General features: G+C 35.8%; 1 protein-coding gene and 1 long non-coding RNA gene across 3 annotated transcripts; both read left to right on the top strand.

The window, feature by feature from the left end:
- The first annotated feature begins 32,129 nt into the window (after positions 1 to 32,129).
- On the top strand, positions 32,130 to 61,605 carry LOC144351847 (uncharacterized). 2 transcript variants are annotated; one of them, XR_014931335.1, is made up of 2 exons: positions 32,130 to 32,339; positions 61,493 to 61,605. It is a non-coding gene; the product is annotated as an uncharacterized LOC144351847 (long non-coding RNA). The 2 variants fall into 2 exon arrangements; XR_013420462.1 differs by lacking the exon at positions 32,130 to 32,339 and adding an exon at positions 59,270 to 59,356.
- LOC100372109 (neuropeptide S receptor-like) lies at positions 61,605 to 67,034 on the top strand. Its single transcript, XM_006811615.3, has 3 exons — positions 61,605 to 61,627; positions 63,775 to 64,798; positions 65,025 to 67,034. Exons 1-3 carry the CDS (start codon positions 61,605 to 61,607, stop codon positions 65,118 to 65,120), a joined length of 1,143 nt encoding a protein of 380 aa, XP_006811678.2. The 3' UTR covers positions 65,121 to 67,034.
- The last annotated feature ends 5,055 nt before the right edge of the window (positions 67,035 to 72,089 follow it).

The raw sequence follows: 72,089 nt of genomic DNA, 5'->3' as shown, positions 1-72,089 counted from the left end.
TGTCTAGAGGGTTGACCACTTAGTATACTGCGTAAGGTCACATAGTGGCATGCACCTATTCAATGAGTTATAGTTTTTGTTCGTACCGTATAAGGTAAACACAAAGGACAAAGATAACCGCACTAGCGTATTCTCCGTATTAGGCGACATACATGTCTTCGTTTGTTTCCTTTGTCGTAATGTATTCAATCGACCTAAGGGTTAATTTACTCCAGTGAATGAATCGTTTACGTGACGAAAGATACATATAACTTACACTATGTATCATTGTGCTGTTGGATTCTGTATTAATTGTATAGTTTAGCCACCAGCTGCTGCCGAATTAACAAAATGAATTGATGCATTACTGATTATAAAATTAAATATGAGAGTCTGGGCCCGTGAGATAAAGATGCTGTCAATCTTAATTGTATTCACTTATTTTCATTATAAATACAAACGAAACAACGCGACATAGTATTATGATAACTGAAGCGTTGATTAGAGTATACATTTGTAATTAAGAGTATATCACATCATCAAAGTTACGCAACTTATGTTAGATAAACACGTACATGTACAGATAATAGTTTTTGCAGTTTTATTGTTGTTCTGGAATTTGTCGCGATCGTGACGCAGAAAGCACTAATGAATGTAAAAAAAACAAAACTCACATTGGGATTGAGAGATGTGTGCAAGAAACGGTTAGGTAACGCTTTTGTCTAAAAGGTGTGGTTCCGGTTTTCAAGAGTGAGGCTATCATGATGATGACGTCACTTTCCTCATGGCGGTGTTTTGTTAATTGCAGCATCGCCATGATCTCTCCATGTTTTTCGTTACTCTGTGCGTATTCTAGGAAGTTATTTAGTAAATGAAATTGATAGACAAGAAATTGATAGACATTGTCAATCCATGTCCGTATTTTTTTATGTTGATTACGACTTTTTTGCACGAAAAAACGGTGTTATTTGTGTGAATTTAATTGACCTTTCGACGTTGTGACATTGCGTTACCCTTTTGTGACCTTTTATTTTATTTACGTTTATCGATATCTTATCCCACTTCTTCGCGATTATTTGAGTGTAGTTGATATTGAATCGGTATATCAACTCAATTGGTAAATACAATTTTCATTGATGTGGTAAATCGGTCCACTTCGGATTGTCTTTTTTTATTACAAGAAACAAAATGGCGCCTAGGATTTATTATTGTTGCGTATAAACGTCGCTTATAACAAATAATTCAATATCGAAATACCTAAACCCTCAAAGAAGCTACCATTCCTGTTTAATTTCAGGAAAGTGTTGATAATTAAATTATAATGATCATCGAGATCTTTCTAATTTCTAACGAGCTTAGTTGAGTAAAATGGCGACACCGAACGGCAGACAAGCTGCTGTTCGATCTGACCATGCCATTTCGAGACCTTTTTATACTTTTAATTATTATGTGGCCTCGTGTATGTGTTAGTTTTACCCTTTCAAACTTTGTGGATGTGTCTTTCAGGTTAATAGTACATATCGCAATGTTTAATTTTAATTCCATATTGTATGCTAGCTGTAATATCTCTATATTCCGTTTCATTAATGAAGTCCTACATTTGCTGATCAAAAGCTATACACAACATGCCCCATGGCAAAAATAAAAAAAGAAGTTTCTCCATGTGTCCTCTAGACCCACTGTAACTTTTATATTCATTTTTACACACCGGGCAAGTGAAAATGAATTTCAGTAACGCAGATCCTGCTGTGAACTATTTATGTCTTCTGCGTTATTATCTAAACCACGGTGCCCCCATTATTTAAACGACGGCGCATACGCAGCATTATTCTGCAGGGTACTGTGGGTAAAATTGCGTCGCCCTTCAGACTTCCGGGTACAGGAGCGATTAGAATTAAAAAGATAAACATCGAAACGCGCATGTAGGCGATATAATTAGCAGCGTTTCCTCACTAGTTGTTGAGGGACTGTGTATACACCAATGAAAGTTTTTACTCAAGACATTTGGTAGGCGCCACTGTATCGTTTCCAATTGGTCGAACAAATATTCTACTTGTGGGTCTTTGCGATACACGGGGAATGATTTCAACGATATGTTACCTATTCACTATATATATGTATTATATATATTACCACACTACGATAGAAAGCCTATGTAAGTGTACAATTCATCAACCGTCAACACCTTGAATTATGAGTAGGTGTTCACTACAAGGACAGACTATATTGATACTCTTGTGATAAATCGTCCCAAGCTAATTTACTGAAAAACATTACATCATTCAAATTTATCGTTTGTGCTAGATTACTAACATCAAACCGGTAATTGGTTACGCTACAGGTATTCAAATACTCAGTATTAAGGCTTTATGTTTATGTTTGCACGACCACATCAGGATTGCAAACACCTTGTTTTTTGGCAACTACTGGGGGATACTTGATAGCTAGTATAAACTACAAGCTTCTGCATTTATCAACCATGCATTGGAAAAAAATAGAAACAGCATTGTAGACATTTGAAATTGAACGCTGCACTCAGTTAAAGAAACCCAAAATTCCAAGACCACAACAGAATATGCAATAAATAAACGTAGAATACAAAAGAGCAAGCAAAAATACAAGCAAATGGCAAACACAAAAACAAATAAATAAAATGATGTCGAAAACTCTACAATGTGAAGTTAGGTGAAACAGTTCAAGATGCATTGCTGTTACTAGGACAGTTGTACTGAAGTCTATGTTGTCAGTGTCCCGACATGGTCGTCTGATTTGTGTCAGATTTCTAGTCAGTTTTTTTCTGATAACGAACATTCTGAAAACAGGTGTGGAATAGAATTAGTCATATTTTAACTCCGAGAACGATCTAAGGCTCTTAATATCGTGTCACAAATAAAAAATGTCTGGAGTAGATATCTGATCAGCGGAATGATATCATTGCATTAGGTGACATTAAAGGGACCTCACGAAGCTCATACGTCACCATGGCAATCGGCTGAAACATTCCAATACTTACATCAAGATAATTAAACATGCATGATATTGGTTTCTAAATCTGATCGGTCGCGGGGTATATCAAGCACGCCCTCATACACCAAGCTTCGCCATAGAACATTTGAATTGATTGCTATATTCATAGTTCTTGAATGTTGACATCTTGTTTCAAACGGCAAACGTGAGTGATTTGCATTACTATTCTTGCCAAACGTGAACGGCTCACCATCTATATGTGTTTTTGGTAATCTGTGAATGTCTGTATAAAAAGATCAACTCTCCAAACATGAGAGAGTGTCAACAGTAAACACGATCAATCATTCTGTGAATTAAATTCCTTACTTAATCCAGTTTAGTGACAGCTTATCAGCTCTAGCACGGATGTGTGTGAAGCCTTTTAATATAATAAAATCAGTTGAGTATATTAAACTATAATGAATATAAAAGGTGGATATCAACTTTCGTGTGTGTCAGGAATTGTGCCCAGGATATGTATATTCGAAGATATATTTAAAGGATTATATAGAGGTCTTTATTGATATTTTATTGACGAATCCCAGCATGATGGTTATCTTCCCAGGATGCATCTCACGTATTGCGTATTGATTGTCGTAGAGAAAGCTAAAACCGGAATGTTATGTGTGTACTAGAATTGTTTGTTGTGGAATCTGCAAAAACACCTAGCATAGATTCAGAATAATAAACTTTTACAATAGTTGACTTGGGGACTTATTCCACATTTTCCAATATAATGTCAGCTCGAATACGATACAATTGCTCATGCTTTAAGAAGTATGAAGATACTTTCTATCAAATGAGTATGTGGTCTTTCTAGTCGATTCTAGTATCAAATGGTTGACTATCACTGTTACGTGGATCGACACGAGTCTTACTGCTATACACAAGCGCCAATAATAAATTATGCACGTTCTGTAAAAGTTGCAGATGCCGACGTATTTCTTTGCAATTCCTTTGGATCAAATTCCCGCACCCACCCATAATTATAGGTGTCCAATAGCAGCATGTGCAATTAAACAGGGCGCGATAGGTTTGGGAATAGGTCCTTGAGGATCTCCCATCTATGCTTTTTTTTCGAAGACGAAAGTGTGTATTCCATTTCGTACAGGGCGCCATGTTGGTGTTACTACTAAAAATAGATTGTATATAACTGGAATGAAGGTGCGCCCAAAAACTTCCCGTATACATACACTTTTGTTCTGCCATAGGTTTTCTTACACTACTACTTTGCTATGTGACGTGCATATTTATATATGCATTTGGGAGAGACTGGTTATATGTGTTATTAACTGCGACGATAGTCTTCTTGTGATAGCAGACACTATAATGTTAATCTGCCATATTTCAAAATTAATTACCAATTATTTAATTCACTTTTATCTGTTTGCTACAATATTTGCCGAATACGACTGAGAGTCAGTAAGACATTGGTCCCTAGACTTTAAATTGATCGGGGTAACTTTTAACTGGGGAAAAATATACGAGAAAAATTTAATTCTGTTCATTTCCTTCTAAAACAGTTGATTGCATTTAGCCAGTGTCACCGACCAGAAAATCAATAACATTTTGCTATTTTGGGATAACAGCTTTCCGCGACTCGGTGAATTATCTAGTCTGGTGGGAAGTTTCAACTTACCTGATTTTTTATGCCACGCCAGGCTCGAAAATTGGTCGACAACTATGATAAACGTTACGTCATACGCAAGTCATATTTATTCGTTTCATCTTTCAACCGATCAAAGACAGCCGATCGGGAAAATAGCGCATATTATATACAATAAAAGTTACCAATTACTCAGGGAGTCTTCGTGACATGAATTCTGTATTGTGGCCGGTGTTAATGTATCTACCCGTCAATACTTCATAACGTGTTTCCGCTCTGTTGAATTAAAGTTATATTCATAAATTCACCCAATAAATTCGAGAAACGATTAAAACAGATTACAAGGTTGTTTTTCATCCGAAAAACAGAACCGTGATTCACGATGGTTTCATTAAGTATCAGAATGTTGAATTATTGAGATACGGCATCTCGACGTGTAGTGTGAAATATATGAATAACTGTGCGGAGTGCATCTCTCGTCGATTTATCAAAAAGCCATGTTGTGTTAGTGAGTGTATGTACTGTGACATAGTGTATTAACCAGTGTAGGTGTGAACAATCTTTTTTTGCAATAAAATTAGTTCTAGCGTAGCCTGGGCAAAACAATATTAATATTATTGTCAGTACAAATGACCTGCATGATACTGTACGTTGTGTGTGTATGCGCGTGGACCCAGCTCTGTGGCTGCATTTTTCCACTGACCACATGTAGTTAACTTTCATTGCCCTTACTCTGATCACTGATTACTATCAACACAAACGGTGGCGCAAAATAATACCAAAAAACACAACGACAACACAAGATTGTAAAGCCTCCATTTGACGTCATCGATACCTCGAAAACAGATTAAAACTTCGCGAACTGTAACTCACAGTTTAAGTTTGAGGCTATATGAGTTACTGTGCAAGACATATATACAGACATGACCATGCAATTTACACGACGTATTTGTGCAATGCATACAGTTTCGAGACGGTTAACTACTTGACATGCGACTTGTAGTGGTACATAGACTCGCCGTTCTTAAATGAAATTAACTACTGACAATGTATACAATTCCCTGATAGATTGGGGTAATCAAAATACGTATGTCTACAGCGTGTTTAGAAAACAGTCTTCTTAAGTGGTGGTGTCGGCGTACTTGACGGTATGAGAATAAGAGACTAGTAATGCTTGCGGTGGATTTTCACCTAAATATAAATGTCGACAACAAGTCAAGTCCTTTTTTGGTATTTACATGGTAATCGGCTCATAGGATGCATTACAGAGCAGTTTGAAATTCACGGGCCCTTATCTACAGTTGTTCGTTTTTGTGTATTTTAAATCTATCTGGTGCATCCCTTGTTACTTAACAAGGAGTACGAGAGCTATGTAGTCGTGTTTCAAATACATACACAACTATGACATCTGCTTTTTCTTCATTTTACTATTATAGCATTGTTCGAAATATTGAAGATATATTTCTGTATATATATATATATCTTTCTGTAATTCTAGGTTCGGAAATTTCAGTCAAACGTTTTGAAGTTCACAACTCGCGACTTGTGGAACATTATTGAGAGTTTATTTTAGTGGTAAAAAAAGACAAATAGAATTTCTCTTGAAGGAATTTGAGTATTGTATAATTTAGAGGTATGATTTGAGGTTAGCCAGTTAACAATTACGACTTGGTTTGCATATCATTCACACCTAATGACACTGTTACAGTACGTAACCCAACGTGAGAGCTACGCAGTAATAACGGCGTTGTTTATTCAATATCAAGAACCTTTTTGTGTGGACCTTTCATTGTATGGCAGGTATAACCAGATACGTAATTTTGAATTCAACTGGCAATAAATAAGTAGAAATTCGCTTGACAAATGCAGCCATATGGTCACGTGACCCGAAAATTGTTGTGGAGTTGCTTTACGGTGACTTAGTTATGAAAACAACAAAGAATTCCAAAAAATACTGTTTGTAAGATGAATAAGAAAACACCAAATTAGAGTAAAATTCGATAAGATAAGAAATAAAATAATCAATTATGCCAATAAAAATTAATGAAAATCCTTTTGACTGTGATGAGCACATGCGTTATTTCAACAAGAACAAAAGCAAACGGGAGTTCTCTAGGGATGAGTTCTAAAATGCATGCTTGTCAAACCGAGAATAAAAACGAAAGTGATTGGAAAACATACTATTACTTTTTATGGAAATGGCTTTTTAATTAGGTGATGTATGTAAGCAATTTACATAGTGCCGAATAATCATTATTCAATCGTAGGATACATTGAGATTTATTCGAACCCTCCTAACAATGCACGGATATCTCAGGTTAAAGATCACCTACACCTAATCATATAAACTGGACATATATAACGCCGTTGACAACAATCCAGCTTAATACCCATAATTTACTATTTGTTAATCACGACCTCTATCTGATCATTTTTATAGCGAGCGCAGCGAGAGCGGCCGACTCCAGCTCGCGAAACAAGTTATATAGATAACATGTGTGTATATATGATAGAAGGCTATGGACGATACCTATATATCCGAATAGTTTGAAAACTACGCATTTCCGGTCAATAGCATCCAGAAATTCTGTAAAGGGGGCACTCCTATTGACGTGGCCGAAGTGACTTGAGCCTAAATCCGCGTGTGTTTTTGTGAGTTGTTTCACCAATTTTGCGAAGCGAAAAGGCTCATTGATGATAACACATCTTCAAAATGTTGTTCAATGATAAGGCAATCGTTTTTTTTTTCTAAGGCCAGACTTTTATTATCCCTTGTTTCGCGAACCCAAAAATGAAATAAAAATAAAATTTTATTTCAGCGTGATTTCTCGCGCCCGCCGACTTGTAAGCGCAAAACAATGCTAAAAAAATATTATTTTTATCTTAATTGTTTTTACCACCCGCCGCATAACAAATCCAAGTTGCATTTTCGTGGGAGTATCATGATCAAAGTACCGAAGTCTCGCGCAGATGAGAAACAAGGTTATACATGGAACAAAATTTTATTTCATTTCTTCTCTCGGATCAATGATCTCACTTACAATTCTTTGAGAATCATACAAATCTAATGGAAAAAAAGAATTAATTTTATTTTTTTCCGCCCTCCTCAAAAAGTTGCCTTATAAAAACTCGAGAAACAAGGAATAAAACAAGTCTGGCCTTTAAACAGGCTGAAAATAGTTGAACATTGAATCGTGGGTGTCGCCATCTTGAATCTCGCTCAACTCGCCCGTGAACTAATAAACCAATTACTAGTATATAACTTCAACATTTCATGCTCTTCGACGTTTTGTAAGGTTATGTCAGTTCTATTCTTAGTAAATCAATAAACTACTGGGCCGCGCTCGCTCGACAGACATTGCCTGCTACGTGTTATATATATTACAATATGTATAGATAATACGACATGAAAACGTGCACCGTGCATGGTGTCCGCTCCTACATTCTTTTATATTTAAATAGTTTTTATTTTTTTCCACGCAGTAATAATTCTTAGATTAACAACAACATCCACAAACTAAAAAAAAACCTGACTGAGATGCGGGATATTGAGTCGTTTTCCATTTTAAAGGGTGGTGGTCGTCGCGCTGCGCATGTGCGACATTTGTTTGTAATAAACATTGATTGTCCAATAATCCAATGCGCTCCTCTAATGGAAATCACAAGTATGAGGTTTGATTTGCACTAATTGACGACGGTGACTCATTCGATACCTTCCAATCACCTAAAAAATACCTAATTAAAGCTTGGTAACGTTTCAATTTGTACTCGATGACTGCGCAACAGTCAAAGTCGCCATCTTTGTTTATATGAGACCCATATATCTCGCTCATGCGTGGCACGACGACTACCGCCCTTTAAACTCTCCTACATATCAACTGAATTATCACTGTGTTAGCAAATTGTCTGTCAATATTAAGCCTGTCATACATCTATATAAACTGAAGGAGACACTCCACTTTACGTGTGTCAATGATTCCTAATAATATACTGCAATGCTTGGATATACTCGGACTATCTATTCAATACATATCATTGCGGAGCAGGTACGCGCTTTTCAGGTCGACCGCCATGTTTGTTTGTAACACATTTTCTCCACTTCATTCAACAAATATTATTTGAAATATAGAGGGGAGTGAGGATCTTGATGTTGTTGTTGTCATCTGTTTATCAGTAATCAGTATAGGTTAACGAACAGAATTTTGACCTACTCGTATGTTGAACGCCCACATGATGAATGGTGTATTGCCAGGGTTAGTTGCAGTCATCATCTTCGTCTACTCCCTGTGGTTCCTAGGCTTGAATAAATGCAATAAACGCGTGACGCACTCGATACCTATACACAGTCGTCGGTGAAAAGGTCATGTACACAAAGAAGCGCGTTTGTAAGCCCGTGTAAAATGTCAATGAATATCAACCCTTCGTTTTCAGACGCACTCATTTATGTTTGCAGACGAAAGAAATTCAACAGTTACGGTATGGATTTTACGTGCGAGGGACGAGGAGCATCCGGTACATAATCGAATATTCTTCAATAACTGCCGTTAGCTTAATATTTGATAGGGCTTTAGGTTTGAAGCTTAGCACTTAATCATTGTATGCATAAAAATAATCAAACTGTGTTTTCATCGAAGTTCGAAGGCATGCCACCAATTAGGCATACTTCATACGTCATTAATAGTTTTGGTTGTTCGTTTGTAATTTTCTCCAATTATGTTCGAATGTAAGACTATTCACAACATCACTGTTCTTACACATTACCTAGATATAGGGTATACAGACGGGAGTGATTGTCCATATTGCATCAGAACGTTTTTGCGCATGTGCTCAAGAAAATAATAAATATAGAAATAATATTTCTTTTAGTAAACGGAATCTGAAAAAGAACTTATGATTACTGGCGCTACAGTAATCGCACGGTTTGTTAAACCGTTGAAAGCGTTGTGGTTATATTGCTTGTTTATTCAACACGATAGGCGCAATATGAATAAATCATTGTACGCATTCGGTAGTTTCAAGTCAGTGTATAGCAAATGTTGGACAGCGTATGACGCATTCGTATCAGCGTTTTGACAATTGCTCGATATTGCTTTCGAGTCATATGTATAATAACGATATATCCGACCGATGCTGTGAGAATGGCAAATACTGGGAATGATATATATGATAAATAATGTTATGGTATTTTTTTCAAAGAGGAGGCAATTACATTAGATGATATCTTGTTTTCAATCTATGTAAATACACTATTCAAATGTGTTAGTGACACAAATCTCGAGTTTAGGCCGTTTTCTACCGTTGACTGTTAGCAACCACCGCCTTCAAGAATCGGCCATTGTCAACAATGCGCCAGGCAGCGTTGCGCAAGAAGAGTCGCAGTAGGAATGAGATTTATTGTAGAAATAGCTTTATATTAAAAAAATAAGGAATTTTAATTAAGTGCGCAACACGAGCGATGAATACTTTCTGATGGTGCGAACGGACCGACCATAGAGGAATTGTCGCACTGATCATCATTATCACCATAATCAGCAGTAAACATTCGCAGTTACACATCGTTGTCTTGACAACATGCGATATTTTGTTTCTGTTGAAATACATTACTGAGCCCAACTAAATCACGATATAGACAAGCAACTGATATATTATGTAAGTGTAGTCGTGGATTAATAGAAATACCTTATTTGCAACGTGCTTAAATGTCACGCTGTACTCCATTTGACAAAAAAGCTAATGATAATATTTGTACTCATACTTAAAGTTTTTTAGTTTCGAAATAAAATGTTAATCATGCCATAGACAATTAGTGTACTCCAAATGAACACGAGGACATAATGTAGATGTACTTATTCTGAGAATGAATGAATGAATGAATATAACATACACAACATACGTATGCAATTCGAACGACCATTAATGTCCTATAATGATTCATATTCTCTATTCTAGCGTTTTGAGTAAAACAAGATTTGTCATTATCGTAGTTAATTGTTTTCACTTGGGCAGTGCCTTTCTAAATTCTCCTTAAAAATGTGTCTCACTTACAATATGACTACTTCGTGAAACTGACAAACAAAATACGGATAATTAGCTACATGCTTTTATTTATTTGCTGTATTTTATTAACAAACATGTTAGAATAAAAGATAATACGACCATAGTATTGAACATATCGTGTATGTTTTTTTTCTCTGTATCTAGTAATGCAAGCTAACAATACAGCGATGAACATCATGTTTTATTCAGTCAGTTTAGCTGTGATTAACCGAAATGAAACTCTAAAATGCGTGTGTCAATACAAACAAGTGTGATATGTTTTAAGTGTTAAATTGAATTGTTGTGACGTATGTTTCCTTGATCAAACTACAGATAAGGTACGTCCTTCAGACAGTCACGCTAAAAAATGTTAAATTATTGCCAATGTTGTTTGGGCGATTGTTAGAAAAAATTATGTAGGTACGTAATCTCACATCTAAGATCATAACCACGTAACCACGGTTACTAAACACCGTGACGCAACATAGCCCTGAGACCTAGTCGTATTCTGTCCCAAATGACCAATGTTACATATCTAAAGATAACACTTTCCACATTGCGTAACACGCAACACATTGTTCAAACATCCTTCATCGAGTGACGGACTTTGATAAGAATCTCACGTTTACACACATTAATCTACAAAAACGTTTCGTATTGTGGGCTTTGGTAAACATGCATTGAGAGTAAAAGTAGGAAAATACAAAAACTCTTTGAATGAACTTTAGATCGATGAACAGTTTCTTTTTGTCACACAAAAGACACTTATATGTTTCATAAAAAACGTGCTGTTATGATAATAGATACTAGATGGCGGATTTTTTTAATTTTAAGTGATTAAATAACAATTATATCAAACTGAGCGTAAAATTAAAGAATCAACATAGTCCGTTTGTTTCTGTTGTGTACATAAGTCGTCGAATAAATCTTGAAATTGAACATGATAAATACTTGGGTTGGGAACCTTGATGCAACTTCACATCGTTTAATCGGTTTAAACATTTAGAAGTCATAAACAACAAAATGTTGTCCATGTTTGTAAATACGAACATTACGTAACACACATTGCGCACATTATAAATTCATGAACACCAACCAACTATTAACTCTTTCAGTGCCAAAGTCACGTGTTTTTACACAATATAAAGCGATATTTCGATGAGATAGTTATGTCTATGTTGTTCAAAATTTAAAAAAAATAACTATATGCAAAATATGCAAAACGTTTACAACAATGTTGGCGGTATAAATCATGGCGTTCCCAGAGTTATGTTGGTAATTCAATGTATAAGTATTAGAAAAACCACCTGACTCCAAATCGATTTGGAACCCATCTCTGAACTTATAGAATAAAAAAAACATATAAAAGCTTGAGCTTGAATAGCATCCCGTTAATCTCTCACAGTGATCACGTGCGATTATCTGATGAATATTAAACATGAATACATTTGTGAACTGACGAGTAGTCTGTAGAGAAGCGACAACGGTTCAGCATTGCTATTCATCGTGCTCCACAGATGTATGTTCTATTCATTGGAAAGGCAGGTATGTGTGCCAAACAGCTGATGTACGTACGATACGTTGTTCTCCTTTCAGCGACCTCATTGGCATGTAGGCAATTCTGTATAACTTTCCTTATGTTATAGTGGAGATGTATATACATACCTTTATTGTAACGTATATATGTATATTGCGTTGTGTTTTACTTTAAGTTTTTACTATTGTTACATAACGTAAAAAGTGTGTCTAATGGCTATATCATCTTCCAAATGGTATCGTATAGATAGATTCATTAGTCTGCTCACGTAACCGTTTCAGATGTCATTTCTATGCCTCTCTTATAAAATTCCACTTCCATGTCTCTCAATAATTCATGTACCCGTTCATCTTTGTCTTACGGTGTACATCACCCTCCTATCCGCGCGATGTTCAAGCTTTTAAATTCAGTTTAGCGGTCTCGATTGATGTCTGATTTTTTACATTACGGTGACGGTGGTTTCCTGCAATTTAAAGAACACACTGAAAATTGAACGTCGGATAGCTGCTTTGATGCTTTCCAAGAATTGGACTAAAACTATTGTTTAAAAAACAGTAATTTAACGTGTGTATGATCAGCCACCAAGTTTCCTCGGTTTGTTAAACTGGTCTAAAGGTTTAACAATTCATACACAATAAGTACTATGCTTTGCAGCAAGGTGATCCGGTCACATCTGCGACGAGTAATACAAGAATCGATGCTTTGCCTGTGGGTGAATGTTACTGTTTGTTTCATTTTAAATCGGTAACACAACTAATACATTATTTTGAACAGAATTACAGTCAATCGCGTGAAACTGTTACCAGAATATTGTATTATCGGCACAAACCCCTGTATCTCTATCAACATTAATCTTCAGATTTGGCATTTTAATTTTACGTCTACAGATCTAGAAAGATAGCCCCAATTAGTTTTAGATTCAGCCGATCGTGTAGACGGAACCGAATGTGGTCATTACAAGAACTTCGAGACACAATGTAAACACCCATGTGATGATGGATGGCGAAGGATTGAAGAAAATGATGATTGTAACTGAAAGTACAGCGGTTCTTATTGAATAGCATGTTTACTTTAAACCTCACTTGTTATATATACGCATTCGATCAATGCAACATTTATTTTCAAAGTACTGTGATAATAATCTGAAATATTCGCCATGAATCGTCCACTCCTTCAGGCAAAATTAGGCTATGTGATCTAATTATAAGAATGTGCGACAGCCGGACAGTTTGAACGATCGTTTCAATAAGATTGAATAGGATTCTGGAGTATAGTAAAGTAAATCTATTACGTATGTTGCTCATTTTAAAACAAATCATATACAATATGTTTGCGGAAATTTGAAAATTTGTTTTCAATGGAATAGAGGTTCTGTTTCATAATCATCAGACTGAATTTGTAATCCAGTTATTATATTCCGTTGTTGTGCATTCATTCCATATGTTGCCAATATTCAAATCGCCGGCCACGCTATGCAGTGTTGTATCTTTCTAGCGTAGTTTATTTCTGAATCCTCCCTATAATATGTAAATAACAATGCAAAGAATATTACGTAATGTTGTCGTTCATCTTTATCTCTATGTTGAATCGTGTACAATTTGAGACAGTTACATTGTGTTCAATTGACAATATCACGTGCTCAAAATAATACGATATGATACCTCAATCGTACAATTCATGTGTAGGACATTTTATCTTCACCAGTGCGTATGGGATGAAGTAATTTGTATACAACAAACACATTTAAAAATAAATTAAATAATGACACTTGTTAAAAAAATATTATAAAAATATAAATTTGTAATTGCATAATACTTGTTTATGGCTGTTCTATCCACGATGATGTCGCATATCATTATGCCTATACAATTAGCGATTCCGGTCGGTAACCTTGTATCACAACTCTGATTGTCATCACTGGAGAAAACGGTTATGATGTATATCAGTCGCATTGTGACATTTAGTGTAAAATACCATCTCTGGCATGTGTACGATGACATTTGCGATAAACGTTAACCGCTGCAAAGATTATTACGTGGTTTATCGTTATCACGATGCGATGCGATAATTTCAAATCGTTAAGGTATAATTGTTGTTGTGCATAACGATGTTTTGTTTTTGTTTTGTTTGTTTTCTAATTCAAGCTCGGTCATATGATGTAACTTATTTATATATTTGATTGGTGTTCTTGACGTCATGTTTCATTTACGTGGCATTCCACCCTTACATATGTGAATTATATATATTTAACTATTATGTGTTTAATATGGTTAGATGTAAACAAAATCTAATCAAATTCATCTTTTGTAAAAAAATTTAAAAAAAAACAGGTGTATCTCGATCTACAAATTACTTTTCAAAAATTTGAACCATTACGTAATACATATTATGACTTGCAACGAGAAGCATTCAAAGACATAAATAATGTAAGAGTTCTCGAGTGAACAAAATGAAGAAGCTCGTAAGAAAGCAAGAGATTGTTATGAACTGGCTCAGAGCGTGAAAGTTGGGATTGGTGGATTATGCTTCCCGATCGATCAACTGACTGGGATTGGATTCAGAATATTAAAGATGCGCTTTCGTTTGATTGAATACTATTTTCTCAGTCGAATGGTTTCTAATTGATAAAGATGGTACTTCGTTCCAGCAGATTGATTTATTTATATTTTTTTGTTCAATGTTGACAAAGTTTGACTTTTGCATAATGGATTTAGGACTTGTCTTATATGATCAAACCGAATTCAGACAATTAATGTTGCCACAACTAAGCAACGGAAAGTATGTATTTATTGTGAGAAACTATCGCGAATTAAACAGTGGAAGAACCCGAGGCAAAATGATGTCTGCGAACCAGCCAACCATTTTCACCAAAATGATCGATGATAAATTCTTCATATATTGAATGTCCAATCAATATGTACACAATCAATTAGTTGTAACCTTAATACAAAAAACTTAGTAGTAAAAAAGTGTAGGCAAAATCAACTATAGAGCTTCTTATTTGGGGATGCAATGACTAGTTGGGTCAATCATGGCATCAATAATAAACTCTGCCACACTTGTTATTTGGGGATGCAATGACTAGTTGGGTCAATCATGGCATGGCATCATCTGTTTTCGACTAATGAGGGTTAACGCCGATTACAAAAACGTTGGCTGAAATGCGGCCAGCATGACACCTATATAAGGAGTGGCGCTTCTTTCTCGAGCAATGAGGGATGACTAATTCCACAAGACCAGACTACTTACCTATTTGTTATGTGGGTACCACAGGTACAGCTCTTTCACGTTTGTCCATTTACGATGGCTCTAAAATTAACTATAACTGTAATTCCATGTGTTTTTCTTTGAATCCTTTAGCCAGACCATATTGGCAGAGTCTTATCTTTTTCAGTATGTTTCTTACAATTTCTTACAATTTCACGAACGCTGCGTTAAGACTACTCTCAATTTAAAACATTGATATCAAAGCCATATCACAATTGTATAATTGTATGAACAAATTGATATTTACTTCAATTTCAAAGATTTATTAGCCTGACAGTTGAACAGCTTTTATTATGATAGATCAATGTAATAAATCAATGTCATAACTGTCTATATATCATATTATGTGATACAAATGCCGGCAATCTGATTGGTCCAACCAAACAGATTTAAACTTGATATAACAATATTTTCGAATTATTATTCAGAAATATTTTAATTCGAATATTACTAGTACTTTCTGTTTTCGACTAAAACTATCAATATATTTGCATATATTTGCGATGTCATTTCAAATTCCCCCAACCTAAACTCGACATGTGTTTCCCCCATGTCTGGTGGTGAGTTTTCACTCACTGTAAAACGACCACTTTTTGAAATACCTCCAAAACTTGTAATTATGTTACCAATGTACCCCCAAACCAGAAATATATAAATCTCTTAATCGTAATAGGATAAACTAACGGTAATTGGTGTCCATGAACGGCGAATATTTATGCAAATGAGCCAGGAAGCTCCACGATGTCTCTAATACGCCCTCACAAAATACGACCACTGCGTTTAGTGTTTTTCTTCAAGAGGCTGCGAAACGGATATATGGTATAAACAAGATGTAAAATTCGTGACCACACAAATATTAAAGGCTCGATTAAATGAAACTTATTCCCCTAGTTTAATAAATTTGTTATTGAAGAGTCTACCATGCGATATCCTATAGGCGTGATTTATAATTATACAATATATCTAATTTAATTTTAATACATTTGTCTTATTTGGTGGCGCTGTGTGTCATCCTATATTTCGTACAATTATGTACTGATAAAAAACAGTCATACGTTGTTGGTAAAGAAAGTATAATTGCGAAGATCGTTTATTAACTGTAATGAACCAATGTCAAGTTTCCTCTTACATATACTTGTTAATAATAATAATAATAATAATAATAATAATAATAATAATAATAATAATAATAATAATATTAATAATAATAATTGTATATTGCCAATGTTATATAACTATATATGTACTTTTGCAATGTTTGTTTAAAGTATATTATTTATATTAGACATATTCATGACATTATATCATCGGTTATTATACATATACAACAGTACATATTAAACACTAATGATAATTATTCAAACCTGATATTTTCTTTGTGACATTGTAAATGACATTTGCGCGACACCAGGTGCTGCTTAGCACAAGGCAACTTAATCTATTAAGATATGCTATATATAGAAATGTCACTCATAGAATGCTTCTTGTTAATATTTGAAGTTAGTATGCTCCAAGTATTAACTAGCCAGAAGACGCTGTTAGATTGGCTGTTCCCTCACATTTATATTCACTGAATCACGGACTAGAAGCTGGAAACTAGATACCTGGCAGTTTATTAATGATGGCAACATCTAAAGCAGTGTGTTGTTACATTCATCGTTATTGCTGATAAAAAAATGTCCAGGGTTATCAACAATAAAATACGATCAGACGGGATAATGTTTATCGTCTTCTTGTTAGTATTGATTAGTATTGACAGGGTTAAGTGTCACGCGATATGTTTGTCTGTGTACGTCTTCAATTTTGTCATGTTGTTTATCCTCGTTCATATCTAGGTGTATAACAATCACTAGAACTGTTCTTCAAAAAATATAAATATCTATCACATCTGCAAATCGACACGGAACTGTTTAATTTCCACAAAAAAACGCAGAATCCACACACAAAATAAAGTAAGTTTAATAAATGAGGTTAGACAGCCTACGAGTTGTCGGAGTGATCAAATGCGTACAGGTCAGCCTTACATCTTTATAAGATGTGTCTATGTAAGTTTCTCTAAATGTGAAGTATTGCAAGACCGTACTACTTTTGATTGTTGTAAAACCTCGTCATGCTTTGTGTCGGCGTTCCTAGCCACTGAAGCACGTGTAAAGCAAGTTGATTTCACACATCGGCGTTCTTTACTTCCACTTAACCTTCAGTTCCCTCGTTCAAGAGGACAGCTTGCGCAATATCATGCTTGTACCATCAATAATAATGAAGGTTAAGACAGAAAATGATACGTCTGGGAAAATACTTATTATTAAACATTACTTAAGAAATCAATCGCGAGGAAATAGGGAATCATCAGCGGCAGCTTTGGCGAATTTGATGAACACAAATAAAATACGATGTAAATATATGTATTGGACGAACTAACTCAGTGCTTAGATCACAAAATCAATCAACAACACAAATCTATCATGTAGGCAACAGAGCATAAATACAGCATACACCATTAAGCAACCAACAAATGGATGCGAGTTGTATAAAATGATTGGTGAGATGTGTTCACTCTTTCTAAAACACTGACAATCACTTACTGTGATGTATTCATTTTATCTTTTCCCCACTGATTTGATCATTTATGTTTGTATATCTATTGTCTGTTTTGCGTTTTTAGATTTGTCATTCCCTACTACCTACGGACTTCGAGTTCTATGGTGTTATTTCTACTTTACGTTGAAGATGTAACAATCCGTTCTAATGTGTCTCGAATGAGACCCGATAATTTATACAGATTGATTTCCGTCCGATTTCTTCTCAGTGCTGTTTTCAATAATTTAAATGTATGTCAAGCAATTGGCATTGAAAGCTCCATAGACTGCTCATAAATAATGAGTGTATAATTGGCATAACGACAATGTCTCTAAGCAAGAATCTACGCTGCGAGTAAATGGTTTCTTCCCAGTTCAGATTTCCTTTTCAAGTCATGTACAGACGCTGGCGCGTCTCAGCCGACATGGAAATAAGCCGCAATTACAGGAAACTATTTCACAATAACGGTGATTCTGACGGATTCTATGATTTGATTACTTTTTTTTTCTTGCAAACGAACAAATTCTTCTTTTATTCGTGACTTACGCTCATGTTTAAGTAGGAAGTAGACTCATCTCAAACGGGTTAGTTATAGAGACACGCCCATCAACGAAATATGATGGTCACAATCGGCACAACCGTATATTCGCAAGATATAACCACACTGGTCACTTGGGAATAAACACCTCAATCTTTAGGCCTTAATGTTCCATTCCGAATGACTGGCTACTTGAAGACAAGGTAAAGTGACTGTCAATATGTTACGAAAAGCAGAAGGAATAATCATTTATTTATTGCGTCTTGAATGGTGGTCCCGATTGATATTTGTGCGAAAAGATCAAAATAAATAATTAATTCTGCTTTTAATAAGTTCAGTATGAGGTTCAGTATAAATATTTAAACTACACGTAGAATTGACCTTTGAATGGCAGTGTTAAGATCTACAAAATGACTACGATGGATATTTGTTCGTCTTCATAGTTTGTGTTCAGGAGACCATACCTTGTAACGAGAAAGTAAGGTTTGTATTTAAATGTACGTAGACAAATTATTGTCAATATTAAAGCTGTGTGATTTACCAATTGGCATGTCTGTGTTACAAGGTAGAAGGTTGCAATTTCCAGTTCCATGAACACATTGTTACATCATTATGAGATGATTGGTCCGTTAGGAAAGCAAATCAGTGATTATGGTGCATTATTGCAATATAATCACTTACATTTGGAGGTCTTCAATATCATGTAATGAGATATAACGAACACAAATTGATACCCCCACCATAAAAATGAAAATGCCATTCTTTTGAATTAGTCATTTGTCTCTGTGATGGCATATACAATTTGCACTAGGCGCATCCGCGTGCTATATTTAGTAATTTTACTGACTGGTATGTTTCTAATCAATATGTTCTTTCGTGTGAGCACTTTAAATGCATTATCTAACAATTGTTAAATATCGATGAATATAAATGTTGAAACATTGCATCACCGCACCGAATTGTGTTCGAAATGAAACCCACTCAACCATTATGATTTACTCAGACAGTACGGCGTCAGTGTAACATTGGTAACATTGTCCCATCATATTCATGTTATATAGTTTGTCGAACACTACATAATTACTGTCTTGTTAAGGAAGTTGCAGATTGGACAGCTGAGTTGTTAATGTGGGACTCAGAAATATATAACACAAAATCCACATGGCCAGCTGTTTGTGTTAATATTATGAAACATACAATTTAACATGTGTGTTTTTTAGATAGATTCTGGTTAGTTCTATGAAATAACTCACAAATGTCTGCTGAAAATATTTCCTCAATTTATTTTCAATTAGCACACAATGCTAACAAACACAACATTTTTTTAATACGGTCTAACAAGAAATATTTCGTGAATGCACTCACAATATGTGATAATCAAAATTTATGGTCTGTACTCCATAGGCATTTACACAATGGAGCACATCAGAAATTGTAACTGTAAATCCCCTTTCATTGCACGCTATTTGGAGGGGACTGTCACTTAATGAAGTGCGTATCTGTTTTACAATTTTTAAAGGCATATTTAAATATGGCTTTACAAATTATGGTGACGCACTTATTGTTGAGCTGTATTGGTTATTTCTACTTTAAACTTTCCACCACTCGAAATTGAAAAATGTTGAGATAGAAGAATTTATTTCAAATCAGTGCAAAACATGATTTTGTCTTAGCTTTCCGTGAAATTTTGCATTTTTTATTCTTGATACATTGTTCGGTGACATTTGTAGTTTCCTAATAACATTATAAACATTACTACTAAAAGCGTGAGGAAAATTACATATAATCTTTCATTTGGTCCGAACTTTTTAATTCGCACACCCACATCGGTAATGAGATTCTCTCATCTGAGTCTCTTTGTTTCCATGTTAGTATATCGTTTACAAAATGTATGGCACTGGAAAGTGCGAATTAAAATGTTGGCTAGATTTACGATACGGTTAAATGGCGATAAATTGTGTTATCTAATTTTGTTCCAGATCACATGGTTTGAAAAAAAAATCTATAGTATTTACATATCTATTCACATTCTATGGCACGGATCTGTGATTCATGTAGCGTCACGCATACCCAAATGATGCATACACTAGCGCAGATAAAACAAAATATCGGTTATATTAGTGCTCGGAGTTCCAATATATATTCTTAGATGTCATTTCGTCAAGTACAGTTTTATACAACACATGCATGCGAGACAGTTCACGCAGCAACTCAGTCAAATATATTTAGTTTGCCTCCAGACAATAAGTCGTCAATATAGTGCTGGAATCCAATCATGTAATATGGATAATAACGCGAGTAAGACATTGTGTAAAAATGAGTCTGCTGAAAATCACACTATCCTAGATAGAGTTTCAGAAACAAGAAGCAGCTGCCATGCTAGTATGCGATTTTCAATTCCACGGATAGCATAGCACATGATGCAGGTGCTTGCGATGATATGACATGATATAATTTCCATTATACTAATTCCATCCAATATTTCTCTCTACGACAATGGATATAATTCCAATGTATACCAATATTCATTCAAATCGTCACTGGGGTATACATGGCTGATGTCGTTCTCCAGTCTAATGAATATAAAAATTTAAATGAATAGTTTTCCCTTTTACAAACTATGAAATTAAATGAGATATTCTATTTTGAGTATTTAATTTTTCAACAATCAAAAGGTTCGGTAGGTGATATTTTCAAGAAAAGATGATCATAGAAACCCATCATCACTGTTGCAGAACTTTCAACAAGACTCAGATTGACATACGACTCGGACTCGAATTTCCCTTACTGATTTGATAATTTTGTGCTATAATATTAATGTTTATTTTCTTGGTCATCGGAATGATATTATTTCCACATTTTGGAACTAAGATGATATTTTATAAAAAAAAAATAGCATACTATTATCCCATGCCTGAATTATTAAATGGGTGTAATAATTGTATTATATGACTACTACACACTAATTTGTTGTGGGATCACACATATGATATTCTTTTTATTTCCCATACCTAGTACAAAGCTTTCAAATATCTAAAATCTAACAATGCATATTCAAAACTTCATTTATAGCGTCTTATTTGCTTCAATGGCCACCGTATCACATATATCATTCAATATTATGCAATAAGATGTATTTTGGAGTCTTCTTTTCATTTAGGATTGATGGAATAGATTGATAACATTATTACTAACGGGGAGGGGTGTCGATTCGTGGATGGCACAAATTAGTACAAATGTGAGTCGTAAGCGTAGTTTCGTAAAATTAATATTTCTCCGTGTTTTGACACTCGAACTTGATCATGTGGATAAAAAGGTTATCACTTGAAATCACCTAATCGTAGACATTTGTGATACTCGTGACGTCATACGTCACTAGTATCAACCAGCTCTGCGAACAAATAATATCACTTGTTAACCTCATAGTTTAATAATCCCGGGGAGCTTACAATAATCTTTTAGTGAATTAGCGCTAATCGGCAAAACAATTAAATTGCAAATAATTTACACAACTAATTGTACCATTAAAATTCTCGCGGCCAAAAAAGAATATTAACATTCAACTAGATAATATATATTCTATGGTTATTGTTACGTTCATTTAATTGGACAATCAATACATATAAAATAATAATATAATAATAACCTAATCCGAACACGACAATCTGTTATATTATCCTTAGGTAAAACATAATATATTTTAACGATCAACATTTGTCGAGACGCTTGGGCTAATCGTCTGGTTATTTGTGAGATAAGGCGATATCCGATACTATCTTGTTGTAGATTACGCGTAGAGACAAATATTATTGATATCATGTCTCAGGGTTTATCTGATACACATTTATCGTTTGTGCAATCTATGTCCTCTGTGGTACATCAATTTTGAATTCCCCGTAGAATTGTAGCACGGTGCTCAATTTGGAGATCAAACACGATTGCTCTTTAAGTTTTTTTCTAACGGCATGATTCAAATTTAACATACCCTGTGAGGACGGATGATATTTTGTTCACAGGTTCCTTCTGATAGAAAATAACATGTACATAATTTGATAATGCTGTTGATTCCATTAGCAACCCTGAAACTATTTAGAGCATGGACAAATCAGTGTGCGTTATTCAGGGCTTATATTCTCCCCACGTTTCTGTTCAGTTAAGTTTGTTTGAAAATCGGAAGTCATTTGATTCAACGCAGATTGCTTTAAAAAATGAATTAATGTGAAGTGAAAACGAATTTGTTTAAGAATGTTAGCATCGTGTCGTTCTTTTGTCGTGACTAGAAAGTCGGATTCGAAACGTACATGATAAAACTAGCCCCTACAATCAAAGACAAACAGCGTTTTTAATTTTTTTTAAACGAGTCTTTTGTAACAAACAAACAATTTTATTTTGTTTTAATTTGTTGTTGCTTTGTGTGTGAAGCTTATATTGCTTTACCAAAACGTGGTGTTTTTCAGAATTTTTTCAACTTAATGATTCGCTTGAACAATGTGCAACACATGACGATATGGCTGCATTAGTGCGACTCAGATTTGCAGTTTGTCCATGTGACTTATATACAACATTGCATAGCCAGGTTGTACGTGCCTTACAAAAACAAATTGTTACATTATAACACAAATAAAACGTGTGTAGGTTTTGTCTGCCCTGTGCCGTTGGCAAACAAAATAACAGATTTGTACAGAAATTAGACAAATATGTATATCATACAAATGTATTTCAATTTCAACGTTTATAAGTATAAATCAGATTGGACAATGTTTATTACAATGTAATACACACATCGTGTATCAGCACATTTGGTCGACCAATACTTAATAACAATATGCGCCCTATCATTGCTGCAGCAGTTAAACACCAGCATTATATAAAGTACAGCAGATATGACAGGGTATTCTAACAGTCGATTTCATTAAGCGAGAGTCGATGCTATTCGGCGCATATTGCTCATGTGCGTAGGTTTTTATTCCGGGCCAAGAGCCGTTCCATCAAGCATGATTTATGAACTCAGCTGCTTAGTTTAATGAAGAAACTTGATTAAAAAAATGAAGAACAATTTAAAAAGAATGATGCCCACACAATGATATCTAGTTTTCAATAAAAATGCGTTTAGACAGAGAGGTAGCACACCAAAATATTCAATTCAATTTATCGATGGTTTAATAACAAACAAAAGTACGTTCATATTAGTAGACCAACACAAGCATGGCACAATACAACAGGGGTGCAGAGTTTTGATAAATCAATCACAAAACTGTTTGAATGTCACGTAAAATATATACGATGCCTTTATTGTTCGGTCTTTTATTCATTCCAATCTCAACAAGGCATTCCATTTCATGGCGCCAGCAGCTAAGAAGTGATTGTAATACCTCGGTTTTAAAGACGGAGGCAGGGAGCCTGCTTTTGTCCTTTCCATTGTCACGATTTCACCTGTCATGATTGGTGTATCACTAAGAAATACACAAATTAATATGATGTGGATGTGTCAGCCCGCGATCATCCCTACGATTTTTAAACACTAAAAGTACGACCAGGTGTTTATTTAATTTAATTGTGTCGACGTCTACAGTGATCCATCTTAGGTAAGGTTTTACACCTGCTTATCAACGACGATAATAATCTACGTACTACACAATTTCTCAAGATTTTCTTTACGGTGCCATATTATTGATATGTCAACAGCTGACCAGGATTCTTCTGAAACTGAAAGCTAAAACAGCTGTGTGTTTGACTTATTGAAAACCCGAAATAAAACTTGGGGTAACTATTTTTGAACTAATCTTAATTTTATGCATTTTGTTTTTCAAATTTCCCTTACAAAATGGTCGGATTTATCGCTAAGTGCATAATGGTTGTTTCTATGGCAACAGGAGTACGCCTTATTTGTAGTTTGTGAGGGTTTTATAAATCCAGTTAGTTGTGGCAATGGTATGTTGCCATTTGGGGGCTGTCAAATCAAGAGAAATCAATAATTCGGGATATTTCCTGTGTTTACTGTTATCAAACTATCTTGAATCTTGAACTTGTTGTGCCCGTGTAATTAGACCAAATGTGACAGTTTATCATTATACGGCGTTAGCTTCCACAAGAAATATACTAAAAGTCAATGCAACTGATTGTAATGCATTGTATAATACTATTGGCTGTGGTATAGCTTCTTCATTGTTAGATTTTACATGTGTACATTACGCTAATTTTTGCCATTGATGACAAAAAAATATCCCAGTATTTCTCTTTTCAGTTTTCTCTTTTTAACGTACCTGACAACACCACCTTACGTAGAATGCGTCACGCTATACCCCTCCCCAGATGAAAATGTTACCTTACCCGGTTCACATGTGTCTGATGTTTTACAGGCACCACGACAATGAGGCATATAACACATTCTATCTACAAATTAATGGCGGACATGTTAAGCCAAAGCAAATGTGGACGAAAATCAAATTTTACATTTCTAAAAAAAGCAGGAGTGAAGGGATGAATTATATACGATTCAGTTTCATTGAAACGCGTCAAAGCAGATAAATAATTCATTCAGCACACATTTTTATGAAACAACAGCCTGATGATATATGAACCTTTTCATATCGCGGTAAAATAGGAACAATAAATAATAAATTGCAAAAAAAATACAGTATTGAAAATGGGGTTTGGTTTCTTATTGACCTAGATTATTTTTACAGTAAAACGCACTTATTATTGAATATTTTCGATTTTAGAAACCTGGTCGATTGCCTTTAATATATTTGTGGTCCATGTCTATCAATGCCGATATGTAATATACATGGTGAAACATGCCTACTGCTTTGTAAACCAGCGACATATGTAGAATTTTAATACAACATGCATTAGGTATATGTATGATCGTATATTTGTCATGGACACACTCACAACATTGCTCAAACACAAATAATTGACCGAGTTTTTATCAATGTACACGTGAAGAAGGTATACTTTCACTGTCTTGTATACACTCGATTTGAAAGTAATGCTGAACAATTATGCGACAGGGGTCATATTTTATGTATCGATTATTCTCAGTATTATAATCATAAACACGGGGTAGAAGCACAGTACGCATTGTTTGTCTTCCATCTTCTAAATGCCATTATTTACGTAATCAATGTTTTTGTATATGTCCTATGGGAGTGTTAGATGAATAGGTTTTACGTCACCAGACATGAGTGATTACCGCCAGTATGCATGCATGTATTCCACAGGTACGTAATAACAAGATGACGTAACAGTCTGTTAATGATTGTATCATGTATCTGAATGTCAGTATAGTGATATGTACAATATACCATATCGCTGATCACATTATGATTTCCGACTGTAATCCAACATTTCTGCTCAACTCAAGGGATATATATATATATATATATCAGTTAAAGATATATATATATATATATCAGTTAAAGGGTTCTTGTTTCGTTACTGATTAAATAGTGCTACTAATTACGCTCCTATGTCAAATCTTTATATCAATGCACGTGTATGTATTAAAGCGAGTTTTAAGGCGCAATCATGTTAACAGAAAGCGATGACAATTCGGAACCCCGCGTTGTATATTAAGAATAAATTGGTGTTCATTCATTTCCTACGTTTAATAATGTGGTCTTCTCAAAATGCTGTTTAGGAATATTAATACAAGCTAAATATAAACACGTCGCAAAGTATATTAATAGTGTGTGTATTGTTAATGAAACGGTGTGTGTTAACTGTCTTCGATTTCGTCGATTACTGCCCTAAATCAAATTTAATAAATTAAGATAGCGAGACTATTATTTGTGTTGAAAATTACGATTTTCACATTTATATATTAATTGATGAAATGCACTATAAACTTTCATGTGATAAAGTCAACATAACATAGAATGTCATGTAAGTTGGTTAAAATGTAGATTTTCTGAAGGGAAGCAAGGCAGCCTCAGTAGTGTTTTCCAAAATCAACAACACTGGTTTAATCTGTGTGCCTATAAGTTTCAAAGATAAACTCAAGACAAAGCAATGTTAGGATGTGTTATCAGTAGCTATCTGACACACAATGAGTGTTTCCAAACATTTGAGTGGTTTGTCCCCGTCCCTGTTTGTTTCACAGATTAGTCATTTGCATATGAATGTGTCAGACACAATCATTGACTTTGGTGTTTTCATATGTCGAATTTATCCAATTATAGCTATCCCATTCCTTTATTTTTTTGGTTTCCAATAGCCTTACAGATTTGGATGTCCCTAAACATGTTAAAGACAGACCTTGACGTGAAAACAAATTGATTGCGCCGATAAACAAGCTTGAAAATATTTGCTGTTACTTCATGGACGTTTTCTAGGAGTTTATGTTTTTCAAAATACAAAGTCTTTAACAAAAAATAACGTATACTTATTGTCGTCGGATTAACACCAAATTTTCACAGCTTTAAGGTGACAGCGAGAGGCACTTGAATGTGTCCAGACAAACTATTTCATTGATTATTTACCAACGAGTTGTGGTTTGAGTTGGGGGCAATGCGACTAAAACAGTAATTGAAATTCAGCATAAATGCGTAATTATTTTTTTTACAGAAAAAGTAATTTTTCACCTTTGATTAAGTAACGCGTCATAGAATGCCAACACACCATTGTAAAGCTTGAAGTCTGGCGATTCTAAAAATATATACTTTCCTGGGTCTATTTGTAGTCATTTGGTCACAATTAAAAGATGAAAACAAGTATGCAAATAATAGTCCCGCTACCTTAATTCGATTTCATTATTTTACGTATATACGTTTTATCTCTGTTCCACGTGAATTGTGTTTAATAGCCTGAACCATATTTAGTGTAACTATATGAGCCAAAATGCATTTCTTTGTGAGTAGAGGCCATCACATGGGCATGTCAGAAAAGATTTTTTTTATCGTTAAGGTCGATCAGTATTTTACGTTCCACCCCACTCTACAGCATCTTAATTGTTGTTTGTAATTTGCGATTTCCAACAGGTCAAAATGTTGTGCTTACCACTGACACGTGGTCACTGACAGTACTTACATTGATTGTAGTTTAGTGAGCAGATTACATTTTCATTTCTAGCAGCACTAATTACACCACAATGTAATGTAACACCGCGTGGTTAATACTTAAATGGATTTGTGCCAATCGGTGTTAAAATTGCAAACATACTCCAGCATTGCATTCTTTTTCGGCTGAGCTTCAAGAATCGTATTCGGTATATTTTGTATTCTGGTTACGGCTCGGATTGCATATCGTATAGATGAATTAAATTGTTAACATTTCTCGGACATTAGAGAGTAGGTAAATATGTCGGGAACACTGGAAACGTTGATTACGACTTTTCCTACTAAAGAATATTCTTTTGAATACAATTATGCTGATTATTTAGTGGTTTCAATAGTGTGGTTACGTTGCGGATATTCCGTATATAATAAGAATATCATTAAAAAAGGTAAGATTGTATATTTAGCGTCTTTTGTCAACAATGTTTTCAGTGACATTTAGGAGACAAATATACTGAACGGAATAGTAAAAGTGTATGAATACGTGTCATCGTTATTGCATGCGTGGGTTTACATATACACCTGATCGATCAATATTTAACGGAATGTATGTTTGAGTAGCTCATAAAAATAACTGCCATAGATTGTTATGGAAAGTGTAACTTGCTGTGTAAAGTAGCCTAAGTTGACAAACCTACCAATGTCGAGATCGTAAAGGCTTTTCCCGAATCCAAGTAGGCTGTTTTTAAGTGTGTAATTACAAACTGTTATCTCTAGGGATATATGTTCTTCCCTTCTTCTGGTAATTTTATCACCTGTGTCGCCAAGACAACTGATTTGCATATTCACAGGGTTCGTTTTAATCGGTAACCTTGTCGCTACGCATCACCGTCTGCCTGTTTTATTATTCATGCGCAAGCTCGGCCTTTCAGACATGTTTCTTTTAACCTGAATATCTCTAGCATATTCACGATCAGACAGCTGTCATCAAGCAACAATGAATAGAATACTATTTTGCTACTGAATTGCGGAACGTCACGTTGATATTGATCTAGGTGGTCATGGGAAACAGGAAACGCGGAATTTCGACTTTGGGGTGCTTGTTAAGACATTGGCCTATGTATGCATCTTCTACATGCCAATATATCCCGGATGAATATGTTATAGTTGTCATAATGTGGAAGGGACTGTTTTGCGTGTTCTAAATTTTCACAAATTTCAGCAGAATGTTATTTTATTTTGTTCTGTGTTAAGGCACGCCATTCTGGGAATTTAAATATTAATTACCCAACGATTATTTATTTATTGAGTTTGTGTTCTAAGACAAATGTTGTAACATCTTTAATGTGTCGATATTGATGGTAGGTCCCATGACACAAATAATCAACATATGTTGTGTGATGGGTATTAATGACTGTTTGTCACGTAAAATAAATCAAGTAGATAAGTTCCATTTATCTCATATTCACATTCCGATGAAAATAAAATTTTATTCTGACGACCCCGCACTGGACAAAGCACACATTCTGAGATGAAAAACGATCATATTCTTGTTAAAAAACCCACTAACCCTGTCATCGATAGAATTTTGTTCATCTGGGTGTAAAGTAAATTTGGTGATTTGGCTTTATGTCAATATAATTAGTGTGTTTTTTTTTGTAATTAATAGACCATTTCTTGCGGGATCCCGCCTTATGCGTGAACTGGAACGGGGAAACAGGGCAGACAAAAGTGGGATTCAACGATGGTCACTTTTGACGATGGTCAATTTTGACGATGGTCAATTTTGACGAATTTGCAATGTTGATGAAGTAAAGGCATCTCTACGTAATATCCCCCTCTTGTAAGATCGGCACTTCGACAATGAGCTATAAAAAAAGAAATGAAAATTAAAAATATAATCTTTCAATCAATTTTTCGCGGCAGACGTTCGGTCCGTGCCTTTCATATATTATGCAAGATCTCGCAGTAAACGAAAACTCACTAATTTGATTCAACAATGTTACCGGTTAGTATAGCTTGTAACAAACCAGGTCTAGAAACAACTTGCCAGCGATCTTATGTGACTATTTTTACCTACGATATCTCAAGTATATTGTTATTACCGCGGGATTGTGTTAAAATGTTCAAGTACCTTAGACACTTTCAGCTTATAAATTGAACTTGAACTCCATTGTATTGGCCTGGAGCTATATCGTTACCCGGGGGTGATGATACTTGACTGATTAATGTTCTATTCATAGCTATACCAAGTCATTCAATATCAATTTCGTATGAAAGTAGATTGCAATCCCAAATGTCCTACGGCGATTATATACCATCTTAAAAAAATGTTTATTGTATTGCTAATTGGTACTACTGAACATCGTTTAGACATTTTCGGTGGTTTATTCTTGTGATTGCAGCGCGCGTTATTTAAACATGAACTTGTCTCGTGATTGTTCTCTTTGACTACCTGTTTCAACTAAATTTACTTAAATTTACGTAATATCAGAATCAGTTCACATTATTTTATATTGTAGTAGTTTTATAAGCAAGCCTATTGGGCACATTTCATAAAAAATGATTCGGAAATCTAGTATTACTATCACGATGTTATCTCATGTTATTGTCACACGAGATCCCGTTTTTTATCATGAGATAACGCTTTATTGTCACGTGTTATAATAAATTATTCTTGCTTTTAAACCGTCCCCAAACTGGTTGTCATATTTCACAAATTGAAAAAATTACGTTTATTTGCACAAATATGCAAAAATACAGTACAGATACAGTATGCATTATACAACCAGAACGTCATGTGCAGTTTTGGGACATGTTGTTTAAAATCAACAAAATCATGAACATACGATAAAACATGCAATTGAACAACTGAGCACCAATGCAAACTATTTCACGTTTTAGGGGTGGAGAAAATAGATCATTTGAGCAGAAACTAGTCGCTTCACTAACTAGCATTAATAATTAGTTAATAAGTTCAGTGTTGAGAATTCTAAATTCAAGATGTTTGCTTCCATACCCGTCATATGTTTTTCACAGGGGAGTAATTTCATACAGAGAAAATCTTGAAACGAAATTTGTACTTTCAAACTAATAATGGTTCAATTGTCGTTAAGGTTTCATGAATAAACGGAAATTATCACATCTTACTGTTGTTAGACATGCTATGATTGGTTTAGACACAGTCAAATGACATTGAATAAAAATGGATATTATATGGTATATTTCCCGTCAAGTGGGTATTATATGGTATATCACATGGGTGACGTCATTTAAACTACTGCGCAACGATACTGCGCATACCAAATTATCGTTCGCTGCATTGCTGCTGTCCTGGTCATTATTGCTTTCGGGAATGCTCTCAAAATTTTGAAGAAATTTTAGCCATCCGAAATAGACAGCGAACTAGCCAGAATGGATATTGAGTAAGACACTCCGTTTTGATAGTTAAGATATTTTTATATGAAGCAAATATGTTCGGCAAACCCGTCACTGACACGTCGGGCAGGCAACAAATAGTGATATTGCTCTCACAAACAAGTGTTTATTTTTTACCCATTATTGATGACCGGACCCCAGTGTAATTATGCCAACATTCCCACACAATCATCCGAAAGACTATCGCGATTATCGTAAAAAAAATCAATGGAAATTGTTACATCTCCCTCGTGTGTATGATGAGAGAAACGAAGTTTATGGTCAATGCAGGGCAATTATCGCACAAATGCACTTTTCCGACAGACAGCACAGTTACGGAGAAATACGGTAATTTCCGTGTTTAATCGTATGTGACGGTATCGCATGGATTATTTGATCACTTTTCAAGATCACATTCGTTGAGCAGTACTAAACATTGATCAATATACTCCATTAATGTTTGTATATTGGTGTTACTCTCATTGTATATAGATTGGACGTTTTCGACTAGGTATCGGTGGCTAGGTATCGTATCGTCATTATTTAGGTATTTCACCGTCGCCTAATTAATAATATAATATAGCCAGACATGCTAAGAGTGTTATTTTATATTAGAACTAGGTTATTTTTGAACTATGATTGGTATAGCACCGAGTCATCAACTACGACACATATGGTGAGCAGATCGTGGAACGGCTTGTACAATAATTGATCTTTCCAAAAGGTCGCCGCCTCGGTTCGTTATTACACGTTTTATCTTTGTCATGGCTCATACAGTGGATCTAACTACCATTATGCTAATTTGCTGATCGCTGCTTGTAATGCGAGTTAAGACCTTTTTTTAAATTACACATAAGGAAACAGAATCGGGTTATTCGGCAGAGACTATGGAATATGGACGTTAAGATCTTATTGAAAATGGCTTTAGATCTTCTCGCTCGTTCTAAGTAAATAAACACAACGACTAGCAGGCTCTTTTCATCTACTCGACGCGTAGTTAACATTTTAAGAATACCTCTCATTGCATAACCTTTTATACGAGAATATTGAATTTTACAAAAATAAAATATTCTCTGCTTCACGCAATGTGTTTTACACGTCAAAGACACGTTGAAGTAGAGAGCTTAAATTTGTGACCTTTTCAACTAATACGCTTTCCTTCTGTCATAGGTCATTAATCTCGGAGACTATCTCATAAAATCCGAGTTGCAGCCGTGCTGTAAGGGTAAACGATCGTTTCTTCTGTTCAGCAGCGGATTACGTCCTGAGTGATCGAATCCGATTCTACAAGAGAAAGGATCAGAGGGAATCATCTTTTGTCCTATGAGCTGGTATTGGATGTCTGCGTGACTAGTAAAGAAAACTACTCTCGTGTTCAAGGTGGGTACTTTATTATTATTAGAAGTTTCACTCGTGTTACCAACTCAAATCGCCCCATTATTCCGGCGTTGCAAATATATTTTGAAAACTAATTCATATTTTTAAAATGGGAAAACGGTGTTCTATTAAGCAATATCTAGCTATATGATTTTCACATCGTTAGTGAAATTGTAAAGTGAAAAAGTCATCAAAACCCTTACGCTGTTATGGTTGTTCCCTATAGGATGACTCCATTGATCGATATAAAACGGTAACATCGTGCCAGATTGGCGTTAGAAAATGCAACACAATCTCCAGTCACTATTCTAAAATGCAGCTGAGTAGATCCTGCCATAGGCTTTAATTCGATGGGTACCACCCATAATGAAGTCGGAAACAAATTCATTTACTTATGTAAAACACGCACTCCCTTATAATATGTTCACGTATATAAATTTTGTTTATAAAATTAGAAATGCGTTTTACTTCATTTGAAGCTCAGATATTCAAACTTCAAGACAAGAGTGTTAATTATTAAATTAAGTGCTAATTGGTGTAATTTTCAGGTAATGGATCATATGGCAGACACTCGCCAAATTAAATCACCCGTTAGTTCTTTATAACTGTCGCAGTGCTTTAACGACGTGATTTTACTGGCCGCTCAGTAAATTCTGCCAAAGCACTGACTATTAAATCATGACTGAAACTCAACGTATCACGAGCTTATAGAAATGATAGTGAAAAAATACCAGAAATACATAGTTAATGTGTTTATTTCTTTATTGAAAATATATATATAGTCAGTAAAATGTATATAGTCGGTATGTATCATGTACGCCACGGTTCGACAGTTGCAATATCAAACTATAGGGATAAAGCTAACAAGTTTCGCAATTGTAGACGCATCATAACGACCACATAATCCTGAGTGTTAAACTCTTCGCGAACACCGCAACACATGAATGTATCTATGCGTGTGACAAAGTGCAGGTACCCCCAACAGCGCAAACAAATCCCCGTCCTTCCGAATAAGCCACAACAGAATGAACATTCATGGAATCTATGGAATGTTTCCGCTGTATTGTGCACTTCATTACGTACCGCAGTTGTAACTATAGTGGGATTTCACTCGTTAAAACTTCATCCTATTGCCGAGTGTGTAATCATTCATCTAACAGCTGGTTTACTTCCATTCTACAAGCATACATCATTTCGCTGTATAACTGTAATGATATCGTGTTTGCATTGAGAATATAGTTTTCCCTCAATGACATAATACTACGTATATTATCTGCATTTTTTTCGGATTGTCGACGTCAATCAATTTTGTCCTTTAACCTTTGGTGAGCATTGCTATATTTTATTAATGGCTCTTTGTGCAAGTAACTGAGTTTGCCTTAATTTGACCGTTTATCTACTTGCCCTATTGGTTTGAGTTATAATGGATATCCAAATGCTATTTATTCAGTTCAAGGTACGTGTTAAACGATCAATATTCATAATATTAAGCCACCATGAGCATAATCCGTGATGATCAGCTGTCTCTGTATGTGTGTTTGATGATTTTGGACATCTTATGTCGACCATCTACTAACATCATCTTTTGAACTCGACCGTAGAATACAGATATATGACGCAGATACATAACGAGATTATATCTACATTGTCGTATCCTGTGCATAGAAATAAATGAGAATGTTTTCTCCATAACAAATAGGGTAATATATTCCAAACGGAGTAACTGAACACGTATGTTTCATGCATATTTGTGTTTTATCAAGTAAAAGCACAATTGTCAAACTAACGTGGGAAAATGAAAGGGATAACTTTCTTTAGATTATGTAACATAAAACCGATTAAACTGTAAATATAGGAGCATTGTATAACCGAAATTGAAGACTGACTTATTCCCTCTTCTGTCTAGCATTTAAAAGCTGCAGAAAAGTTAGTTAACATTCTAACAGTGCATATTGAATTACCTAACAATCCGTCTCGAAGCATTCGCCCACGGAGGAACACGTCGAGCTAACGACCTCTAAATAATTAACTGACTTTCGAAGCATTATCCTTTCCGGAAGGCTTAGACTATGTTTTTATTATCTTTACTCTGACGAGGCCTACGCTTGTTATAGTGGGTTTTCATACAATGTCAGTATGGAAACAAATTTAATTTCACTCATCAGTACTCCCACCAGTGTGCTAAGCAAAACAAACAACAGGTGTAACGTTGTTTACAGATCTGTGTAACTGCCATGCGCAGGCGCAGAACTTGACGATAACTGGTCATGAGTGCAATTATCCCAATTCTTGATATTTGAAAACCTTTTTCTGGCTAATAGTTTTGAGCATTATTCAGGGGATTGAAACTACTGATCAACAACTCCAATCCAATCGAATTATATATTATTACATATAAAAATATATGTTACCAACCTGCTGTTGTAGAAATAACGTCATATCCAGTTACTACCCCCAGATCATCCAAGTCCAGGAACAAAATAATACGAACGATAAAGTGATCCACAGGAACCAAGCAACCCTGGAATAGCTACCTACACGGCAATAGGTAATCAAAGCATAATGGTCGTTTTATATATGGATATTATATTATCTTTTCTTCGCAATTCACGAGCAATTCCACGAGTTTCGAATAGGAGACACTGCCCATATTGTGAGTATGATAGGTGGTTCAAAGTCACGCGACTAAGAGGCCATGTTGTCTCTGGTGACTGTACATTTATTATAGATAGAAGAGAGGTGGGACATTGCTAACTAGATAACCAAATCAACTAAAGGTAGTTGAATCTGATTTGTCACATTTGACATAGTCAAGCAAAATCCTATGATATAAACTCGATATTTATTTATGTGTGTATAAATCAGACAAAGCAGCTGCAGCTGTGTGGTATTTATGTATCGCTTGTTTTTGCATATATCGGGATATAATCTGACAATGTGTGTATTGTCGATTTCACGTATCTCGTGAATCTTATTTGGTTATTACTTTTTTTAAAATTATTCCAAATCGACTATAAATATGTAAATCGTCTGATCACCGTCATATTAGATTGGAATGTCGACACAATCATATTCGACAAGATTCATCAGATACAAAAACAAAACTCAGACACTGCAGGAATTGTTACTGACAGGCACATGTATTAGGGCATAGTAGTTACACAAATGTCGATACTGGTTCACATTAAATTAGTTTTCAGGAATGTAGTCGGTAGACAAGATGTGTTCAGGCAGTCACTGAGTTTGAATGGTTACCACAATAATTGTAACTCATACTGTGATTAGTTCAGTGGTGTAAGCATAATGCATTTCCTGGCTGATTGGTAAAAAAGCAGTTTGATACCAGTTCATTCACATGTTTTTTTCATACGCAAAGAGGTTGGCATAGAACAGTATCGAACTCATTGGATTGACGCTGAGTGTTTCCGTATGCCCGCTGTAGTGACAATAAATTCTTTACGAGTAAAACCCCATGTTATGCTACTGCTGAAAGAATACATGTTCGGGAAACACTTGAGTTGGCATGTGACCTGTCATTTGAGGCAATACTAGAGAGAACATTAACTCGCATCTGGCTGAATGTGTGTATTCATTTCGCAATATGATTGGCAATGCTACGTTTAGGTTCAGTCACATTCTGGAACTCGGGTGACGACAAATTAAATGCATAAAATGTGTATTTTTTGTTTTGTTTTCATAGTATATAATATCCTTGGCGTATCATTTTGACTCCGTTTTTGTTTGACCGACTTCAATAGCTAGGAATAGTTTATATTACGGGAGAATAAGTAAGTAGTGAATCACCCCCCCCCTTCCCCTCCTCTTCAGCCCGCAAAAATGCATGACAAACAGCACGATAGATCTTATTCTCACATGGACTCCGAGATCTCGGTGAGGGCGAGAGAGTCACGCGACTTGTATTCGCCCCTCCAAATAGTGTTGCCATGGCGACCACTGTTTCCGTGACCTATGTAAACATGGTATTGGCAAACTGGACACAGTGACGGTACAAATAGAATATTGTATTGTATTTATGTACTTAATACATATTGTATTTATGTTCCTGTTTTAACCTGTATTAATAGATAATACACATTATTACGTGTTTTGATTTATTCACTCATTGTCGGTTACTACACTAACGTTATTTCCTACATTTCCAAGTATTTATCCCAATATAATTTAAATAAATCGTGTATTTACGTAAATACAGTTCAATAGCTACTTTTCTGTGTAAACTGCTTAGCTTTTAGAGTAAAGTACATTTCACACGCGCTTGAAATGGATTTGAAGTGTTAAAACCATGTGGTATGGTGACAAGTGATAAATGTACTGAGGGAAAAGTCGTACCGCTAATAAATCTTCGTTCGTGAAAGATCGCATCTTAATCGGAAACATGACGGCATAAAATATTAAGAAAATATTGGAGTAAGAAGAGAGGTTTAAAAAGGCCAAACAGATGGCCAGGTTTTGCTGACTCTAATAAAAAATACAACAACGTTCAGATGCATAACAAAGGTCGCGTGGATTTATTTATTAGAGGAATGATATGTGATAAGCCTGCACATGTTTCTCGCTCATATTACTTGAGGTTGATCAACAGGGAATGGATTGGTCCCAAACTTGCAATTATCCTAGATTCAGAAAGACATACGTATACGCTTCTGGTCTGGTGATATCATTTATTAACATGACGCTCCAAAGACTATTCTTTGTGAACTTTGCGCTAACGTAGTCTTCGGAAAGACTTTGATATTGCACTGTTTGGATCTTATATCATACGTCGAATGATTGAAAGGTCACAATCCGTTTAGTGAAATTGTAAAACATGGAAAGACGATTCTCGTCTTTGCGCAGAACTTCGATAACCGTGATATAACCAGGGCAAGTGACAGATCCCTAAGTAAGAGTGTGAAGCAATAATAAAAACTTTTCACACACAGTGATAGGCTCCAGTTTGTCAGCCTCACTTTTATGATTTATCTAACCTGGCCTAAGGGGTACATTTTTTAAATAAAATGTGTGACGTGTTGATATATTGTCAGCGTAATGGGAATATCATTCGATAGTAGTAACTTGTATATAATGTATATTGGGTGAAGACTTTGATTGTTTTTCGCATGGAGTGTCTGTATGGTCTGTGTGATTTCCAATAAATGTTGCGAAGGATGCGAATACGTGAAAACTGGGGATTAACTGTAGTTAATTGTTTTGTTAGTGTCTTGTATCAATGTGTGACATTGGAACACGCAATACAAGGGACATAATCATGATTGTTGTCATGGATATGATACTACAATGTATTGAATTCAATAAGATTAGACCACGACGTTATCAGATATGAGTGCCGATAAAACGTCTAATTAGTAGTAATTGCAATAAATGTCTTTAAGCAACTGTTCAAAACAGGTGAATAATGCATTGAAGTATACAGTAATTAGTACTATAATCTCTCATGATTTATAAAGGTGTGCATGCATCAATCAAATGCAATTTTATTTTTTTTTAAATCATCTCATTCCTTGAATGGAAACTGATTATTGAATGATGTGTCTGTTTCGAATAATAAACATTCAAACAATATCAACATTTTACCGTTTTTCATTCTTACATTCATAGATTAGAGCATTGTAATGATTGTTTGCAGAACTGTCTAGTTGCCTCAGGTGGATCTAAAATTATGCAGCCAAATTGCCAATTTGAGTATATAATATATTCTGTCACTTCTAAACTACGATATCTCCTTTCCCACGCATTGGACAATTATTGGGAAATTTAATATCTTATATATTACAACATATAGCCATATTTATATGCAATTTACTTGCACGGTAAGCAGACGCACACCTAACTAGGCCATTTAACCGTTCCCTGAAAAAAATCTAATGTGAAATCCTTTGACATTCAAAACACATTTTCAAGGTTGGGTGCCCGACTTACCTGAGTGGCTCTACTGGGAACTTGTTTGATTGATGTCGGGTTAGCTAGTAGTTCAACACATCGCATGTGTCGTGTATTTGAATGTTAAATCCCCGAAAATGTATAACAATTAAGGAATTTACCTCACCAAAGTATGTGCAAACTATGTACCGGTAGTACATTAAAAGATCAATTTGGCCGCCACCGCGCAGCGGAGGTCGACGTGGCAGCGTTCTGTTTAAGTGCACACGCTTGCATATTCTCTTAATAGTTAAACGATTGATGTATGACGCAAAGGTATATGCGAAGTGGTAAACCATAGGGGAAGTGTTGGAAGTGTTCTCTTCCAAATGAGGTATGACCCAGATAGCTCTGTAGATGCCACACAATTATAACGCGCTGTTACGCATGGAAGGTAGCACATTCGTGCGAGCATTTCTTTTTTTTTCAATAAAATAGTTACGACATCATAATTGAATCATTTTTATTGCTAATCAAAAATGTCCCGATGTGACGAACATAAGGGAGTTCAAAACGTCCTGAGAATGAATTCATTATACTCTCAAAGGGACACGAATTTGAGACTAAAAGCACTCTTATTTCATTGCCGATGCGTTAAGTGAGAACAATTGCGTAAGCGGAAAAGGGGTTCGCCACCTCATTATAATCTGATGCTTGTACTTCAGTAAATGACGGCTGTCCCACGTTTTCACACACAGGGATTTCGTGACGTTACATGACTTAACGTCGAATTGAATTGACAGGCTACAATAACCTCAAAGTCGCACGCTCACGATGAATGCATACATAAAGCAGAAGTTCGATGCAGCGTAATCACAATGAATTTGCTTTCTTGATTATGCACAGTTTTCGCCTCCGATACTTTCCTCGGGGTTATCTAAGTTTACAGTAATTGAGGGGCGGGCAATGCCCCCCTCATGCACCAGATGCGCCGTTCCAACGTTTAGAAGTTGTGGTAGGTTTGGCATAGCATGTTCAACTTGTAATGATTGATGTCAACAGTCGGAGACAACTAATTAAGCTTGGCGGCATGCCATGAGTTTGACCTTTATAAACGTATTTGCTAAACCACGTAAGTTAAAACAATCAGTTCCGATATTAGGTCATTGATATGTTCACATTAGTGGCACGGTCGCGTTATAAGTATGTGTCCATTCTGTAAAGTTAAATCATTGGTGAACGAACATCGACTATACTAGTAGGGGGTGGCGAAATTGGCAGTGAGACTTTCTCGGTAGAGGTTTAATGGAGCCGCAGTCAGATCAGTTAGTCAACGTCATCAACGATTTACACTGGCTTGAAATACATTTCTGCGTTACTGTGCGATGATTTAATCGTGATATGGTGTTTTCAATATGTATGAATCGTTTGAAATAACAAGAGTCCGAGTTATGTTTTTTTTTGTTATCTCAGTAACCTGGTCCTTACCTTCCTCTACGAAATCAAACAACAGTTATTTAAAAAAAGGAAGAGACATGTATTGTTTTATTGTTATGTAAATTCACATATTAATATCAGTATCATATGAATGGTACAGACAAAGGTCGAACCAAGTCGGCGAATATGTCATGATATATAAAATAAATGTCACCCTTTCATTGTCTCCCTCACAATCATATCACCACCGCTATTTCAGTTTTTGCTCTTCCCTGGTACAGTACCTAACAAAAAGATCGGAATGTTCATGATTGGCCGCGCTAACTTGAATCGTTCTGTTCAATACATTCTAGACATACATCGAGCGAGAACGCCATCGACGGCGAGACGAGGATAGAATGGATATTCTATGTATGATATGATCAGAGGAGGCTATTACTAAATACCAATGTAAATTGCATAATGCGCGTGTAATTTAAAACTGAAACACGCACGAGAATACTAATTAACTCAGAAGATAACCATTTTCGTCAGATGCCCTTCTACCGACCACTGGGATCCCCTTTTAATCGGGAAGGAACAAGGAAAGTAACATAATAAAATCAAGGAACAAGAGATAACGGCATAATCTTGTATCAATGTAATTAGCTTGTACGACCGTGCTGTTGGACAACCATACACGCCATATCCACCAGGGACACGGGTTAATTTGGTTATTACTAAACACGACTCTTCACTAAATAGGTTTTCCACGGTTTCATTCGATGTACACATTACTTTGGGAGTATAGCTTTTAGGGGTAGACGATGTTATGTGAAAAGACGTTCTTTGTAATGTTGAAATAACATACTATTCGGCTGATGATTGCGTGTTCGATACGATCTATGGACGTCTCTTCTTGTCGTTTAGAGTATCATATTTCCTGGAGTTACCTTGAAATGGCAACTTAATTAGCTTGCGTACATCAAAGAGTCGCGAATATTGAGATACGTACGCTCAGGAAACGGGAGAATCGGCCCACCCCCTCGTATTCATGGGTGCCCATGTCGACCTCGTGATTTTTAATCACGAACTCCGTTTCATAAATTCTGCTAATGCATCCAAATAACGATGCTCGCTTACCCGATGCAGACAAATATTAGTCAAATGAGTTGCAATGTGACCTGGTTAACCGAACTCTTTCAAGACAATCGGGCACTTCTTTTAATTTGTCACAATGTGACCTGGTTACCCAATCTAGATCAGGGTAGCTTGATATTTTTTTTTTTTGCAATGTGACCTAGAAAACCAAACGGTTCCAAGAGAGTCTGGCAATTTCATTTTACAATGTGACCTGGTTAACCAAAGTCAATTAGAATAGCTAGACATGTTTTGCTACAATGTTATCTGGTTAACCAATCTTGATAAGGGTAGCTAGACACTTACTTTGTTGCAATATGACATGGTCAACCAAACACTTTCAAGTTAGTTAACCAGTCACTTACTTTGTTGTAATATTACATGGTCAACCAAACACATTCAAGTTAGTTAACCAGTCACTTACTTTGTTGTAATATTACATGGTCAACCAAACACATTCAAGTTAGTTAACCAGTCACTTACTTTGTTGTAATATTACATGGTCAATCAAACACATTCAAGTTAGTCAACCAGACACTTTCTTTGTTGTAATATGACATGGCCTACCAAACATATTCAAGTTAGTTAACCAGACACTTACTTTGTTGTAATATTACATATGGTTAACCAAACACATTCAAGTTAGTTAACCAGATACTTTCTCTGTTGTAATATGACATGGTCAACCAAACACATTCAAGTTAGTTAACCAGACACTTTCTTTGTTGTAATATGACATGGCCTACCAAACATATTCAAGTTAGTTAACCAGACACTTACTTTGTTGTAATATTACATGGTTAACCAAACACATTCAAGTTAGTTAACCAGACACTTTCTCTGTTGTAATATGACATGGTCAACCAAACACATTCAAGTTAGTTAACCAGACACTTTCTTTGTTGTAATATGACATGGCCTACCAAACATATTCAAGTTAGTTAACCAGACACTTTCTTTGTTGTAATATGACATGGCCTACCAAACACATTCAAGTTAGTTAACCAGACACTTTCTTTGTTGTAATATGGCATGGCCTACCAAACACATTCAAGTTTGTTAACCAGACACTTACTTTGTTGTAATATGACATGGCCTACCAAGCACATTCAAGTTTGTTAACCAGACACTTATTTTGTTGTAATATGACATGGTCAACCACACACATTCAAGTTAGTTATCCAGACACTTTCTTTGTTGTAATATGACATGGTCAACCAAACATATTCAAGTTAGTTAACCAGGCACTTTCTTTGTTGTAATATGACATGGCCTACCAAGCACATTCAAGTTTGTTAACCAGACACTTACTTTGTTGTAATATAACATGGCCTACCAAACACATTCAAGTTAGTTAACCAGTCACTTACGATGTTGTACTATGACACGTTCAACCAAACATATTCAAGTTAGTAACCAGACACTTATTTTGTTGCAATATGACATGGTCAACCAAACACATTCGAGTTAGTTAACCAGTCACTTACTTTGTTGTAATATTACATGGTCAATCAAACACATTCAAGTTAGTCAACCAGACACTTTCTTTGTTGTAATATGACATGGCCTACCAAACATATTCAAGTTAGTTAACCAGACACTTACTTTGTTGTAATATTACATGGTTAACCAAACACATTCAAGTTAGTTAACCAGACACTTTCTCTGTTGTAATATGACATGGTCAACCAAACACATTCAAGTTAGTTAACCAGTCACTTACTTTGTTGTAATATTACATGGTCAACCAAACACATTCAAGTTAGTTAACCAGTCACTTACTTTGTTGTAATATTACATGGTCAACCAAACATATTCAAGTTAGTTAACCAGTCACTTACGATGTTGTACTATGACACGTTCAACCAAACATATTCAAGTTAGTAACCAGACACTTATTTTGTTGCAATATGACATGGTCAACCAAACACATTCGAGTTAGTTAACCAGTCACTTACTTTGTTGTAATATTACATGGTCAATCAAACACATTCAAGTTAGTCAACCAGACACTTTCTTTGTTGTAATATGACATGGCCTACCAAACATATTCAAGTTAGTTAACCAGACACTTACTTTGTTGTAATATTACATATGGTTAACCAAACACATTCAAGTTAGTTAACCAGATACTTTCTCTGTTGTAATATGACATGGTCAACCAAACACATTCAAGTTAGTTAACCAGACACTTTCTTTGTTGTAATATGACATGGCCTACCAAACATATTCAAGTTAGTTAACCAGACACTTACTTTGTTGTAATATTACATGGTTAACCAAACACATTCAAGTTAGTTAACCAGACACTTTCTCTGTTGTAATATGACATGGTCAACCAAACACATTCAAGTTAGTTAACCAGACACTTTCTTTGTTGTAATATGACATGGCCTACCAAACATATTCAAGTTAGTTAACCAGACACTTTCTTTGTTGTAATATGACATGGCCTACCAAACATATTCAAGTTAGTTAACCAGACACTTACTTTGTTGTAATATTACATGGTTAACCAAACACATTCAAGTTAGTTAACCAGACACTTTCTCTGTTGTAATATGACATGGTCAACCAAACACATTCAAGTTAGTTAACCAGACACTTTCTTTGTTGTAATATGACATGGCCTACCAAACATATTCAAGTTAGTTAACCAGACACTTTCTTTGTTGTAATATGGCATGGCCTACCAAACACATTCAAGTTTGTTAACCAGACACTTACTTTGTTGTAATATGACATGGCCTACCAAGCACATTCAAGTTTGTTAGCCAGACACTTATTTTGTTGTAATATGACATGGCCTACCAAGCACATTCAAGTTTGTTAACCAGACACTTACTTTGTTGTAATATAACATGGCCTACCAAACACATTTAAGTTAGTTAACCAGTCACTTACGATGTTGTACTATGACACGTTCAACCAAACATATTCAAGTTAGTAACCAGACACTTATTTTGTTGCAATATGACATGGTCAACCAAACACATTCGAGTTAGTTAACCAGTCACTTACTTTGTTGTAATATTACATGGTCAATCAAACACATTCAAGTTAGTCAACCAGACACTTTCTTTGTTGTAATATGACATGGCCTACCAAACATATTCAAGTTAGTTAACCAGACACTTACTTTGTTGTAATATTACATATGGTTAACCAAACACATTCAAATTAGTTAACCAGATACTTTCTCTGTTGTAATATGACATAGTCAACCAAACACATTCAAGTTAGTTAACCAGACACTTTCTTTGTTGTAATATGACATGGCCTACCAAACACATTCAAGTTAGTTAACCAGACACTTTCTTTGTTGTAATATGGCATGGCCTACCAAACACATTCAAGTTTGTTAACCAGACACTTACTTTGTTGTAATATGACATGGCCTACCAAGCACATTCAAGTTTGTTAGCCAGACACTTATTTTGTTGTAATATGACATGGCCTACCAAGCACATTCAAGTTTGTTAACCAGACACTTACTTTGTTGTAATATAACATGGCCTACCAAACACATTTAAGTTAGTTAACCAGTCACTTACGATGTTGTACTATGACACGTTCAACCAAACATATTCAAGTTAGTAACCAGACACTTATTTTGTTGCAATATGACATGGTCAACCAAACACATTCGAGTTAGTTAACCAGTCACTTACTTTGTTGTAATATTACATGGTCAATCAAACACATTCAAGTTAGTCAACCAGACACTTTCTTTGTTGTAATATGACATGGCCTACCAAACATATTCAAGTTAGTTAACCAGACACTTACTTTGTTGTAATATTACATATGGCTAACCAAACACATTCAAATTAGTTAACCAGATACTTTCTCTGTTGTAATATGACATAGTCAACCAAACACATTCAAGTTAGTTAACCAGACACTTTCTTTGTTGTAATATGACATGGCCTACCAAACATATTCAAGTTAGTTAACCAGACACTTACTTTGTTGTAATATTACATGGTTAACCAAACACATTCAAGTTAGTTAACCAGACACTTTCTCTGTTGTAATATGACATGGTCAACCAAACACATTCAAGTTAGTTAACCAGACACTTTCTTTGTTGTAATATGACATGGCCTACCAAACACATTCAAGTTAGTTAACCAGACACTTACTTTGTTGTAATATGACATGGTCAACCAAACACATTCAAGTTAGTTAACCAGACACTTTCTTTGTTGTAATATGACATGGTCAACCAAACACATTCAAGTTAGTTAACCAGACACTTTCTTTGTTGTAATATGACATGGCCTACCAAACACATTCAAGTTAGTTAACTAGACACTTTCTTTGTTGTAATATGACATGGCCTACCAAGCACATTCAAGTTTGTTAACCAGACACTTATTTTGTTGTAATATGACATGGCCTACCAAGCACATTCAAGTTTGTTAACCAGACACTTACTTTGTTGTAATATAACATGGCCTACCAAACACATTCAAGTTAGTTAACCAGTCACTTACGATGTTGTACTATGACACGTTCAACCAAACATATTCACGTTAGTAACCAGACACTTATTTTGTTGCAATATGACATGGTCAACCAAACACATTCGAGTTAGTTAACCAGTCACTTACTTTGTTGTAATATTACATGGTCAATCAAACACATTCAAGTTAGTCAACCAGACACTTTCTTTGTTGTAATATGACATGGCCTACCAAACATATTCAAGTTAGTTAACCAGACACTTACTTTGTTGTAATATTACATATGGTTAACCAAACACATTCAAATTAGTTAACCAGATACTTTCTCTGTTGTAATATGACATAGTCAACCAAACACATTCAAGTTAGTTAACCAGACACTTTCTTTGTTGTAATATGACATGGCCTACCAAACATATTCAAGTTAGTTAACCAGACACTTACTTTGTTGTAATATTACATGGTTAACCAAACACATTCAAGTTAGTTAACCAGACACTTTCTCTGTTGTAATATGACATGGTCAACCAAACACATTCAAGTTAGTTAACCAGACACTTTCTTTGTTGTAATATGACATGGCCTACCAAACACATTCAAGTTAGTTAACCAGACACTTACTTTGTTGTAATATGACATGGTCAACCAAACACATTCAAGTTAGTTAACCAGACACTTTCTTTGTTGTAATATGGCATGGCCTACCAAACACATTCAAGTTAGTTAACTAGACACTTTCTTTGTTGTAATATGACATGGCCTACCAAACACATTCAAGTTTGTTAACCAGACACCTACTTTGTTGTAATATGACATGGCCTACCAAGCACATTCAAGTTTGTTAACCAGACACTTATTTTGTTGTAATATGACATGGTCAACCAAACACATTCAAGTTAGTTAACCAGACACTTACTTTGTTGTAATATAATATGGTCAACCAAACACATTCAAGTTAGTTAACCAGACACTTACTTTGTTGTAATATGATATGGCCTCCCAAACACATTCAAGTTAGTTAACCAGACACTTTCTTTGTTGTAATATGACATGGTCAACCAAACACATTCAAGTTAACCAGACACTTTCTTGTTTGTCATGAGTCATGGCTAACCAGTTAACCGAATACTAATAATCTCATTCTTGTTCATAAGGCTATACTGATTTAATTTTATAGATGACATCCTCTGGAGACCCTAAAACTAATGCGAGAGGGCAAAAAAAATCCTGCCAAAAAAAAAATGCTGCTAAAACCACAGGACTACGGAGCTGGTATTACGAATAGAACCACAGAACACAGTGTATCAAAAAAAACCAAGAAGTCTTTATTTGTAGGAGGCACATGTTGATGTACACATCTCATACTGTATTACTGTCACAGGTATAACCATTTCAGACATCTCTAGTACATGTAGTCATGATGAAGTACCTTCAGTCAGAAACACTGCATTCATGGTACAGCATGAACATCATTTTCAGTACAAGTCAAGGCGGAATGTACATATCACTACTTTATGACAATAACTAACAGAACATTACAATGATACAGAAATGTCCTTGCTTGCTCCTCTCTACACAGCTGGACTTTTAGGTCTCCATACACCTCCACTCCTCTCCCATTTCTCTCATCGTTGCAGAAGAAACGTGGGACAGCCACTCTGGAAAATATGTCCTTAAAGTTGTCTGGGCAAAACTCGCTTGCCGCTACCAATCTCTCGTATAGCCAAGTCAATTGCGTACCAGTCTACAACAATCCCTCCGTTTTTCCTCTGAACTGTTATGCTCACGTATTTTGGTGGCGTGGTCACCATGTTCGAATTCCCGGCAACACAATACGCGTGTGCACATCATTTACGACAAAATTGGCACTTTTAAAGTAGTCCAAAACGAGTTATATGAAAACCCGGCGCTTTGCGACAATATGAGTCAGCAAGTTCCGAACAGAAAACCGATCTGCGGAGACTAGTCTTCAAGATTTTTTGTTTTTGAGAACAGGCGAAATTTAATGCGCGCGCGGATGTCATCCATAAAATTAAGTCTGTGTGGCCTAAGTTCGAGATTGAATGTTGAGTTGGCAAAAGTTGCAATATTTGTTAGTCAGTGTTTAGTTGTGTATGTTTGAATGCAGTTTTATATTTACGAACATTTCTTTCACAAACATAAAATTTGGTTTTTGTATAAATTAATAAATTATATTTATATAAATTTACTTGCTTACTTGGGTTCTTTGCAGACTGTCTGCAGGCAGGCTGTCAGTGGTTTGACAGTATATTGAATAGCGACATTGTATTCGTTTTTGTCGAAGACTCATTTCGCATTCAGAGAGGGGTTTTCAAACAAATCTCATACTTAGTTCCTTGTTATAGACACTCTAGTTAATGTATAGTTACCTTCTACGGTAACGTGTGACATGTATAGTTAACTTTTAGGGTGTGTGGCAATAAATGTCTAAAGTTACTCCGTTGAAACTGAATGCAACAGTTGTGTTCCTAGGTAAATGTTCACGAGGTACACAAACGGTTAGCTTTATGTTGGAACCGACGCCACCTGATAAGTTTGAAGACAATTGGCAGATGAATATTACAAGAATAAACGCCTTTGTACAGTAATGGTGTTCCTTACATATGTCGTTTTTTTCACAAGACCTAACAATAAACATTAGCTCGAAATATACCTCAGAGTCATAATCTTCGTACTTGTGATGTGCAGACATTTAACTACCTAGAACTGTATCCAGGTGAAACTTGAGTTTTCACGAGGGGCGTTTATTTCTATTATTTCCATTCGATTAGTGCAATAATTATCAGTTAACAGTGAGTTAGCTCTAATGTGACTTTATTGCTTGACGTGTGGGATATATATACTTAGGACGACTTTATTGCTATGCTAAATTAACACGTGCGCAACTGTCAGTTTGACGTGGCTTCACGCGCATACTCCAAAGTACGCAAAAGATGAAGTCGTGTGTCGTGGACCAATCAGCCCGGTATTTGCCCGCTGTGCGCGTTGGTACAACAATGTATGAACCTGATTTACAGTTAATACTCCATTCACTCCGTGCTATATTCCATTCAAAGTGTTCTTTCACTTATATTAATATGATTCGTGGAACGTTACGACGGATATCACGACAACGCATATATTAATATATATGAAGTATAATCTTGTAAAACAAGCAAATGGCATTTTTACGTCATATTTATAGTGCATATTGCCAACGTACGTTGACCTCATTATAACTCACAAATGGTGAAACGTTATTGTATTAATCTTATATATTCATTATATATTATACATATTATATATTCTACTACAACGCAGTGTGTTCAACTGTTAAATTTCTTCACTTTCTATTCATTTCGTTCGAGACTGTCTGATAGAAGGGTAAATGAACCAGACGTATGTACTGACAGAGTTTCCGTGAACACGAATTGTATTGGAAGTCGAGTATTAGTGGAACACTGACAATAAACGTATTAAGCAACAACCATGTGATAAAGCCATGTTATATTTTCAATACCACACTGACAATTTGATTGGTTCTTCCACGCGATTTGAGTCTATGACGTCACCGACTACCTTAAGTCGTACAATAAAGATATATTTTCTAAGGATCCCGTATGATAGAAAAAACAAAATATCCCTATTTGTTGGACGGCTACTTTCAGAATGCCCTACGATATAAAGTATATAAAATATCCACCGCCTTTAACGCGCCACCTGGAAAAGTAGGTTACATGGTATACAATGTTCAAAACAGTGTTGCAAATACTTAGTGTGATGCCTACTATCGACATCACGCGATGGTGCACGCACGCCTGACATCAATGTTGACTAAACAAAGAGTAAATAATCCGATATATGGAGCTTTTCTTGTCATGCCCTCCAGCCTAGGTTGTGTTAGACCACCAAACGTTACATTCACATTACAACGAGCAAATGGCAGTGTTGCATCTACGTCATATTTATATTTAATATTGACCACATAGGGTGGCCCTACTTACAAATGGTGACGCTAGCAATTCCACTAAACTATTCTGCTGTAGTGTTTTTTATTTTTTTATTTTCGACACCCATGAATAGGCTTTTACCCTGTCTGTCTGTCCATCTGCCCGTCCATCCGTCCGTCTGTCTGTCTGTCCATCCGTCTGTCTGTATGCTGTGAAAATTAGTTCTTAATAATGACAACATTTTATTTGAAAACAAAAATATAACTGAGTAGAGTAAAACTTCTGCCGATTTCGAAAAGTCGCCGTAACTGCGAATTCTCGTTTCGGCGATCGTTCATATGTCACGCTCCATTAGCATAAATTAGCATATGATCGTAAGTGTAGTTCCGTAAAATAATGACTTGTCTGTTGTTTTGACAGACAGGGTTAGTTATGTGTTAAAAAAGGTTGTCATCTGATCATTTCGAAGAGCTAGTTGATACTCGTGACGTTATGGAGTTGCGCCATATGTGCCGTTGTCATTTTTTAAATCCATGTCAACAAAATGTAGCGTAGTGTGGAACGAATACCGGGAAATATTGCCACCGCTAAAACACTATAGAAAACCGCGAAAATCACAGTTCCTCATATGATACTTTTCGGTATTTTTACACAGACTGAGACAATACAGCAAAAACTGAAAAGAAAGTCAATGTGCCTCTGAGAAGCTTAACGTTTCTTTTCTACAGCCGTGGGGCACACTGCATCACTCGTAAAAATTACTTTCAATTCCTATAAACGTCATAGTCGGGCCGTGACGTTGTGTCACAATATTGTATTAACTGTATTTTTTTCAATGGACAGTGATGTACTTTATCTAATATGCCATGGCAGTTCAGTAAAACAAGTGTAATGAATCATACATTAGTCTATGCAAGCACAATGACATCATGAATGTCTATCGCAAAATAAGCTACGATATTTCCTGAATTATTATTATTAAGAATTGTATTAGTTCGAGTATTTTTGTAGTTTCAGGGGTTTTTTTTGCAACCTCGACTTCTCCGCACACATAAACTTGTTTTACCAATAATGAAAAGACCACGGTTTGAATTGACTTCAAAATTAGTAATTATGTTACGAATGCATCCCTAAACCTTAAATACAGTGATAACTATATTTTTTAATCGCAATCGGGTAAACTAGCAGTTATTGGCGTCCATGTACGGCGATCGGTTATGCAAATGAGTCAGAACGCTCGTTGATGACATGAATAGGAGCTCACATACTACGAACTGTGGGCAAGTTGTTGGCCTTTAAAAATGAATACATGGGATATATTCAGGGTATCAAATTCGTGACCCTATAATATGTCAGATTTATTAATTTGTAGTTTTTCATTCGTTCTTCGCCAAACTGAGGCTCGGAACAATTTTTGCAATTGGAGTTATATCTTCCGTTTTTTGCCTTGTGTTTTACTAGATGAAACGTGGCTCGATTTACATTTTCAATTCTTCGTGTTTGCTGCTGTATTACCTTTCTCTCCACTTCAAAAAAATAAGTTGTATCTCAAATACTGAGTGTGATGCAATTAGAATCACGTGATGGCGCCACTGCATTTCTAACATCAATGTTGCTCACAGTGACTATAATGGACAGTACATTTCCATACTTAAGGTGGTGATTTGACAGAGCATGTACATATGTTCATAAGATATATTGATGTATATTGATGAGATAGGTCCTTTTAATCACAAGAGAAACCATGGTTAGTTTGTCAATAGGTTAAGACGGTCAGCGGTGTCTAGTGTACTTGTCATTACCTATTTATACGGTTGACTACATGTCCTTGGTGTTATATGTGACCTGCGTACAATTTATAGATATAACACATTCTGTAAGCTATGATATATCATTACGGTACGCATGTTTGATTATTTAATAGACATTACACAAAAAATGGTCGCCGGGATCTCGTTTAGAGCGAGTAGGACACGTGACTTGTACCACTCGAATAATGTTCCATTTTCTCTCGTCGCATTTTCTGTCTCTCTGATATATGTACCCACGCTATCCTAGAACAGTGGATGCAATGCATGGACTGGATTGAACACTAACTCAGAGTGGAAATCAAGTCTCATGTCCCTGTCGCTTTTAAAGATGGCCATTTTTATCTAAGGCCTATTTTGTTATAGATTTAAAATTCTTTGCGACTTACATCAATGTTTATGTGAGTTTGGATTGATATGTATTATACGTCGACGTCGTTTTGGTTGTGCGCACTTATTTGTTGAATTGGATGATGTTTCTACTGATGGTTTTTGTGGGCACTCGCAGCAGGAATGGTCTATCCATTAAATATACCAGTAAAGAAACCATTTCCGCTGATTCGAAACCTTGTACGTGATTGTGATTATAGTACTGATTGTAACGAGATGTGACTGTAGGGAAATGAAATAAGATCCTGTGAGTGCTCACTGATCGCGTGCCGATCTCTTCGACCACCAATGTCGCATGGGTTTGCAGGTGAAAATTACAATAATATTTATCACTAAATGAATCTTTGATGTATCAGCCTTGTGATATAAACACTAACAAAAAATATACGACAAAACAATTAACTGGTAATGTGTCTCAGTATAACTCCCGTTGACTCAAATCGTATTTGTTTGCAAACCCGTGTCCGTCATTGGATCTTCATTATACTCTTAGTAGTGATTTAATTAGCTTCGGTACTGAAATTGAAGTGATTAAAACGCTCGCCAAATCGGCTTGTGAAACGCAGTCACGGACATGGAGCTCTGCTTTGAATCGATTTCTTTGGTTAGTAGATCGTTATGATTACGATGTTTTGTCAATCGATTATTTCTTAGCGGCCAAGTATCAGTCTATTTCACAAATGATACAACTAGCCATGCTTATGTGCAACACACAATATGTAGTTTCCTGGATGGTGCATACTGGTATTCATCTAAGTGGTAGGTACAGCCTTGAATTAAAGTATGGTTTGGGGTCGTATTTATAGTCGTACAGTTGTACAGAATAACAGCGTCCAGCTTTTATTCTAAAATATTTATTGAAATAACTCAACTCTAGTTCCAATTCGATGGCCGTTAAATCGCCTCTAATCGATAATGAGACTAATATTCAGAACTAACTAGTTCCGTTTCCAAATTTAGTTCAGTATAAACTTCCACAAATCATTTGCGAATCATCTTCAGAGCGTCCCTACTCACTAAATTAAGTGTATGTAGTCTGACCCCCTCTCGACTCATATTGAACCGTCAGATTCGTTGACTAATTCTGAAATTAAAGTTGACAAGTTGACGCATTGTGATTTTCCTTAACTTAAAACAACTCTTATATATGACCACTTATATAACGCAAGAGTCAACCCGGAGAACATGCACGCCCCATTACCCGAAACAGCGTGAATCGTGTTTGGGTTGGTATCGACTTCAACGCGTATCACGCTAGATTGTTTGTCTTGAACACGAGTAACTTTCATTTATTACATATCTGAATGCATCGACTAGATCTTTACACCATATTATCATTACCAACTAGCATAGGCACGTATCATATGGCTCGAGATTCGAGCTAACACACGATTTATTAGCACATCTGCTCAATGATGTGATCGTGAAACGACATGCACAAGGACGCTTCATTTTATAGCGTGGGATACGCATTCAATGTCTTCAATTTTTATGAACTGGTGTCATATTATTATTTTGGAATTTATCTGTCACCCAATAAAATTGTGTTGTGTGTGAAGGATTGTATCTATATATAATGAAGTCGACGACTTATGTCCAAGGAGGCCGCAAGAAGAGCACCTGTCACAATTCTGTGTCATGTCGCTGTATAACTATAGATGTACACACCATTTACCAGTATATGTTTAGTCCCACAAGTAGTTCAGCTTTACGTAACTCGCTGTCTCAAATACACGCGCATTTTGTAGAACTATTGAAGTGAATATTATGACTTTACGTAGAGTAACACGGGGGATTGCTTCTGGTATACATGTATGCACACCAAAGAACGTGTGGCGTTGATAATCGATGGTGATTATCAAAGTATTCACCTCCTGGGGCGGAACACTGTACACAAGGTAATTAACATTCTCTTCCCCGATCTCCCAGGCGGAAATACTCTTATGTTTTTTAAATTATGGGTCTAATTAGTAACAAAGATATGGCACAACTACATCTATTTTTCTCGTCCAGTGGACGCCTCGTACGTTTTCCCAAGTATCCTGTTGCATATGTGTAGTGTACCTGTATGTAATGAATGTTCTACTAACTAGTTACAGGCAGTGAATACTACTACGATACTTTAAGTGAATTTATTACATCTGTTGATGTACTTTGATGGTTAAAGAAGAAATAACTTTATGCCCAGTTGAAATTGATATTCATAAAAAATCAGAGTTTATAAACACAACTCAAAACACAGAATGACTAACAAGCAATTTACAATAGATCGTCAGAACACACAGGATCCTGTTTCACGTACGAAAACCGCCACATGAATCTGAATCATAGCTAAGAGGTTGTTATCAATATTTAATAAATGTGTAAAACAACGTCACTCACAGATATGTCAATATATTACAATCCTTACGTTTGGTCTTATTTTTCATTGTATAACAAATCTGTAAGTTGTCGTGCTGGTTGTGTTTACAATAGAGTACTTGCATATACACACACAATCGTAGTGACGGTCTAAAATGTCGACTCTTTTGAGCGAACAGGGAAAGGAGAATGCCTCTCGCTGATGCTGTCTGAATTGATTTATCAACAAATTTCTCATATAAATGATCTTCTCATGATTGTGATTTAAAATAAACAATTAATGTGATTAAAACGGCACAACATATACGAGAATAATATGAAAATAATATCGCTAATGTGATATACATTTTAACATGGTATGCACTTTACACGCCAGTGGTAAGGTTTCAATATTCATATACTGTAGTTATTCTTCCGTACGCTGTCGCTTCTCATGTTTCAAATGATTTATTTGTGGAGCTATCTAATATTTAATGGTTGGCGCAAAAGTACATCTGCCTGACGATCATATGTTATCAACTGACCTAGAAATGTTTCTGCTACACCGCACTGAAAGGTCTTGTAGTATTCGTAGAAGAACACTAATTATACAGTTCATGAAAAATCCGTTTGTGATAAGTACACTTTGTTTTGAATGTGCTTGGGCATGATTGCACAGTTCATCGAACAGTAAATATTTCCAGTGTTTGATGGACTTGATAAACACATTGGGCCCTTCACACTAATTAGGTGCACGTGTACCGAGCTTAAATTTGCCTTGTTGTCAACCCAATAAATCCTGTGGTGGTCACATTATTCTACCACGCCGTCACAATTAAAGCTTAATTAATGATTGCGTACTTCCATTTATCATTTAGGCCTCATTTTTATCTCACTTTTTATTAATTCATAAACTTTAATACGGTGATTCCCATATAACGGCCTAGTACATCAGCATTTAGGAAATATGGAATCTTCGAGGCCAATTTGGAATGATGTAATCCCCTTTTATAATATTTCAGTGGAGTACAGCACACTTCGATCAGCATGGGATCTTCCAGTGTCACGCATGCGTACAACGATCGCAAACGTCGTCGAATGATCGGAACGTACCACCACCTAAAAAGACTTGATTCGGATTTTTAAACGGTACTGTGCTTTTGATGTGGAAACATAATACGACCTTAGCTTCTTGCGAAAGATTGCCATTCCGGAGGTACTTTTACCGGGAGATATGCACTGTATTCATTAACCTTGTGTCAGTACCTACATTAGGACCTTACTCATTAAAGTCTCTCTAGGCTTTATTCGAATTACGTAGAGACGATGGCGGTAATTACATCATCGGTAGATATGCTGACGTGCTTGATACTCGTTCTGCGGGGACGGTGATGATGAAAGGCTAGGTAAACAGTTTGCTCTCGTCATTTGACATGCCATAATCAGCCATTCTTCACTCAATTCATCAGCACAAGTCATAAGGCCAGGGGTACAAACAAGATTTGATGTTGCTGCCTGATAGGAAATGTTTACTCTCGATTATGTTTAGCAATGTGATGTCATCGATTACATAGCCTTTCATTGTGATAACGCGTGTTCTCATATTCCTAGTCGGTCGCAATGACTCATGTGAGCATTCAATAAAGCTGTATTTGGGATCTGTGAATAATACTAGTATGTGATGGTCTGGGTTTGCAATAATTGTAGGAAATAGATTCAATTTATAATTATGCTGATGATTGTTTGAGCCCCCATTCCATTGCTTGTTTAAAATTAATTGTTTCATCAAAAAAAGAAATAAAAGAAAAGCGTTTTCAGTTTTCCTGAAATGTCATTGTCCATCGTATCTCTCAATGTACAGTAACAAACCATTCTGACTACATGTTCTCGTCCATTTAGCATTTTTAAGGCTGATTAATACAGTTTGCCACACACGCATGCCACTCAACAGTCACAAGACCCTTAGCTTTATAAACTATTTCCCGTTGCAACAGTGCATTGGCTTATATGATTACTTTCAAACATTTGATTTTATACGCATGATCAACATGCAGTATTGAAGATAAAAAAAACCTTGGGAGAAGGTCACTTACGGAAAAAAAATTTGTCGATATTTTTCAACGCAAGTCGTACTGACTGCATTCCTGGACCAATAATAGAATCGTTGGCCATTAGCTATATTATTGACAATCTATCGAATCAATAATTCCAAAAGTGTCACTGAATTCTTTCTTATTTCTTTAAAAAAATACTTACGTCACTTTCGAATGCAGCAACAATGCGGCTCGTGACGGGAACAGAATTCCGCAAACCACGAGATCGCTACAGATCTTATTTTCGTTGTCATTGGGGTTGTTTTCTGTCAATAAATATGAAAAGGCACATAATAATATAGGCGGAAACAGTTTTCAATGCCTGACAGGCTTGAAAGCCTATTGTTATTGGTTTGCTTGTTTTGGTCTTCCGCGGCCATGATTAAAACTTCTTCTTAAAAACAGCAGTGTCATTCCTCCTGAAAGTTTTGGTATACATTCCGCTCTAAAATTAACTGATATGTCACGTGTTTCGACGCTATTTTAGTGAATATTTAAAACTCGGAAATTGTACTACTTTCCGATTTAGTGTGGTATCTATGAAATATGTGTAGTGATATTCATAAAAAAAACATTGACATGTTACCCTTTTTATTTTCCGAAAACGTGTTTTAAAAGCAGATAGTAGCTGGAAATAAATGTGGTGATTATGTGGTAATGTGACCTCATTAATAAACATATATGCAATATTTCAAGCAGATAGGAACATGCAACCAGGAATAGCATTGGGCAAGATACGACTAATATATCAGATGATCATATATGGTCATTTGACCACATCATTATGCAAAACTGTAATATCTCAATCATTGTTGCAGATTTCCTAAAAGCAGCCAGTAATTTGACTAACATACCACATTAATATATATAGTAATCTTAACGTGCATAACTGTAATATATCCAGCACCACAAAAGATAGGGACATACGTATTTATAGGTACTTATAACGAAGGCATTGAACATGAGATATGACTGACATGTCAGATGATAATATATGTTCATATAATCTCATTAATTTGCATAACTGTAATACCTCGGGAATATTGCACAACCACATATGCAATATAATAAAGATACTGAAAAAGAGATATGACTAATATATATATTAGATTACCATACATGGTCGTGTAACTTTATTGTTATGTTTTTGATAGCTCACTGAATATGTGCATGCCAAGATTCATTGCAAAACATCGTTGCAATTTGCATAAACAACCCACTTTAATCAGCTAATTCATGATTACCTTAATGCCTTCGTTTTTGGCCTTGAAAGCTCTTAGTTGCTGCTTTACAGCTATATTTATTTTAGATATTACAAATGCTGAAAATATGTACTACGTACTCCGGTAATCGGTTGATGCTAAGACCATATGACCTCCGTGCTCTTTTCGCGGGATTCTCGTGATAATCTCTTCTTATCGCCATTTTAAATATGTAATATTGTAGGACAATAACTCGTTCATTGGAGCCATTAACAACGCGGTTACTGGTATATTGTTCACTTTGTGTCAAACTGTAGCAAATAATGCACTGTTCCTGTGGAGTTTAAATCAATTTGTCTATTTGGCAACTGGAAAAATACTCTCCCTACTTTTTCGTTGGTGTTTGGCCATTTTTACAAATGTATATATTGTATGGTGTTAGACGGTAAAACCAGCGAGGATTTCGCATTATAACTTAGAACAAACACATTATAATCTACCATAGCATCCTAGGATAGTTCAATCTCGACAATACATATGCTTGCGTGAATTTTAGAGAATGTCAGCAATTGTATGCCTCAAATAATATGCCTTTACAAAGCAATTCAATATTCTGTGTGCTGATAACCTTGCGTCAGTATATTTATAACACGCCTATTAGTAACTTGAAGAAGAACCGGTAATTTTGAGAGATACATTCGTAAAATACAACAAAAACTATTGAGCATAGTCACGCGTCGCATTTGAAAATAAATCCCATTTTTGTGAACGGTCAAGAGGTTGTGACTACTAAGTTAAGTAAAAAAAGATCGTGAGTTAATATTAAAATAATGTCTAATCTACACTTAGATTATACCTACGTCATTATATATACAGAATATGACGTTTTAACGTTTTAACGTTTTTTGTTTTTTTAAATTAACATTTTATCACTGAGTACTCGATATTTGAGTTGTAATTAGTGTAATTGTGTTATAATCGGATCAGATTGGATTGTTCGATATATATTATAAAAACGTACTAATCTGATATTACGTGTAAGTGTAAATGGCAAGGCCGGTGATGGTGATGTAAATTTTGCCTCAAAATCGTTTGTTGGAATTCGGTTATGATGGTACCAAAGACGTTGATACGAACACCACACGTCAACTATAGCAATTATTACAACTCTGCATCAAAGCTGAAAGGCTGAATTGTATTATATTAGACGTCATGCTTAGTTCGGTGTGGTTCAGTTCAGTTCACTTGCTGCATTCGGCTTACAAACCAATACTCACAAAACTGCCTGCTTTTAGACCATAAACTCGCAAAAAAGAGGAAATACGGCATACATCCCCCGGGGAGAAGCCGCTCAAACAACTCGCTCCATTAAATTTAATCGTCGTAACTGAACTGAACGAAGTGTGCGAGGAGAACGGAACTTCGTCACCTGAGAATTTCTCGCGTCAACGTTAATTCATTTGGGGAGGGTTTTTACAACTTAAACGCCAATACATACGTATTGCTTACATTCGCTGGGTTCATTTTTGTAAGAAGAAAGAAATATGGGATGGAATGTGTAAAAAAAAAACTTTTTCGTAAACATTCATCAATAAGTGTTATTATGTAAAGTGGTACATGTACTTCCGTTCATAGCACTGCAGTTGATCACGTGACAATCCCATTGACGGTTAATACGTCTGAACACTTCTTGCAAACAGACCTGCGTTTCATTGTTTGACACACAAGTACCATGTCAACTGCTATTATAGATATGTGCGATGAATGAGAAACACAACAATACGAAATAGCGAACCCCCGTCATCATGACGTCATTAAGTCGTTCACGAGAATCAATACTCCCAACTCAATGTTGCGTCTATGTAATCACAATTTATATTTTCTATTACATTTCATGCGTTAAAATATAATGAGAGTTTTGTTTTTAATTGTGATGACACCGTAGCAGAATATGGTCATTACTTTAAATTATATTTGTCATTCAGATCAGATGAAATTAAATTTAATGCTTTGAAGTATGTAGACAGTGTTCGGTGAATATTATGTCATTTAAATCAAATTTTAGAAAAGGTGCTCAGTGGAAAGCACAGAAATTTGCATAAATTAAACTAGACATGGATAACAACCCATTGTAGAAACGTGTATTCATATAGCAATTGAGAGAATGTATTCTAATTGGTGCATCGTTGACGCGCATGCTCTGTGTTCCGATATTCCGTGCAGCTACACAACGACGTGATCTGTAGCAACATCGCGATCACTTGGTTTGCGCATTTCCTGTGCTTCGATTGGGGACTTGGGGAGCTCAAGTAAAAGCGATATCCTTGTATGGGTGAGTTGTTTAAAAATCACGGATGAAATGGCGATTTCGCCGTGTCCATGACGTTGATAATGATTTATTTATTCACTGGCATGCGTGTCTTCTGTCGTCCGTTAAATCTCAGAGCAACTTCACTTTCAACTAACGTTGACTTAGAGAAGCAGTTCTTTCCATTTTGGCGTTTAGACGGTGAGTCTTTTAGTAATGTTGTTCAAACCTATGAATACGTACCTCGGCAGTATTATTGTAACGCTCATGTACACGCTGCTTCAATTCAAGGCTGTTTCTGGTATATTGACTGAGCGTTTTTTTTTCTGGCAATACAGATGGGTTTGAAAATCAATGTTATCAGTAAACCAGTTGGATTTTCTGTGCGTGGTTTAGACTTCTACATTTAGTAGTAAGTTTAAAGTACATATATTCATACACTCAATGTAGTTGAAGCAGATGCCGTACAATGCCGAACAGTCTATTAGTAGCTTTAAAGCTCGCTTTTAGTTGCATCAGTTCTATATTCTTTTCTCGTCGATTTTTGTAAACAAAAGACAATTATTGGAATGGCTGGTGATGAGTCAATCGATGGATTTTAAAATGTCATGTCAGCTGCGGTATAATACGTACACGCATGTGGTTCGGAGCATGCAGATACATACATGTATTATATATCATTTCTTTGAAAAGAGTATCTTCGCAATTACCAGATAGAATGCAATTATCAACATGATTCTCTCTTCTTGTGCTATTTTGAGTACGAAGGTGAAACATATTATTGAGCGGAATGTGACACATGGCAACATTATTGCATTTACGTTGCCGCAAATGACCCGAGAATCACGCGTGATATATATATATATATATATATATATATATATATATATATATATATATATATATATATATATATATATATATATATATATATATATATATATATATATGTATATATATATGTATATATATATATATATATATATATATATATATATATATATATATATATATATATATATATATATATATATATATATATATATATATATATATATATATATATATATATACATACATATATGTCGTGTTCACATCTGTTTTTAGCGTTACTTTACAACGTGAACACCGAGGTAGAGAGGTTTACAAATAGCACAGTTTTAACCTTCTTGAAGGTGGCAGTATCAGCACCGGCGTAACTATTACGTAATAGTTACGTCGACGTAAAAACAGATGGGAATATGTTACGCCGGGGTAAATGGCCTTAAATGTGGTGGAGGCAACACCGGCGACCATTCACAAAGGTATTGTAAGTGTATTGGCGTACTTAACTGAATTTGAGGACCACAGCATGTTGTATTTAAATGCATTTCATTTCAAAGTAGGCAGGCCCGCAAATGCGTCAAGGCAGTTTTAGTTGTTATATTTACCCGTATATCTTGTTCAACTCAATTGCCGACTGGTTCAAACATACAGCCAAACAAATGTTTCGTTCTAGAAGTTTATATGTATGTATATTATGTATGTAACATGGTACAGTATACTAGTATATTGTTAACTGTGATTGAAAAAGTACACAGAACACAATCGAAATATTGCCTATTTTAGCAAATCCTGGTGTGAACGCAAGATTATGAGATTTTTGTGATTACCGGGCACATCTTATGCCGACGTAGCTTGTTTCTAGTCAGAACACAATAAGAGTCGAGATCTCATACGTGACACAAAATGACGCTTCCGCGCTTCACAAATACCACGTCAGTTATGTCAGAAATAGTACAGTTCCTCGTAGCGTTTAAAACTACTTGTCCGTGTGTTGTTGTTTTTTAAATTGCTCATGTATCCTGCGAATAAGGTCGACTGAGAACGTACTGTATGGTACTAAAACTATGAACGGGAATTTGAAATTCACGCTTCGGTCAGTGGCCTGAAATTGATGTATGTACGCTTATCTGCAGGTAACCCACAGTCTATAGCAAAAACAGTCTGAGCAAGAAAAAGCAAAAAAATAATGTTTTTGTTTTTTTTCACTCTCGAGTGTCCACGGACCTGCATCTATACCTTAAGTAAATCTCCACTTGAAGTATTAGCAGTTTAATATGTTTTACTACCCAGTGTAAATGTATTTTATTTTATGTATTTTTTGTATTTGTTTCACAGGACCACTTTTAAGCCACTTTTACATCGCACATACGTATGCTGGAAGTTATCGTTGGTAAAATGTACAACAGATTGCAGTAGTGACCGTGAATATAGATACAGTAATATCACAATGAAGAACTACGAAACAGCCGGGTGAGTAGTAGTTTCTCTTTCACTCAGTTCACAATCGGTTATTAATAGCGAGATCGGGTTTGAGATGAGAATAATTCTGCTCATTTTGCAAAAAAGAATATCAGACAATCGACCCATGGTCTATGTCCGTGACATAGTATATTACTCACTGCTAATTCGGATTCTTGGTTCATTTGCTTGGCAACATTAGGTCGGCGCGTTAGCAGATATAAATTATCTAAGGGGAATTAATAAGCCCCTAAACACTGCCAGGGAAGTATGTGGTAAGCCCCTGTCAGCGTGGGATTTAAGTGATATACCGACAAACGTGGTACGCCACTTTACGAGAATATTACCGGGTAATTAAAATTGAAAGAACGCCATATGACACTACGATTAACCCTTTTACGTGATCTAATATATCTGCGATGTGAAAACCCCGTTCTTGAATTCGAAACACAAGAAAGTTTCAATTGATCTGAGAGAGTGCTTGATCCGTGTGTACTACTCCACATGCACCACACATTAGGCGGCAAATTTTCACTAGTTTTAGAGTAGAAGTAGGTATATATTTTCTTGACTTATTTGCCCAACAGTTTAGAAAGATTTTAATTGTCCTTTTTTTAAGAAATTTGACAAGAAGTCAAGCTAAAATGTCCCGGTGTGATTACATCTATGCAACATTTGAAAACAGTTGCCAAGTTCAATAATCCAAAATTCAGAAGTGAGTATCCCAAACAGTAATAAATTTGGAGGTCTAGCAGTTGGGGCGTGGCAGACCCCTTAGCAATAGTTATAGTATGCATAATCGCTTATAAGTGTTTTGAAATCGATAGACAATTTAAGGATGAGATGCATATTTCGATTTTTCATTTTTTTGACCAAGTCGAGAATCACCATCTGTTTTCCCGAGAAATTGCATATACCTAATTCCTGGACTATAGTGTAGTTTCATTTCTATAGTTTTATTCGATTCGCAAAATCACTAACACATTTCCGTGGTAGAGACGAATAATCAACACATTGATTGTCATAGCTACTCTGTCAATATCTGTTATGACAGCTACGACGTAAGAGTGTTATTTATTGCTAAATAGTTCATCTTTGAGCACCTTACTAATAATTGACTTCAAACATCATCATTGCAAACGCCTTAAGAGAGGGTTGGCACAGTTTGCTTTCAAAAACAGAAACAGTAGTCATGGGAACTCAAAACTATGATCATGGCATTAATTTATTTAAACAAATGAGAGAGTAGCCAGAAAGTAATTACAATGACAGGATGAGTAAATGTAGTGCCCGACACAATGCTGCACTCAGACGGAAAATTAGTTTAGAATATTTACATAAGCCATTGCCCGAAACGTCTGGCTATTCGGAATAATTACCTAAGACAACAGTTATCAAATATATATATATAGTTGATATAACATGGTTTACTGTATGCTTAAGAGGTGACATGCAACACAATTCATAAATAGAACAATTCCATATGTGTTAAATGTCAGTCTTAGCATATTAACAACCAATTTAAAATGTGTGTCATATCCTTAATTTATCTTACGTTGTAAGAAGTGAGTTCAGGTTATAATCCCAACTAAGATCACTACCTCAATAGTCAACAATTCAAGAAGGATTTTGATAAGCTTATTTTTTCAGCAGATGAACGAACATATATATATATATATATATCATTTCCTTGTCAATGCGGACAGTCAAGCCTTCTGATGCTTGTATATCTTAACCATTATCGTGTTTATGACATGCTTAGCTCCTCTAATAATCCCGCCATCAGGGAAAAGACAGCGTTTATGACGGGAGCAAGACTCTCTCAAGGGCCAGCCATACCTGGGAATAAGGCGTTTATGACGTGCCTTAGCCCTCTAATGGATTTAATATATCAGAGACGACAGCGTCTATGACATTACCTACACCATTTTTACGGCCCACCGTCTCATGAAAACAACAGCCTTTATGGCAGTACATAAACTTTCCGGTTGGTCTACTATCATGTTCATGACAGTAAAGCGAGTTTTTGACAGTCGGCTTAGTATGGACAACGCGTTGTTGGCATAACTTGAACGTTTTGACGACGTTCGGTCACTGAAAGGACAGTGTTTATGGTTGTGCCCCGGGGTCTTATTAAATATTATTTTGTTTTTTTACAGGTGGGCTACGATGATAACAATGATATACCATAATGCTACTAGCATGGACGAGTCGGCGCTAAATTCTTCAAATTCAACTGAGATTGCAGGGCCACCTCGAAAATATAATCGGAATGTTCGTCTAGCGGCGTTCATTATCATCTTCATTATTTCGATTATCGGAAATTCTATCGTTTGTACCTGGATGTGGACCCATCGCAAGCAAAAATCTCGAATGAACAAAATGATTCTGAGCCTGACCATGGCGGACCTATTTGTCACTCTTTGCCCACTGGTGACCGAGTTTGTCCAGGAGTTGCTAGAGGCTCGTTGGATAGCTGGAGATACAGTCTGCCGCGGAGTTATGGTTCTACAGACCTTTGCCATCCACGCCTCAACCAACAGCGTTGTGGTAATATCCATCGACAGGCACCGTGCACTTCGTAACCCGTTCGCCAGAAATATCCCGGTGAAAATTCTAGTCAGTGGAGCCTGGATTGCAGCTTTTGTGTTTTCAATACCACAAGCCTTTGTATGGAAGCTAGGCTACCGCAGAAACGGGGTTCCCAAATGCACGTCTATATTTTCAACATTGCCGGGCTTCCATGTCAAAATCTACATGGTGTATGCATCCCTGGTTGTGTTCCTCATTCCCTTCTGCATTATATGCATACTATATCTTCAAATTTTAAAAACCGTATGGGAACGAGGCAAGGAAATTAACTTAGATAGCAAACACAAGAAAGGCGCGGGTCATAAACAGATGAGCGCCATTATTACCCGCGCAAAGATTAAGACGCTGAAGATGACCCTTGTGATTATACTGACCTTTATTATCTGTGGAATGCCCTACTTCCTGATGGAGATGATAGTGAGTAACAACAATACCGTGAAGGTCGACCCAAATGTATACGCAGTGCTTGGAATTTTCGCGCTATCCAACAGTGCCGCCAACCCATTCGTGTTTCTCTTCTTCAATTCGGACAACAAGCTCTTCCTCTTGCTGGAGCAGCGTTTCTGCTTTACCTGTTTCAAGACTCACGAGGTAAAAGGTCATGCCGTTAAAAGTTGTGACATGGACAAGTCTGATGTGACAACAACAATAAGCTGCGTCTGAATGGCGCCGTTACATATTGTTGTTCAAAAAAATGAAAAGTTCTGTCGGTTGTGGAGTGTTAGTAGTCTTAGAGCCACCAAACCAGAATTTGAAGATTGCCTATTCTTCATTCGCCTCTTGAGGGCCACTGATTCCCGTATTCTTGGTTTCGCAGGAGGAAGACCGACGGTTTGTGTCGACTTTCTCTACAAGAAATGGTGGTGGACAGGAAATGACGTCGATAACCACTCGTAATTTTATTCGGACGTGATGGTGTGATGCGAAGATACCTTATATGGGTTAAGGAAAGAATGACTTTCTTGTTATATGGAATTGAAACACGACAATACTGACTGTCACTGATTTCCGTTTAGTTTTCTCTGAACTAGCGCAACTACAACTACAGAGGGTGACGTCACATCTACAGAGGGCGACATAACGCATAAACCAACTATTGCAGACTGCAAGACATGGTCATATTCATGAATGTCATCCTTCATAATCACCAAGAACATTACATAGCGCGAACAACGACAGACATTGTCACTGACAGCATGACAACGTACCCCGTTGCAAATATGTTACAGCCGTACTACACACATCTACAATATTGACCATTCGAAAGAAAAAAAAAATCTAATAATCAACTTTCAATAATCATTGAATTATATTCCAAAACTTAGTACTATATACATACCGAGTTTTGATTACATTGATTTTAGTTTAATTCAAAAATTTACCACATCACGCATGTATAAATATTGCCGCCTGGTGGCGCGCTTTCATTGCAGCGAGTATTGCCAATGATGTCACCAACGTTTATTTATAGAACTGTACTGTAATCTGATTCGGTGAGTGTTTTAGAACCATTTAGCTTTCCCTAATCACTATTCATAAAATATTTATAAAAAAAATGCGGTTATAACGCCGTTGTGACTAGGTATTCAGAAATTATGACAATAATGTTTTTAAGGGCATGTAGCTGCCATCACACATATCTAACGATTCTCAGAGATATGTTGGAATATTTTTCTTCCCATTTTTGTTCCCGTAATACAGATTGCGTTATTTGCAGTTCTTGTCTTGTAGCGAGCCGACATTTTCAAATGAACCCCAACGCCAAGTCGTTTAATATCATGTTACGGCCATTGCTGTAAATTAAGGCAGAAATAATAGGTTACTGGGCGAGTACGTACCCAGCGTGTAACACTCAGCCTGAGTATCCATGATTGGCTACCGGTTCAGGAAACACCTTTTTTTACTGGATGAGTTAGAAGTAGTATGCAAGATTGTACCTGATTAGCTGCCCAGCCATAACACCTTACCGGCGAACCAATTAGGCAAGACATTGCTAGATCTGACTACCAATCGACTTCTGGCACGGCTCAATTGATGTTGTCATGTTTGTCTTATTTCTAGTATATAACAAAATGTATGTGTTATGTCTGCAATGCGTAAGTCTCTCGAACAGCCAGCGAAACTGTTAGTACAATTTTACATACATTAGTTTTCAATCAGTTCGTGCGATTTAAGATTTTGAATTCCTTATCACAACTCAAACGCTTATACCAGTTCATTATATTATGATTCAAGTCTGTCGACAGTTCTCGGGTAGAATCGTGTTATTGCATTTCAAATTCAAACGCTGGGGGCGTATGTCTGAAATGTCGTAGGAAAAATTCAGACACACGCCCTCAACGTTTGAATATGAGTTATTCCGTCAGGTTTTAGAGACGAATTAGGCCACAAAACAGGCGACGATGTTCATGAATGAACTAATAATTATAATCCGAGAATTACGGGAACACGTTTGGTGTTTGCGTCGTATTTGTGCGATGTTCTACCGCCCATGGTTCTGCTCGACTTCAATTAACGTTCTCTGTTTTTTGTTCCTCTCTGCGTTTTCGTTTGTTGAAACATTATGAATTACAGATGAAATATTGTTGATGTTATGAATACTTAATATATCCGTGATTAAGCAGTTTTGACATTCACTCCAATCCATTATCTTTAGACCCATCTAGTCAGAAACAGAATTTAATATTTGCAATACACAGAGAAATATTATCCCTCTCTGCCCGGAATTCACTCCAACTTTGACGAATATTCTGTCTGTATTCTGTTTAAAAATTGAACTACTTTTCAATCAAACATTTTGCTCATGTAATAAAGCGTTATAATAGAAGTTTAAAGTGTTATCATGTTAACTCAATAAGGATTTTTATTGGGATGGCTTATACTAGGGGACTGGGCAAACTTTCAGTTTGACCCCGGGCCAGTTCTAACCAAATTTTGTCGCGAATCTTATCTAAACTTAGTACCAACCAAAATGGCGAAACGCGGCATTTATACACCAACAAAATATTTTTTCCAGTGAATGGTCAGCCCGGCGATAACTGAATTGTAGATAGTCATTCATAATATATTTAAATTGTTTAAATAGAAATAGGAGGTGTATGTATGACGTAATAGCGTGTATATTTCCTTTTGGCAATGTGAAGCCGTAACGCTGAAGTAGATTTCACATCGCACAGAACAGCTTTACATCAACGTATGATTAACACAGAATATGACACTAAATTACCGACAGTCCATAAACATGTGAGCAATTCATGAGTCGATCATTCACAACCATACGTACTTGTAAGCTAAAGAACACCAAGCTTGAATGAGAACTGCACAGATTTACAAAAAAAAGCGGAAAAATGTTCTGATATTAATCTTCAAACGATTAAACTAAATATTGGACCAAACTGTGTTGTAACAAAGGATAAACAATATGCCACGCATATACTCGTGTCTGCCAATTCACGTTACAGTCACGTGATGTGTTAGTTCAGCCTCCTGACATTTACAATCAGTGGTGTTTACAGCCGTATATGAACGACAGCGATCACATGACAATTGACTCAATTAATAACAGCGGGAAGCCTCCCTCTTTTCCACTTTATTAGTTATGCGACTACTTAACACAAGAATATATTGAGCGTTTTAATATTAGTTTGCTTCTAATTCAACTCATATCTATAAATGAGTAGGAGTAAATAGAATACTAGTACTATTATTTAATACCTGTAAAATACATTATTTTCGCTGAAAGAATGATTCAGAGAATATACCTGTTGCCTATATTTTACATTCAGTTTGTCAGAAATCAGTGGAAAATAAAATTCCATAAAAAAACATCCGATAAGTCTTTTCAGCAAAAATTAATTAAAATAAAGTATTTTACAGTAGAATATGTGAGTATTTTTATGATGTTCAATGAACATGTATGACTGATACGATGATTTGCAATCTGCGTAGCAGTATGCTACTATGGTTTACAATACGCATATACATATAAGTGATACTATGAAAGTATGATTTGCAATCATTACGTTAATATGCCTGATACAATAAACCTATCAGCCTTTCCAATCAATCATCTAACCCGATCAACGTCACAAGTTCTGACCGACCGACTGACCAACTACTAGTAATCAAATTGTATATAAGGATCAATCGAATTTTTTGGCTGCTAATGTGGTATGCATATATGAATGATGAGTCTTTTTACGATATTTTCATGATCTGGGTATAATATGAGGTTATTACGAGGATACCGAAAAATATGCCCGAAGACAGTAGAGCGGGAGAATAGACCGACGTGCAGCGGAGGTCGATGTGACGGCGTACTGTCTGAGTGCACACTTTGTGGTATCCTAGTAATAACCTTATTATTAAATTATTATTATTATACATCCTTTCCTTCTAAGGATACATCTTGGGAATGCCGAAATCCAAAAAGTATCGAACATATTTAACGAACTTCTTTGTGTGGAGTCCGGTCTAACCCTAGGGGCTGCCATGTTTGTTTTCATTATTAGAGAACGCTTACGCACGCAATCGCTCCCTATTTGGAATTTCCTATTTTGCAAAACCGCAAAATTACAGCACGGGACAGATGTATAATAATAATAGTTATTCCATACGTTGGATATTTGTTTTATTGTGATGTGTGCAGCGATTCCGGATACCATCATCTTGATTAGTTGGATAAAAAGTCAAATAGTTTGATTTTACTTTGCATTATCGCATTTCTTGCATAATAATGCTATTTATAATTGGTCGAGTTTCGAGCTTGCCACCATAGCAGATCGCCTAGCCGATGTAAGAAAACACGCGCACGTCGGTTCAATGAACCTACATTGACTCGACGGCATGCGCAACACGTACACTACACTGTTGACAGTCCTCGGGACTAATGTAATTGTGTTTCCTAAACATTCGAAAGCCGAAGGCGTTTGATGGGAATGCGAACCATTTCACGCGAGGGACTTTAGTCCCGAAAGACTGTCTCCGTCTGCAGGTTTTTAGTTGATATCATAATTCATAGTTGATGCTGATGTCACGAAATAAATTATATTAACATAATGTTGCAAATCTAAATGACCCCCTGAATGCGTTGATTGTTCACGTTATGGACACAATGAATACAGTTACCCCAACCAAAATAGCAAAGAAAACTATTAAATCGCCTAGAACCAATGAAACAACGTGCATTGTTTGTGGCAGTCAAATAGAAAATATAGAAAAAAGGAGGAGACTGTTTCGCGGGATCAACAGAACTACGACATGCGAATTTGTTGTGGCAGAGACGATCGGTCTACATCTTTCCAGTTTGTATGCGTGCATACAATGTGAATGAGAATGACGACTCTGCAAAAACATTGGATGAGTTTCGACAAACTAAGCGCGAGTTATTGAAAAGGTTGCAGGCATTTTCCTCTAAGAGAATGACAACTGGAAGCACAGGCGCTCGGAACGTTTGCAGATCATACTTTAGATCATTTTTTATTATCCAAGAAACGTTCCGAGTGTCTGTGACTGGAAGTGGGGGATCCCTGCTTTTGGCATGACGAGTGTCAACACGGCACGCAGACGAACACATCTCTCCTCTCTGTGTAGTTTGCTATAGTGTCTCGCTGGTATTCTTTGCAAGAAATAACATTAGTAGTCTAAACGTTTCAGCGCTTTTACAATGCATTGATCAAGATTTGTTTGTGATATGATATCAAAAACTACCATTTCACGATTGGCCACGGTAAAATGACATCTTCGCGACTATTCATTGGCATATGAAAGTACCCGGAACTGATAAGAAATCTTACCAGTGAATTGCAGCACCGGACAGTCGGTCGGGCGTTCGCAATTTATTCACGCCTATTACGTTTATACACAATATTTATTGATAATAACAGATTAATATTAAGTACGACCGACTGTCGACAGTCTATACGTACATTTAACCAATGACCTATTTACTTGACATGATATTCATTTATCTTTGAGCTAGCATTCATTGCCACAATATTCCGACTAAATAAACATTATCCTATGCTCGCTACTGTAATATTTTTGTTATCTGATATGATATTTATTCAGCAGTTAAAGGGTCACATGCTACATATATGTGAAATTCTTAATGTAAAGTTTTTGGACAATATATCGTTCATATTTCAAATTAAATCTTTTCACGCTGGTATATATGTATGTCACATAAATGAAGAGCCTATAATTACCTCACCTCGGCAATTTGTGACGATAGCTAACCACTATACTAATATAGATCGCTGTGAACAATGAGTTATACAATCTACACGACTTCTCCGACAGAACAGTGGTGCTGCAAACATCCACTTTGTTTGACAACAGCGCTTATTATTTTCTTAATGTTCCTAAACAGCATTTGAAATTGCTTTAAATGAAAGTTTTAAACGTTCCCAATATTTAATTCATGGTGGTAATTCGTGGTGCATGGGTATTTAAATACGTGCCATTCGAATATGAATGATACGTTTCCATGGAAACAACAATGTTACTAGAATTATGCATAATGCTGAAACTCAATTCTATGATTTGAAAATAAATGTTACAGTGGTTGTATACAAAGCCACTTAAACATATACATACTTGCAGTGAAATGTTTGTGAAGTTACGTACATTCATGTGCAAATATCTGAAATATCATATAATCTATTGTTGTAACATCATATAATAGTTGGCAACATAATGTGTGCAAGTCTTCGAAACGACATGATCAACATAACTTACACCACCTGGAAAATCTATAATTCCCAATATTGATTACAAGTCAATACAACATCAACATGATGAATGACTGGGTTATTTCATTACGTTTAAGGTAGAGATGCAGGTTCGTGGGCACTTGGGGTGGATTTTTTTTTTGGATTTTTATTATCCAAAAAGTCTTGGCTATAGACTGTTAAAATTTTGTAGAATTGTGAATAGTGAAACATACTCAAAAAACGATTTTAAATTATAGATAACAGGTGCAAAATTATCTCTTTTGAATGCTTAGCAAGATTTAGAAAGGCTGTACATAAATAATTGAAAAAAAACATGGTGAAAAAAGAAATGACGGGATCTCCATATTATGCACTGTATTTAACTTTTTACAAAACGATAATACATTTTAATTTGAAACTGTAACAGCCATTTTAATTATGAGCATTAGCAAACTTCTTACTGAGTGAATTGTTATGCAAATTAGCAATTATCTAAGCTTCTTTTTAGTGCACATTCCAGAACTTTAAAAAAAATAGCTCCTAGACGCTTTGACCTTTTGTTTTGAAATTTTCACAAATGATTGGCAATGTGTTTATCTTCAAAACGCCGTCGGGGCATTGTTTTTAGTTGAATAGTGTTACAGCAATCGTACAGACAACTAGCCTGGGTGTTAATTTATGCATAAACTTGAAGTAGTGAAATTTTAGCTGCTGCCCTACAAAATTGACAACTGGTAGACAGTTTTCAAGACGGTGTTTTCTTCATAGTAAACAGATGTACCCATAAACCAATTTTGACAGGAAACAGAAGCATGGTTTAGAAGCTATTTTTTTTTAAATTACTTTTGACCAAAAAAGCACATTTTTGTGCATATTTCAAACTACAGTGTCCATAAAATAAAATACTAACAAAACTTTAAAATTCATACAATAAGCTTTCCGAAAATATATAGTTTTGTGGACAAGGGAGGTCATCTTGGTTTCCTAATTAACTAATTAAAATACCTGTCATGTAAACTGCATCTCTACCTTAAATCATTGCCAGAGCATTGATACTGCATATGCTAGTTCTATTTCTGCCTGTGATTGCCTGAATAAATGCAGAATTGCCTATACTTACGATATTGCGGATTCATTTAAACAACTATTGAAAACGAAATCGGAGTAGC

Source organism: Saccoglossus kowalevskii, chromosome 13, assembly GCF_978046115.1.
Source record: "Saccoglossus kowalevskii chromosome 13, keSacKowa6.1, whole genome shotgun sequence".
In the NCBI taxonomy this organism is placed as follows: Eukaryota; Metazoa; Hemichordata; class Enteropneusta; family Harrimaniidae; genus Saccoglossus; species Saccoglossus kowalevskii.
Note: the sequence above shows the minus strand (reverse complement) of the source record. Positions and strands in the feature narration are given on the sequence as shown.

Bases quoted from the DNA above. Each gene is read 5' to 3' on its own strand.
- LOC100372109 (XM_006811615.3), top strand. From the start codon at position 61,605: ATGAAGAACTACGAAACAGCCGG. The intron at 61,628-63,774 runs GTGAGTAGTAGT...GTTTTTTTACAG, and splicing joins AAGAACTACGAAACAGCCGG to GTGGGCTACGATGATAACAA. The intron at 64,799-65,024 runs GTAAAAGGTCAT...TTGGTTTCGCAG, and splicing joins CCTGTTTCAAGACTCACGAG to GAGGAAGACCGACGGTTTGT.